Source organism: Alosa pseudoharengus, unplaced genomic scaffold (assembly GCF_046254945.1).
Source record: "Alosa pseudoharengus isolate Yale_2024_CS ecotype anadromous, Long Island Sound unplaced genomic scaffold, YU_APseudo_1.1 YU_APseudo_1.1_scf_5, whole genome shotgun sequence".
NCBI classification, from domain to species: Eukaryota; Metazoa; Chordata; class Actinopteri; order Clupeiformes; family Clupeidae; genus Alosa; species Alosa pseudoharengus.
Genome location: NW_027468837.1, coordinates 14,592,640 through 14,664,728, shown reverse-complemented (window position 1 = coordinate 14,664,728; position 72,089 = coordinate 14,592,640). Strand labels below are relative to the sequence as shown.

The window sequence follows — 72,089 nt, the reverse complement described above, 5'->3', positions numbered from 1 at the left end:
TCACTGTCCCTGCTAGACATAGCTAAATAGTGTCCTGATGTGAAATCTAACTGCATCCTATTATGGCATTATGTTCTTTTACATATGTAAAGAAACTCATCTGTTCTGTGTCTGAATCATACTAGATAAAACGGTTTAATTGTATAACTAATGTGTTTGTATATTCTTAAAATGTGATCCAGATATTTGTTGATTGTGATCATTAAATTACTCATTACTGTAGTAATTTCATCGCACACTTTTGTTGTTGAAATGTCATAGGGACTGAGCTGTGTGTACTTCCTGGTTTAAAGGGTGGGTCGCTGTTACTGGTTTGCACTTTGTACTTCCTGTCTCTGATGGGCAGGGCCCCCACAGGCAATTCTACTCGGCACTTCCTGCATAGAGGGGTGGAGGGCGTGCAGTGACCTTGCCTCACATGTTTTTCCTGCTGTTGTCCCCCTGAGCTTCTCTAAGATGGACTCTAAGAGGGCCAGGTGACCCCTACCAGAGCAAGAACATGCCTTACTGCTCACCAAATTGCAGATGCACAATCATGCACATTAATGACACTGGAGTGGGTATTTTTCATACATACCTCATTCAACAACATGCCTTGGATTAATGTTCTCACATTCTTTCCCCCAAATTGTAGTAGCTTCTGTCAATGACATATAGTGTATTAAGACATAATCCATAAACCATAATCTCAGGTCTGTCAAAAATCACACACTTTAACACATCATAATTAAAAGTTTCAGTACATTTGCAACAAGTATACTGTAATCGATATAGTTGTAGACCTGTGTTTGCATTACGTCTTCTAGACGTTTCTCAAGATCTTCCATAAACTGAATTTTACACAATCTGGCAATCTCGGTGCGATAATGAAAAATGTTTTAGGGTTTTTTTTACGACAAAGGTCAGCTTTACAATGTCGATAACTGACTTAAGTTTCTGTTGGATGATCCAGTATTTAACAGCATGTTGACAACCATTACCAGGGTAATAAGACATGATAATCATACATGCATTGCAGACTCCTGTGCCACTTTTTCCATCTGGCTACTTCAGGTCTTGTTTACTCAATGTGCACTTCCTGTGTCCTGTTCTCCTCTGGAAACTTCCTCTATTGTCTTTACCTATGGGCATGCAAAAACATTTCAAGAAATCTTGGGGAAACAGCAAATCTGGCAAAAAAGAATATTGCATACAAAATATTGATTTTAAAGCAATTTAATGTAGTTTTGTTTTCTTTTATTTGTTACTGGGCTCCCCTATTTTACTCAACTGTCATAAACACTATGCATGGCATATACCCATTCCCCTGGACACGATACATGTTTGTTTGTTTGTTGTTTGTTTACAAACCGGCACAGATAATCTCCAAAGAGCCATGTTGACTGACAATGTAATGTTACACAATTTGCACAATTGCCGTAAAGTAATTGGTGATTCTCCAGGGAGAGTAAAGTTGCAAGGCTTGTTCTTCATAGATGGGTACGCTGGGAAGGCAAGTCATTCTACTTATTACAAGTTTACTTAAAAGCTGTTATAATAAGGTAAAGAAAAAACTCTCAGAAGCTTGTATAGTTGGCCTATGTTGTGTTTTGTGTATCGTCTGAATTTGATGTCTCCGGTAGATGGGTTGCTATTGGATAACCCACTCACAACACGTTGCATGATTGAAATACACTCCCAGCCAACTTGGTTATGGGGAGTGTCCTTTTGTGAAACTGCGTCCCGTGCTCTGGAATGTGAGGCATGGCTGGCGGATTTGCTGCGTTGAATGTTGTGACGGTTCCCACCCTCAGGTTTATCCCTCTGGGAGTCCTTCGGCCAGGGGGTTTGGTCCCCTCCTCCTTCCCCTCGGTGCGCTTGGCAGGGTGGAGCTCAGGGAAGTGGGGTATATCCTTCCTCTCCCCAGCTCTGGACATGTTTGAGGAAGGGGGGGGGGGGGAGTTGCTGGTCCGGTCCTGGTGATAAAGGTGGACATATGTCTCTTTCACGAGTTCCACCCACACACACTCACATACTTAGTTAAGCCAGTGGTCTTTTGTTGTACTTCTGAACAGATTATGAACTTTAATTTTTCTGTACTGGTCTCTTGTTGAGCTGCTGTATGGCAATTTGATGAGAGTGGGTGTTTTTATGGATCTTAACAGCCAGCTCAGTGCCCAGTGGTACTATAGATGGGCCACAGATAGCCACTATTTCATACACTTTGCACTGAGGTCATTATGTATTTAATGTCTCTACTCTTACCAGACTAGGATACATAATGGTAGTATTAAAAGACTCTATTAATGCATTTCTCAGACGCTCTGACTGTTAGTGGCCATATTTACAACCAGTAACCTATAACCACTGTAACTATGCTAATTAACAATTTAATCTGCTCTTGTACTATATATAGCACAGATCTGAAAATGCATTGTTTTACACCTTTAACGTCAGCACTGCAGAACTACACTGGCCTTCGTAACTCTGCAAAAGCCTTAGCAACGTTATAAAAAAGACTGACGCATTGACAAGGGTTTTTTTTTTCTCAAATTAAGGAGGAAGGACAGAGTAGTACGTTTCTTTTCAATTCCCATTAAGACATAACTAGATACTCAATGCTAGTACACCTTCAGACCTCGACCTTAGTTGGTCTGTTGTTCTATAGTCATCAGCTCCCTGGAGATGACCTACAATAAATCAATACAAATCAGTACACCATCTGAGGGGAATAACAACAATTACTGACACATTACGGTGTGGCCATATTCACTCCAACACAGATAGGAAGGTGCTTTGATTAGAGACAATATCAATTTAGAGACCTATGACCTCAAGGGTCTCCAGGAGCAGTCAATGGTTTGTTGTGGTACATTGTTCATGCACACAAAACATTCAAGCTCACACAATCATGGAGAAGTAAGCAGTAGAAATGATCACCAATACATATTGTGAACACATTACCATTATGGATACATACAATCTCTCTCTCTCTCTCTCACACACACACACACACACACACACACGCACACTTTCACACAGACACACACACACACACACAGATTCCCACACACACACACACATACACACACATATTTACTCTCTCAAGTCCTCCTCTGTATGTATTAGTTTGCCTGAGATGAGGCAGCGTGTATCGCCTGGCCTGCCTGTTTGAGGACTCACTCCGTCGTGTGTCACTGTCGCTCTGCATCACCCTGAGTGATTGTCAGAGCTGACACACAAGTGTAGCGTTAACACACCTAAATTCCCAGGAAATGAAACGCTCCGCTGAGGTAATAAAGAGAGTAAATCCTTGGCTCGCCGTCACTGTGGGGGTGGAGCTGTGCCAGTTTAAGCACATTGCCCAGAGATGGGAGGGGAGTCGTTTCTGATGCAGTACAGCGGGGCGTTGCCATGGATTAGGATTTACCACCAGGTCTGTGTCACCAGAATGAGTGATGGTGTCTGGGATGACATATGGGTTATTTTCATGGGATTTGTTGACAGAAAATATATGTTTAAATTGTATCCTATTGTATTTTAATTCCGCCTGTCCTAATATGTATGTTTGTATGTATGTATGTATTGTAAATTGTAATTTTGTAAAAATGTAAATTTCCCTCGGGATGAATAAAGTGTTTGTGTGTGTGTGTGTGTGTGTGTGTGTGTGTGTGTGTGTGTGTGTGTGTGTGTGTGTGTGTGTCTCCCCATTTTCACACTATTTGATCAGTCATTTATGAGAGTTGAGCCCCAAGGTAGTACACTTTGATTGAGTGTTTTCATTGTACTGCTTTTACTCTCTCTCTCCCTTTTTCTATCTGCATCTCTCCTGTTCCATCTCTTTCTTTCTGCCATTGGTGGAAAGATTTGCCCCTAATGCTCTTCTTTCTAGCGATAGTTTTAGGATCTTCAGAAAGCGACTAAAGACTTATCTGTTTACCTTGTTTCTAACTGATTAATTGTCCTTACAGAGTCGCAGTTTGTATGTTTATGGTTATCGTTATTATTCTGTTCAATTCTATTTAGTCTTTTATAATAATTTTTTTGTTATTTAGGCCTCCATGACATTACTATAAGCTGTTAATTTTAATGTTAATATAATGTTTATTGATATCATTGTAAGTGGCTTTGGATGAAAGCGTCGGCTAAGAACCATAAACAAACATAAACATCAACATAAAGCCCACACAGGGAAATCTCATCAACTGAACCATTGTTAATCCATTAGTCTTGTGTGGGAATAGCTTGTTGTCATTTCCACAAACACTAAGAACTGTTTTTAACTGGGGTTTTTTCCCACAAAAAAAACTCTAAATGGCCTTGTTCTTAATTTTCTCTGTACCACACAATAATGAAGTAGAAGTCTGTTTTCGTCTCGCCAAAACTGCCTCTTTTTATGAAGAAGAAGCCTTTCACCTCTATGATATGTGTCTTCCCTCTCCCACTAATGGGGCTCTGTTTTTTAATGAGAGCACTTTGAGTGTGTAGCGAGTATCGTGTTGGCAATCTCCAACCCCCCCCCCCCCCCCCACACACACACACACACACACACACACACTCACACACAAACAGACACACACACACACATCACACACACACACAACTCCACCCCCCACCCCCACCCCCCCGACAGCCCCCAGCATCGTTCATCAGGCGCGTGGTGTTGTGTGGAGCCGTTAGCGAGGCGTGGGGCGCAGGAAGGTTAATGTCCATCGCGTCCGGCTGGTGCCAGGCGGCTCCCTGCAGAGGGATCTCTCACGCCGCCGAGGGCCTGATTGGCTGCGCCAGGCGCACCACACTGCACCGCAACGCTCGATGGATCCCCCTTAAAGACGTGGCGGAGGACAAGCTACTGTCACAGTCCATTTGCAGATCTCATGACAAAGTCTTTATCATGGTGTCTGGATCTATCTCTCTCTGCCTGTCTCTCTCTCTCTCTCTCTCTCTCTCTCTCTCTCTCTTTCTCTCTCTCGCTCTCTCTCTCTCTCTATCTCTCTCTTTGTCTACAGCTAGGGATGCACCCATCAGCCCCCATCTGTCTCTGCTATCTGCTGCTGCAATGGGCTGACAGATCTCTGTCTCTCATGACTACTCAAAACAAGAGGTTGATGACTGATAAACATCGTCATCATCATCATCATCATTATCATCATCAGTGCCTTGCACCACTGGTAAGGAAAGATCTACATGCTTCTCTTGGATGCACTATGGGCCATAATGGATAACTAAAATGGCAATCCCTGATCGGCAAAAACTATAAAGTGAAAGACAAAGCTGTTCCCTTTATGCAACTTCTCACCAGAACTCCAGTAAAAGGGGCCAGGCTAACAACAGGCCACAAAATTGGCCTTTCCTGTTTAGAACAACTGCATTGAATAATACATAGAACAATTAAATCAAAAATTATAATTTGCAAACTAGGGAACATATAGGGGATTTTGCTTCAGAACTCTTAAAAAAGTAACAATCCACCACAGCTTGTGGAGACTCTCAGAGCTAAGGAGGTCGTGGGTACACTGGCTCAGGTTGGGTATTAAGTGTAATCTTTCTTCTTGATTTTCAGCTGGGGTCCAATTGTAGCGGTATAGAAGAAGCATACTTTTAATTTCCCACAACCCTTCCTCTCTGAGCATTCAGTATTATAGCACCAGTTGAACCACAAGATACCAGATGATGTTTGATTGCTTCATTTCGTTCAGGTCTTCCCGGTGCCCAAATGTTTTCTATGTAAATCACACCATAAAAATAAATGTTTGGAAATGCATACATTCTTTTTGATTTGAAGGTGCTATGTAATAAAGGCTGTGCAACAGTTACAGTTAGAGTGGGTCTTCAGTGTGTTGTTTGGAGTGTAGCATCTGCAGCTGTGTCCCTTACCACTGATTACTCTCATCCTTCTATGTACCTTGATATCATTGGGCACATTTGTCAAGCTTTCACTCCACTGCTACACTGCAGCTGTATTCTGCAGATCAAATGTAGGCCTACGCCAGATGGATAACATTCACCATGAAATCAATGATATCTCACCCTGATCTTCAAGAGTTCCATTATGCACTCTTACTGACACCAGCAGATCCGAAATATCCAAATAATTAGTGCCATTGGTTCTATTGTTTGAGTGTGGTTTCTTTGACACATTTCCTAGCCTATTCTGAAGACTTTGATCATCATATACATACATTTATTTTGTAGGGTCTATTCTAAAATACTTTGATCATGCAGCAATATTACACAGTTATTACACAAAGTGCACAATTAGACCAAATATTAGGCCCTCATCCGTTATATCTTTTACATGGATTGCATCCTGTGACTTTCCTATGGCTTCCTACCTGTTTTAGTCAATCTTGTAGCAATCAAAAGAGGAGGAGTTTATGTTGTTGTTGTTTCTGTCCTACAGGTACAGGACCACCAGCATCTGTGTTTACTGATGGACCTGGTGGATCGGCCAGCAGCAGTGATGGATTATTCCTGGACAGGCTTAATCTACCCCTGTGCTCATATGGGTGTGCCTCCCATCCCAGCACCACCATCCATCACTAGACCACAAACACAGTCTGTCGCCTGCCCTCCGTGCATGGTCACTGTGGTCTGGTGTTGTCAGAGCAACAGCAGCAATACAAACAAAGCTATCAAACATTTCACAACTGTGTACATTTTCACATCATTTCTAATGTGATGTTTTAGTTGATTATATTTACCTTTGCATTATGTATTCATTTGTCTCATTTTCACACATAAACAGATTTCATACTCATGGTGCCAGTTCACCTAATTAGTTGTGAACTGTTCCTTCTTGTGTTTTTATCCCATTTTGTTTTTGTTTACATTTTACACAGCTTCCCAGCTTTTTTAGTACTTGGGTTGTATATTTACATTTACATTATATACAGTATTAGTTTGTCTCGTTAGTTCATACAAAAACGTCCCTGCCCAGGCTCACTACAGTAGGCGAGAGTCATAAAAGGAGGGAGCTAAATGCATGACAACGGCATAATAAGAAGCAGACAAGAGAGAAAAGTGCCAATAAGTGAAAAATATGAACGTAAACCTTTCCTCAGCACTTCACAGTGAGGTGGTTTTATTCCCAAGAGACATACAGTACAGTACACGCACACACATGTGGGCACACGCATGCATGTCCGCATACGCGGGCACACACACTCACACACACACATGCACGGACACACACACACACACACACACACACACACACACACACACACATACACACACACACACACACACACACACACACACACACACACATGCACATACACTGATTGAACTCATTTATACTTGTTGGCGAGGGCTTTAATGGGAAACCTGGACATGCAGTATATTTTCTTTCATGGACATATTATTTATCTGTAAAATTTTCCATCAGCTATTTATCATTTCAGTTGGACACTCACAATCACAATTTCATATATTATTTATCTGTAAAATTTTCCATCAGCTATTTATCATTTCAGTTGGACACTCACAATCACAATTTCAGACATAACCATACAAGTCACCTGGGACCCAGCTATGATATTGCCTTGAATGCTTTACAAACACATACATTTGTCTTGCCACCGCACGACTGTATCATATGAAGGTCTCATAAAAATGACCTTTGAGAATAATATGCAATCACCAGAAAACTTACAACTATAATGGCAAGCATGTCTAAATCCCTGCCAACACACAGGGTCTTAAACAGCATCGATGCTCGGGGAATAAGGAGCCACATCCCGCCTGGAAACATCTATCCAAATTTGTTTACCAGAGGCGTGATCTGTGAGAGGAAGCTATTTGTTTGCCCGCACAAACAACGACCCCTGTGGCCACTTTTAATGGCGTGCGACACGAGGAGCACAGCGCGCACGGAGCATAATGAGACGCGGCTGATGTAGCCTCCGTGGTCTCCCCATTGAGAACTTAATTAAAGCCGCGGTATCAGGCGGAGACATCTAGTGTTATATCCCCACCGCTGCACAGCACAAGCCCTCATTTCCCTCTATGGCTCCTTTCTCTTTTTTTCCTCCTTCTCTTTCTTTATTCCTTTTTTTTTTCTTTACACACTGTACTGTTGCTTTTGTGTGACAGACTTTGCAGTGAAAGGCCTTCACCACATCCTTTGCCTTTCTTTCTGCATCGTCTGTGGATGATCAGTCTTTGGCTACAGTAATAACACATAACATGAAAATGTCATCAGGTACTGAGTTCATCTTTCACAAGTAAAAGCTCAATGTCAGCTAATATGCATTTTCTACCTCCCATCCTACACCTGCTGTAACACCCAACACTCTGACAGTTGTCTGTCTGTCTGATTCATTAAGATATTCTAGACTAAGTGATGGTGGTCTCTAGGATGAACTGTGGATGCCAAATGCATTTCCTGGTTGAAGCGTTATGATGTCCTCATGTGCATGGGCCATGCACTTCAGATGTGAAGTGTTCAAGCACTCCATCTTTATGATTGGAGAGAGATGCCCCAAATACTGTATTAGTCTTGTTTTGAAGTGATCTTACACCACAAAGACACATATAGAAAGATTTCAATGATGCAAAGGATTTCTAAGTGCTTATGACCAACATCCCCCTTCGCATCTTACGAACAAACAAACTTATTTACATTCCCTAAAAATGAAAATCATGTCATCTTTCAGTATCAGCAGTATTCTGATTATACTTTTCAGATGTATCTCTTCCTGTTTAAACATACCTGATTATTGTGATCTTAGTGCATAACTCAGATTACAGATTACAACCAGTTACTTTCTTATAGCGATAATTTGGAAGCATAATTTCATTTTACCATGTCTGCTAGAATAACCTCTTAACCCCTTGAGATAACATGGTAATGAAAGACTCCCCTACGGCTAAATGAGAAAAAGAACATGGGACAATGAATTATCTAGTGCAGAGGGGCAAGTTCTTCCTTGCAAAATAAACATATGTCCAAGCGGATGGAGATAGGGCCTTGGCAGTAGGTGTGCCCTAAGGATGATGTACTGTATTCTATTTTATGGCCCATTCCACTCTGTGTTAGCACAAAAGCGTAACGGGACCAATAAAATCTGGCGCTGTGAAATGGAGAAGATTTCCCACCCGGTGGCTTGCATCACCTATTCAGTGTCGTGTGATGCTCGGGCCCCTCGTGCAATTTAAATGATCTTACTAGACAAAACATGAAAGCAGTCTTTCGTGATGTGTTTCTTAAAGCCATGTAAGGTCAGGTGCTCTCTGATGTGTTTTCAGCTCTGGAAATGTGCAGGAAACTGCCACTTTTGGGCAACCACTTGATAAGCTTTGCAAAACGAAATGTTGCCTTTTATGGATAATGGAAATGACATCAGTTAAAGATTACGATGCCATGGTTGTCAGTGTCATAACCTCCTCTCCTCAGGACAGTTTAGCTTGTGTGTTAAATGCGAGTATAATGTTCAACAGAAAGATATATGGTTACGCTCAAACTAAACACTTTGCTATTTGACCATGTATTGATCTCTCCAGTTTATGGAGGTGCAATGGTTCACAGAAATAACACACCAACACCCACACACACACAAACACACATACACATACACACACACACACACACACACACACACACACATGCACACAAGAACACACACACACACACACACACACACACACACACAAGCACACACACATTTAGGCTCTCTCAAGATTACCTGGGTTTGTCGTTCCTTGGAAACATAAGCATTCAGGGGCACGGTGTTTTAAAGCTGCCACATAAATCAACTGGCAGGCACCACGGTTTGGGGAGGGCTGAAGTTGAAAAATTATGGAGTTTAAAGCACTGAAGCAAGCACCTTGAACATTTACGAAATAAGACCTAGTCAAGAAAAAAAACACTACATACAGAGAGAGGAAGAGAAACAGAGAGCATATGTGGAAATTATTCCATTCTTTTATTTAAATTTTGTTACAGTAGTGCCGTAACACTTATCAGCTCCTTTGAATTGAAATGGCTGTGTAGTGAATGATGTTTACGCTTGACTGAGTTGAACAGAGCAGTATATGATAATGACCCTGAATTACTCACCAAATCAAGCAGTTGCTTTGTTAACCTTTTTAGTATTGATTTGCTGCTTCAAGTCCACACGCCAGCATTTGTCTGAGAAGCAATAGTTTCAGCTCAGCTGCAATTCCAATAAGCTTGTGATCCATGCAGCACTTAAACAAACATGAGATTTATTGATGCTTGTTATCTGCAAACACGATGCAGTCTCTGATTAAGATTTATCGGTAGGTGCTGAAGTGGGCTGGTTTTACATGTATGCTGGATCATTTGATTTTGACGTGATTAAAAAAAAACGGACAGTGATGGAACGCGTGTTCATTTTTCTGACACGTCTCATCACAGCTCATCCACTGAAAATACTAATTATGAGTTATCACCTATTTCAGTTTGTTGTCCTGCTGTGTGTTCTTCTGCCTCCCTATTGATCCATGAAGGTTTTTCTAGATAAACAATTAGGTATGGTGCCCTTTCATCTTCTTTGAAAGCAATTCATTTTTGTAAGGATCTTATTGAGTTATATTTTTGAGTCATATTTTTGTATTGCAAAGAAATAGCCATGACATTACACTAAATGTAATTAACTGCAAAAACAAAGCACAACATCAGATCAGATATACAATGGTATTTTGTAACAGAGGTGAAATTAGGTCAGAACCTAGACACTGGTGACGGAGAGGGGTTTCTGCATGATTATGTACAGTAGGCCAAAGGTAAACACTATTCCTTCTCACTGATTGAGATTTGTGTCTGTTTTCCTTTCACGTCACTGTGCACATCATATAACAATCCCCGTCAAGGTCGATTCAGGTTAAGACAGCAGGACCTCATCAGGGTGGATGCTGGAGCTGTCTGCATGTCACCCACACGCTGAACAAAAGAGACAGCTGTCACGTTAATTGAGCTTTATGGCACGACGTCTCACTTTATGAGGTGTGGGACCGTTTGAGTGAATCATTTCTATCGAATCATCCGTGGAGTGATCAGATTAGCGCAAATCATCCCGTTCACGCCGTCTGAGCATTTTAATATAAATCATGTGACTCGTGGTGGATGTGCAATGAAGAGGGAGAATAAATTCTCAATTATGGAAGGGCTAATAACAACATCAATAAGCAGGAGAGATGCCCGTGGTCCTCCAATAACTGGAGATGTATGGGTGAGACCCTTGTGCTCATCTGCTGCCAAGCTGACCCCAGCTATGATGTCCTGGGGATTATTGCTCAGCCCTGTTTACCTCTTAACCTCATTAGAATCAAATGAAAAGAAACACACGCAGAGCAATATCCAAACACATGTGCACTGGTGTGTACAAATAACCATCCATCCCATAGACTGTTCTATATATACAGTCTATGATCCATCCATTGCATTAATATACACACATACACATACACATACACAAACACATACACAAACACAAACACATACACATACACATACACATACACATACACATACACATACACAAACACAAACACAAACACAAACACAAACACAAACACAAACACATACACATACACATACACATACACATACACATACTCATTCCGACATGTGCAAATAGACGGAGACTTCAGACACACACACACACACACACGCAAACACACAGAAACCCAAACAATGTCTATACTCAGAGACACACCAACATACAAAGTCTGCACTGTGTGTGTAAACAGCCTTCGCAAAAATAAAGAAACCGACTTTCATGGATGAGTCATTTGTGGCATAGAGAGGCATGCTCTTAGGTCGTTCTCAGAGGTCTAACTCCTGTGGCTACTCCATGGAAGGCTTACTGTGGTGGTGGGAATACATAAACTGAGGATGAACAGCATCGTAAAATGACCTCAAGCCCTGCGTCTGCACCCTAATGAGAGATCCCAGGCTGACCCAAAAGCTGTTAAAACAGGAGCGGAGGAGGGTTCGGCGCGTTTGAATTTTAGATTTGACTGCAAATGAGTCAGAGAGGGCGAGAGGGGGCAGCCGCGGGACAGATAAACAGCACAACAAGGACCGCTGGAGTCTGGCTCTATAACCCCCACGTTTCCATGGTAGTGTAGTCTAGGAAACCATCTGGCTCATCTGTCATCTGTCGTGATGGTCAGCATATGCAGGTGCAGAGAGGAGTGGAGAGCGAGGTGCACTGATGAAGCTGTCTGCTTCGCAGCCCCTCCACCTCTCCATGTCGGAGTTTTTTTTCGGCCGCTTGTTTATACCCTCTGATGTCTGGGTGGTGGGCGGATGGGTGGACGCACACTGATGTTTTTCGGGACGCACATTATAGGGCTGCCACTGACACAAATGAAAATTGAGCCCAGCAGTTTTGCTGATCGCACCAGAAATCTCCTAGCAGCCTGTGCATAATTCCTCACTGTCCTCACCTTCCCCTTAGTCTGTGGTGAGTGTGTGTGTGTGTGTTTGTGTCTGTGTGTGTGAGGTGTGTGTATATATATATGTGTGTTTGTGTGTGTGTGTGTGTGTGTGTGTGTGTGTGTGTGTGTGTGTGTGTGTGTGTGTGTGTGTGTGTGTCTGTGTGTGTGTGTCTGTGTGTGTGTGTGTGTGTGTGTGTGTGTGTGTGTGTGCGTGTCTGTGAGTCAAGCACTTGGCATCTTTCAGATGACCTCAGCAGTCAGTGACCCCATGTCCCACACAGTCCCAAACAGTGGAGGCTGCCATCCTGATCAAACAGCTTGTGACGCACCATCATCACCACAGTGGTATCCCTTGTTCCCAGGAGGACTCTCTGCGGTGAAGACCAAGTGTCTTTCTGAGCAGCACGACGCCGAGATGGGAGTCACCTTGCTCCAACTGAAGTCCAGTGATCAGAGAGGATCCTGTTTCTGGGGGTTGTGGTGACACACCACTGTGTGACAGGAGAGGCATGAGGCGTGAGAGAGTCATCCCATGCGCTGTGAGGTTATTTGTCCTGGCATACATCGAAGTCTACCGTCCATTTCAATGCGCTGGAGAAAAAGACAGAAGCTGAGCTGAATCTAATAAAGAACGAAAGATGTGGACATGTCCATGACAGGACAAACACACACACACACACACACACACACACACACACACACACACACACACTCGTGCAAACATTTCTGCCCAGGGAGAGAGCTGCCAAATTTAATATGAATCACCTAAGGCTTCGGAGAGATTGACAACCCAGTAGACCAGTATGGTGGTTCACATCTTCCCTCAGATGAAACCTGTCTGTCAGTGCTCCTGCCTTATGAGAAGCAGGTGTTAGAGTGGTACAAGTCATCTATACTCTGCTTGTGCCTTGAGAGGAGCAGTCAAAGGAAGCCTTTGTACAAGTGCAGTAAATGGGCACCATGGACTGATGGACGTTGGGACATGACAGCTGCTCTTATTAGAGACAGACATTTCTCCTCTTCACTAGCCTCTCAAGATGGAGATGGGGGCCCTTTAAAAGAAAAGATATGGTGTCACGGTGTCAAATTTCAGCTGTTTTGATTTGCCAATGAAAGAATGTGTATTTGCTCCGCTTGCCGTTGTAGTGGGTTGCAAAAATGTCTTCTGATTTTCTGGGCTAACTTTCTCATTTCCTGTCTTTGCAATGCATTGTTTGATTAAAAAAGGCCCTAATTAATCAGAAACATAAAGGGGGAAAGTGTTTAATGCCATCAAGCAGCCATGAGACAAAAAGGAAGCACTCTCACCAAGCTGCCAAGAATCCAGTTTGTAGGAGGGGAAAGTGAAAAGAATGCGCTCCATAATCTTTGATTAACCCTTAAAGGTGTAGGTTTTTGAACGTTCTAAGTTCCGCAACAATTGAAGGTTCTAAAATTCTATGTTGAATTCAATGAACCCAGATATTCTTTAGAACGTTCATTTCTCAACATTCCCGTCACACTGGTGTGACGGTACTCCTTTGGTCAAATAAGAATTCACAAAACTGTGGCCATGTTTATTCTATCAACCAAACATAGAGATTTCAGGTTAAATCTTGTCCTGTAAAGATGAGCAAGTATATTTTACATTGTTGTTGATTAGGAATTGTGAGGGAGGAAAGCCTTTGCTGGGACTTTTAATGTTATATTACTGTAAGATAAACATCCAGAATCAATTCCAAAGGCTATACTTTCTCTAGACTTCCATAATATAACACATGGCATTGAATTATATATGCATTATGAAAACTAAAGCACACTCTATTTTCTCTTATTCAAATGTGTGCATTCCTCCCCTGCTTCTTGCAATGCCCAGTTAGTGCTCTTAGGAAGCATCTGATAGGCCAAAAGCAAAGGCCATTAGAGAGAAGAAAAAAAAGATATTTATAAACTTGGTATCTGCATCCTTTCAGTCTGATTGAGCTGAAAGATGTGAAAACAGTTACAGGAAAAAGTAAATCCAGACTAGGGGCTTTTTCCAGGATCCCATTGTTTCCCTCAAGACCTACACAGAGAAAAGACCTGCCCTCCCTCCCTCAAATCTCTAGATAGAGGCTACGCAGCAGCACTACCGCTGAGTGCATTCATACCGCCTCCTGTTCAGCGCTTAAACAAAGCACCCATGCTGTTCTTGTAAACAAACAAACAAAAAAACAAACAAACAGACTAGAAAACACAAACAGATATGCTGCAGAGCACCTGTAGATGAACGGTGGCCAAAAAGGGCCATGCATAGAGCAGCATTTCTGCACAGCGATTCATTTGGGCACTCGTAAATCCATTGTGCTAAAGGGTATCAGCTTAAGTTTGACTGCTCCATTGTGTTAGCTCTTTGAAAGGCCACACACAACTCTTTTTACGACACTTCTCCAGAGTTTTATTTTGAGCCTGTAAATCACTGTTATTACAGCAGAGGCTACAGGACTATCGCTCATGTGAATGAAGAATAAAAGGATAAACAAAGGAACGCGCTATCAAAACCTGCCCTCTCACACCGCCATGCTGAACCATATTTCACCATCTAAAACACTCTCCCTAATTAAAAGTTCTATGACAGTCATTGTGGGTTATTTCCTTTTCTAAGATTGGAACAATATCGTATCATTAACTCCAGGGCGCAATCAGCCATCTGATATTTATGCTGCACTTAGTTATGTCTGCTCTCCCTGAGAGCTAATAGAACAATAATATATCTACAACATGTGCCTCATAAAACGTAAAGTAGATTAGTGGATGGCTATTGTAATGGTACAGTAAGGTATGTGTGTGTGTGTGTGTGTGTGTGTGTGTGTGTGTGTGTGTGTGTGTGTGTGTGTGTGTGTGTTTGTTTGTGTGTGAGTGTGTGTGTGTGTCTAATGGATATAAGGTGAATATGTGTGTGCACATGTACAAATAAGGGCGAGACTGAGTGAGTTTGTATGTGTGTAAATGGCCAGGTGTATACCATATGTGTATATTGTAGGCCTATAAATTGGTGAAAAAGTGGATCCTCTCTCTCTCTGTGTGTGTGTGTGTGTGTGTGTGTGTTTGTTTGTGTGTGCGTGTGTGTGTGTGCGTGTGTGTGTGTGTGTGTGTGTGTGTGTGTGTGTGTGTGTGTATGTGTGTGTGTGTGTGTGCGCGCGCGCGCGTGTGTGTGTGTGTGTGGGTTCTGTTCAGTGGTGAGCCCCATGGTGATATGGGGCCAGTTGTATTGATTGGTTGCAGAGGTCCCCCACACCTCTGGGAATAGACCCTTTATTTGCTTCTTTCTCTTTCTCTTTTTGATGAAGTGCTGACTTTCCAGGTTTACCTGTTTACTGCAGTGTTGTGCCGGGGGCTGTGTCACCAAGGGAGTGGGGGAGGGGGGTGCTGCAGTGGTCCTGTGCTTGTGCTCTTACCAGACCCAAAGACTGCTGACACAGTATGTCTTTTTTGGATGAAGAGCAAAAATCACATAAAAAATAAAGTGCCTATTGTGGCCTGACGGTTACAAAGTGGTTGCAACGAGTATTTCATTAGCACAAAAATAAGTTTTTCTGGAGCTATTTCGTCTTATGTACTGTATGCACCCGTAGAACAGATATTTACCAGAACCTATGAAAAATCACATGTGAAAAATACGCCCCCTCGACCCATCATCATATCACAATAAACATGTTTGGCATCCTGTGTTGAAACGCGCACTCAAAACACATTTCTCTCCAGCCTACTGAATGTACTGTTTAGCAGGACTGGCCGTGACAGTGGCAATTTGTCTCGTGAGAGGCTAAAAACAATCCTGACGTGTAGCTCCACACACACAGCAGGTGTTACGAAACATCTCCCTGGCTGAGAGCGCAGCTTCACTTTTGGGGTCTGGAAACAAGTTGCTGACCCCTTTTCCCAATCGGTTTCCTGTTTGAGTCAGAAAAGGAGGACGGGTGAATGAGGAGGGGAGGGGGGTTGGTTTGGTTTGTTCTCACTCATGTTTTTCCTGAAATGTATGCACCCCCCCCCTTCAATCTCACACACACACACACACACACACACACACACACACACACACACACACACACACACACACACACACACATGTACACATACACATACACACCCACACACACACTAAATCTTAGACCCTAACTGTGATGTAGCGTTGCAGGTGGAGGGATAGACCATGCCACACAGTTCATCATGGTCTCATGGTCAAGGATATTTGTAACCACGGTTGAAAACATGTTTTTATCGCCTACGCCACATCTGGAGGGATATTTACCCAGAACCCCATTCTTTCACTATCTGTATCTATATCGCTACCATATGACCCAGGAGATATTGACTGTCCCGGGTCCCTGTTTGTGGTCCTCCAACCGAAAGAAAAACATATTTGTGTGTTTTAAAAGAAAAAGGTCAAATGTGGTGGCAGTGTGTGCTTTCCAGAGGGATACAATTGGCAGTGGCAAATAGCAGGCGGGTGCTATCTTTAGCTGTGCTTTGCCATTAAAAGAACAAAGAGTGAGCACAGCAGTCAGGAGTGGATGTCATCGTTGAAACGGAATGAGCTAAACCATGGCAGCCTGCGAGGAGAAAAAAATAAAACGTAAACATGTTCACACAAATATGTCAGCATGTGCCAAAGCACAACTCACATATTTTCATTGGAGCACAATTATGTTTGCCCTAAAGTAAATAAAAGTACAATGCAATGTTTTTCGTGTTTGAATGTGGTTCATGTCCTTGATGGGAAAAACAAGCCCGCTGGTGCAAGAATATCTCTACCCACAAGTTGCAGTGCAACAACTTTTGAAATGCCTACCATTATAAGATTTCGCTAGAAGCATTTTAAATTTTATCCCACTAAATCTGAGCTATGGATTTCATGGAATCAAACATATGGCATATCTCCACACTGAGCTGGGGGCAGGGGGTAGGTGGGAAGATCCCATGCAGGTGAACTGTTTCCCTGTCACCTCACCTTCATCTCATGGCTGCTCTGCAGCTGCTGACGCTACTAACCTTGAAATTTGAGGAGAACGAGCCAGGCACCCCCAGAGTTTACCTCTCTACACGTGAGCGTTTAACTCGCATGGATAGCTGTCAGACAGGCACCGCGGGCGGCAAGTGATACCATCCTCCAGTGTTCTCCATGTCCTTGACGGCCGTCGGTGCGGCCCAGTCGGGGGCTTGAAACGAGTCTGGCAGGCGTCAGGCTTCATGACACTCACGCTGATGGTGAAATTTTCTGAAAATCTTTATGTGGTATGTGCTGTAGTCTTTGGGAACAGTAGCTACAGGAAGACTACAGACTGTGTCACCTTCCTGAAAAATTACAGCTGTAGGCCTACAGTGCACATTACTTTCAGACTGACTGTCAGTTGGTCACTGTTTTCAATCATATTCTGTGATTTTCATGTTAACAAAGATCATTTGTGTAATTTGTACAATGAGTAATTTGTGTTAAACAAAAGGGGAGTGTTCTGCGTGAGTTCTTTTATTCATTATAATTTGCTTAAACAATTAGATCCTGAAGGGTTAACATCACCACCTTTGTTCATGTTGCTAAGGAAGTGTTGCCTGTTGTGCAGGAAACAGGGAGAGCAGTTTCCTGTTATGAAGAGAGGTTTTTAAAGAGCTGCTTTCCTCCAAGCAGCCGACAGATGCTGGGGCAGGAAGCCAAACCAATAGCAAATGCTTTTGGTGTCTTGCAAAAAAAACTTTTTTAGAAACATTTTTTAGGAAAGTTTGTTAGAATCACCTAGACCTTGGAAAACGTCTATGAGTGATGACTAAAAAAGCTTAGGCTAGATGTAAGCACTTCATGCTTTCAGGTATTGAGTTTAGCCTAATCACATCATTTGATAAATAAAAGTTTTAAAAGGCGATAATATAGATGTACAGGGCAATGCAAATCGGTTAGGGTAGCACTGAGATCAATGTAAATGTGTCTAAAGAATACAAAATAAACACGTGCAATGCTACTCCTGCAAACTATGTGTATAATAGAAGAAGCTTATGCCTAGTAAATTTACACAAAAATAATAGTTTGTCGATTCCGATGTACTTTTCAGAGTGTTAGCAAAGCCACCCACGTTTAGGCAATTGATCCACAATTTCAAAAAGCATAGGCTAATGGCTTGGTGTTCCTTTTAATAAGTGGACGTACCGTTCTGGTTTTATCAAATGCAGTGCATATTACATGCTTCAGTCCAATTTCATTAGCTGAATGTTTGTTTTGGTGTATTTTTTCATAGGGGAATTGATGCTTGCTTAGTAGGTTTGGCCATTGACCATCGCTTGAGTGAAGACTCGACCTCTTCAGGAAGCGCGCAGATTTGCCGTGCGTATCCACACATCCAAGCACGCGCGCACCAGACTCACATCTTCAGTGCAATGCCTGCATTCGGACTGAGACATCGCTACACCACAACACAAGTACGGTTCTGCAAAGGATACGGATTATGAGATACGTTTTATGTGGTGTATTTCTCACTTTTGAAATTATTTAAAAATGAACGAGGAATAACTGGACGGAGAGTTTGGATTTACTGTTGGCGTTTCTTGGACAAAATATCAACAGTGGAAATATTTTGGTTGCCATGGTGGATTATGACCAAAAATGAACACAGGTAGTTGACAATCAATTGCGAGTAAGTTGAAATACGATGCTCGTTGTACTCAAATATTCTTCTTCTTTTATCTTGAATATTGTTTCTAAAAAGACAAAGTAACCTATTAGCCTACACATGAATGTTCCTGCGCCCGCGTGTTTGTGTGTGTGTGAGTGAGAGAAAGAGAGAGTTAGCTCTGAAACTACATTGTGAAGAGATATGCTTCATCCAGTCAGTTTCTAAATATTACTTTCTCATATGTTTGTATGAAATTACATATTTAATATAAAATGTTTGCTTCTGTTCTGAATTTGGGAGTGAATTGGGGTAATGAGGAGTAATTGTTTTTCCATGTAATGCTTATAACTAGAGATGTAGCCTATGTTGTCATAGATTAAGATACTTCCTACCTTAATAACCATGATGAAACATATGAATTTAGGTAAGGCTCAATCAGTGTTTTCTTAATATGTAAGATTTTTCATCTAAAAGAAAGTGTTCTATGATCCTAGTTGATCATATCCTGAATCCTGGTCCAAAAATCTAAGCTAGTTTCTTCTTCATCAAATTGTCTTTGCATAGTCTATGCCCTAGTCTTCAAGACAGGTTGATAGTTTTGCTTTATCTCATTTTGTGACAGTTTGTATGGACGGCAACATAGGGAGACTTAGAAAAGACAGAGGAGCATAGAGAGAGACAGAGAGAGAAAGAGAGATAGGGAGAGAGATTCTAAAAGGGGTTCTCTCGCGTGATTCATGGGAAGAATGACAAGAAGGAAGTGCATTTGTGTTGTGAATATTTGCTCCAAAAAGGGTTCATGGAGGAGCCAGGCTGTCCGTTAATGTCCTTTCCCGCTGCACTTCCTGTGTAAAGTCCTTCCAGAGAAGTCTGTAGGACCAGTTAATTAGTTGTGTCGGAAAACAATATCTTTGCAGGGAGAGACAGACAGACATAGACAGAGAGTGAGTGAGTGAGAGAGAGTGTAAGAGAGAGAGAGAGACCTAAGTGCACAGAGAGTGTAATAGGACGTGCGTCAAGGCAGGTACTAAATAACAGGAAAAGACAAGGGGTGTATTTTGTTAAGCGAGGGTGTGTTTCTCCAAATTATGATTGGTGAGGTCTAAGCAGATTATAACATACTGGTTGGCTCATCACAAACAATTATGTCACAGTATTTTTTCTCTCCTTTACTTTACCTTTTTTTGAAAAAGTGACAACAAAATGTGACAGTGACAGTGTCTAATATTTGTTTGATTCACAGGTTATCAAAAGCAGCTGCAGGCTCCTAAACCAAAGATTCGAAGTCATCTGACAATAAAGGTGCACTCGAGCCTCATGTCAAGGTCTTATCTTTCAACACGAGGTCCTAAGCCTCCTGTCGCTCCCAAGCCACGGCTTGCCGTGGATGTGGAGGGAGAGAGCAGCTTGAGCGTTGTGGTCAATGGAGACTCGGCTCTGTCAGAGAGTGAGCCAGAGCAGGAGAGCGAATCAGAGGCTATACGGAATGAAACAGACGAAACAGAACGTGCTATTGACGTCTCAGAGGAGCTTGATGACAATGCGGACTCAAATGACCATCCAGGGGGAGAGCTGACACTACTCCACAATGATGCCTGTGACTCCAGTGAACTGGAGGAGGAGCAGGAGAAGGAGGTGGTAGATGAGGAGGAGCAGGAGGATGAGGAGGCGGAGGACTTTGCCGAGGAGGACGAGGAGGAGAGGGAGGAGGCTGCTGCCGAATCAGCTGACACCCTCTCTCTCAGGTCAGCAGAAGATGGCGAGGCACCTCCTGACTGCGAAGACGATGCTGCTGCTGCTAGTGCTGCTGGTGTGGAGGATGATCATGGAAACGTTAATGAAACCTGTGAGGCTGAGGACACAGCGGAGGCCGCTGGGGAAAGTCTGCTGTGCGAGACGTACTCTGAGATACAGGGTGACGTGGAGGCCGGCGGGGCCCCACAGAGCCTCGGCGATGCTGATGATAACCCTGACGAGCCGACAGAGAGGCCCGGCGGTGAGACGGAAGAGCCAGATGGCTCCGATGGCACCTCCCGCCTCAGCAAACCCATCACGGAGCACGACAGCCAGCTGTGCAGGCAGGACGGCAGCCCAAATCACCGCGGAGGATGTTTACGCTCAGTGCTGCCTGAGAGCGAGGCCAGCGAGGAGGCAGAGGCCAGGCTGGCGTCACAAGCCACAAACTGCATAGCTCCCCCTATGGGTGAGGAGTATCCATACGATGTGATTGGTCCTCTGGATGAAAACAGCGAGTGGCAACCGGAGCGTGCCACCAAAGACCGCTCCGGATGCTACCGGTTCTCAGACGAGGTGGATGATGCGGACGACGCTTTTGATGCTTACTCCGTCATAGAAGCGGTGCCCGCAGACCTGGGGGCGACTGCAGATCCAGAGCTGGAGGACACGGAGAACGAATGTGACAGTGAGATGCCGGACTCCACAAGAGAGGACGAGACAGCCAACTCGAATCAAGAGCCTTACTACGTATCATCCGACGACGTTGCGGAGGCCGAGAAAGCCCAGCTGGATGCGGAACGTGAAGAGGCCCAGAGTCACGCAGACAGAAACCCAGAAGGAGCTGACGACTATGCAGACATAGAGGGCAGCCAGGACGGCGACGACCTGCTGCATTTGGAGTGTGTGTCGTCGGAGGACTACGTCGAGATAGGCGACGACGACGACGACGAGAGCGACACGGAGCGGAAGAGCAAAGGAGGCAAGAGCATCAAGGAGCGCAACGCCAAACACGGCAACTGCCAGCGCAGCAACTGTCAACGCAACAGCTGCCAGCCTCGGGTACGACTCTGCAACATCACGGTGCCAGTGGGAATGGAGGTGGGCCGGACGCCCGAGCTGACCAACAGGGTGGTGTTCGCCCACACCACTGAGGCATTCGAGGAGGACATCGAGGACCTGGACTGCCACATCGTGCCTTTTTTCGAGGACAGCGACACGGACAGCGACGAGCACATCTACGAGGAGGCAGGGCTGGATTCTGAAGGGGAGAACTTCATCTCCCTGGACAGGAAGAGCATTGTAACACGCTCGCGCTCTCTTTCTGGTAAAGTGCCTGGCTACGTCCCTGAGACTGTTCCGGAGGAAACCGGCACCGATTACCAGACCCACGAGTACTACACTGTGGCCTTAGACCAAAATGGCGACCCGCTCAAACACGCCGAGGTCAACCGCCTGATCCCTTCCCTGAAGCCCAGGCGCTTTCTCTTGAGTCCGCGGTCATATTCAATTGAAGGGCGAGAGCTCCCGCTCACGGCTCACCTGGAAGGTGACAACTCCCCCCGGGAGGAGAGGCTGAGGAGGAAAGACGACAACCTCTCTTTGCCGTGTGTCATCGCCTCGTCCGGAAGCTTCTCTCAGAGGAGCTACCACTCCTCCAGCGGCGTGTCCACCCCGACGTCTCTGGTAGACATCCCACCGCCCTTCGAGCTGGCGTACATCACCAAGAGGCCGGTCACCAAAAGCTCGCCCTCTCTCCTCATCCAGCACGAGTCGTCGGACAAGCCCAAAAAGAAGAAGTCCTCGTTCAAGCGCTTCCTGGCGTTGAAGTTCCGGAGGAAAGCAGACAGCAAGCTGCACGGGGACGGCAGTGTGCGCTCGTCACGGTCCTCCTCCGAGTCCAGCCACCACGGGCCCAGCCGGGTTCTGGAGCTGGACCGTCGGAGCACCAGCAGCTCACCGCAGCTGCAGTCCCGTGTGGTGACCCAGCAGCACATGCCCGAGCTCCCCGCCACCTTCCTGCTGTACAGAGACGGTCAGAAGAGGAAAGGCGTGCCCAAGATGTTTGGTGATCGGCGCATCTCCAGAGTGGAGTCCTTCGAGGACCGCTCGCGACCCCCCTTCATGCCTCTGCCTCTGACCAAGCCTCGGTCCATCTCCTTCCCCAGCGCGGACATGTCGGACTATGAGAACATCCCGGCCATGAGCTCCGACTATGAGAACATCCAGATACCCACTGGAAGACCTACACGTGCGGTGACCATCACAGAGTTCTTCGATGACCGGAACCGGTCGACCATGCCCGCTAATGACACTGATGGCTATGTGGACATGAACAGCTTTGCTGGAATCGAGAACAAGCCACATACCCCTGAGCAGGAGACTGAAAGGTATGGCCGATCAGTTACTAATTTCTTTGGTGACAGCCTAATGCTATTTCTTTAAAAAGTGTTTGTTTAAATACATTTTGTGACATTTAAAATTAAGAAAAGCTTTTCACATTTAAACAAAGTCATGCACCAATCAGTGCTGAATGAATGGGTCAGCTGCTGGACAGAGAAACTGATAAACAACGATAAAATCGTTTATCACCTTCTCAGCCATACAACCACATGCTTTTAAACCAATGGAATCATCTTTCTGTGGAGTTGTGGGACCACAGTCAGATAACAGATGGGTCAAATAACCTCCAGACTCTAACATAATGTGTCCAGCCTAACTCGCTACAGACTAACCAACGGATTGTTGGTGTTTTCCATGCACAGCCTGTGGCTTTGAGGATCATTGAGTTTGGGTAGAATTGATTATGCTTGTGGGAGGACTGAACTCATTATCTGGTTTTCATGTAGTTCCCGGTATATGTAATTTTGCTCTCCACCTCACTGTTCAGTTTGGGGCGAAAACAGCAGAAAACTGGATTAAAAAGTCAGAGTCATTTTTCTTCTTTATTGCAAGCTCTCTGGTAAGGTACCATTGTGTAGTAGTGGAGGGAGGCAGAAAACAGTAGGTGGAGATTGAAGAATAGAGAGAGAAAGAAAGAGTGCTAGAAGGGAGGGGAGCTAGGATGTAAGCCAGGACCTTGGGTCTGAAGTTTAGGACGGATGTTATTAAAGACAGTTCTCCTGAGTCTTTAGCCCTGGGGAGTGGGGAGAGAGAGAGACAGAGCAATGTACGGGTCTGCAAACATACAAGGAAACAGTGACCCTGCTTTGACCACCACTAAGCCCAGTGAAACCACCTCCAAGTCACAATTAGATATATCTGTCCAATGGCCTCCCATGTAGCCAGCACAGCTGACCGACTCAAGTGGCCCCTTGGTAATGTTTTTAATGAGTTTTCTGAAGCACACCTGGGAAATTTCCCCTGCCCCCTCCGTTGTCTCTTTTCATCGCCAGTTACGACATGTGTTCATACCGGCCACTTATCGGAGGTCCCCTATTTATTAGGTCTCCTATAGCTCAGAGAGTCAGGAGTATTAGCCTGTATTCCTCTATATGAACCGAGGCAAATCATCTTACAATAGCAAAAAAGTGTGCTATGCACAATCCACTGAGGAAGGCAAGAGGAAACAATTCCCTCTGTCACTCACGTTTTCCACTCCATTTCTTTCTCCACCGTTTTCAGAGATAAACTATTGTAGAGAGAAGCTAGTGAATGAATGCAGCTTCTGTCTCTGAACCAAGAGCCTCCTGCTCTGGCTGGTGGTGGCGCGCCACGCGTCTGAATGTCCATTACGCAGACAATGATCTCTGGACCCTGGGCCCCCTTTTTCTCGCGCGGTGACATTATTGATTCGCCTCATTGTGAGGCTGCAATCTCGCAGCGCTGCATGTTCTTGGCGCTCTAAAAAGGCCTATCTGTCTGCGGCGCTTGCCACTCGCGCTCTCCCTGGAGATTACCGCCGTTACTGTTGCTGCTGATGCTGTTTTGTTTGGTGTCGTCTGTTTTCCCTCCCCAAGCTCTCAGTGAAGAGTTGACATTGCCACCGTCCTCAGTTGCCGGCCACTGACAGTGCCGTGATTGATTGACTGTGGATTAAAGTGTGTGTGGGTGTGTGTGTGTGTGTGTGTGTGTGTGTGTGTGTGTGTGTGTGTGTGTGTGTGTGTGTGTGTGTGTGTGTGTGTTTTTCTTCCTCCTTCTCCCTCATTTTTTTTAACCAATTAAGGAGGAGTTGGGTTGTTGTGTGTGTCTCTGCCCAAAGGACAGTTTGCAGAATAATGCAAAGGCAAGACAATTAGCCAAAATGTGTCATAAATCTGTTCATATACAAAATTAGTTTGTGTGTGTGTGTGTGTGTGTGTGTGTGTGTGTGTGTGTGTGTGTGTGTGTGTGTGTGTGTGTGTGTGTGTGTGTGTGTGTGTGTTTTCTTCACCTCAGAGGACACAACTTTTATCACACTCTTAAAAGCCCAGATCAGGGGGTAAAACCACAACAGGCCTACTGGCCATATATAGTTTTTTTACTAATTAATGTGTGGACAGCAGTCATTAGAGGGTTGCATTTGTCTTGTGTGCTACATGTGCTACATGTAAAGTGCAGGATTGGGAAAATAAAATAAATGGTCCTGCAATGAAAGCAGCTTCATGTGTTATGCCAGCTTGGCTCATGGTCCAAGTACAAATCGAGATCTAAGCATTTAATGGCTTCTTGGATGACTATTGGCTTTGTGACTCTCTGGTTCCTCTCCAGTTCAACATCCATTCATTTTTCACATAGACGGTTCATTTACCCAGTAGCAACAGCAATGTGACTGAGGGACTGGGCTGGATGATACATTTGTGCAGATGCTCCAAAAAAGCAGATATCAGCCCTCAGCATAAAGGTTTATTGTCAATAAAATGGAAATAAAACCTTGCTTTAGCAAAGTTAACACAGTACCAATGGCATACCCTACACAGTGCTGTATAAGTAGGCTATGAAGGGATTTTAGCATAGAGAGAACAGGTGCCTCCATTGTAGAGATTGAAATTCCACATACACTACCGGTCAAAAGTTTGGGGTCACTTTCATTCCACTCCATTATAGACAGAATACCAGCCAAGATCAGTTGCATTCCTTTTTTAAACAGGGCTGCAGTTGTCAGATTACATTATGTGCTTACAAAATTGCAAAAAGGTTCTCCAATGTTTTCTCAGTTAGCCTTTTAAAATGATATCAAATTAGTAAACAGAATGTGCGTTTGGAACATTGGATGAATGGTTGCTGATAATGGGCAATGTAGATATTGCATTAAAGATCAGTAATTTCTTTCTACAACAGTCGAGAACCCTTTTGCAATTATGTAAGCACATAATGTAATCTGAAAACTGCTGCCCTGATTTAAAAAACAATACAACTGATCTCAGCTGGTATTCTGTCTATAATGGAGTGGTCAAGTCAAGTCAAATCAAGTGAAGTCAGTTTTATTTGTATAGCGCATTTAACATGCACAGAGTGCAAACCAAAGCGCTCCACATATAAGACATTGTCATTGACACATAGACTAACAAAGACAATAGCGGACGGAGCGGCGTAGTCGCCAGCGTACCCGTGACACCAAGACATATAAGACAGACAACAAACAAATTAATAAATAAAAAATAAAAATAGAATTAGTCCAATTTCCAACCGGCTGAAAATGCCCAAGGGCAATGATGACTCGCGTGAAACTACGCACAGCTGTGTCTCCACAACCGATGCAAGTGACCCCAAACTTTTCACCGGTAGTGTATGTGACTCACCAGTAAAGTAGAAGTGAAAGACATGAATTGTTTTTTTATTATGATCTTTCCATCCTGGTCACCATCTGTGCTAGAAGCTAAAGGGAATAGTTTGATGACTGTCTGTCTGCTAGCTAGCGCACCTGGTTTCTCTGGCCTGTGAGAAAACTGATGACTCAGTCGGATCGCTACGCCGGTGGCTTGCGGAGCTCAGCTCAAGATGTTCGCTCTGTCGGCGCTCGAGTTTTGGAAGGTGTTCTCTCTCTCTCGCTCTCCTAATCTCTGGTACACTGTGTTTCATGGGCGTGGGCCCGACACACACTGCTGTGGCCAGGGCCTAGGGTGGGCCCCCAATGGCAGGCACGCTGAGGTCATTGCCAGGTCATCCCGGGGGAGGAAGCGGCCTGCCTCTCGGCTTCCACCTTGCTGTTTACAGGAAATGCAGGACAAGGGCGGAGGGGGGACAGGGTCACTGTGGCGGGGGGGCAGGTGGAGACAGGGCTGATCTGAAGTTCCCAGACTCCCCTGCGACTCGAACAACAAGGCGAGGTGTGGCATTGTTAGGAAGAAGACCAAACACACCAGAGAATGTTGTTGTTTTTCAGCGCTCCCAGATTAGTGAGGCTTTTTGTTGTCTTAACGTGCACGTCAGTAGTATTCAGTTTGTGCCCCACCATCTTATCAGTCACTTTCCTCTGTCATCAGTTATCATATTTTGCTATTTTTATAATTTCCATAATACTTTTTTTTAAATGCATCATAGATAGTAAACTTTCCATTTTAAGTTCAACTGCATGATTCTTTTAGAGGATCTCTCTAGAGAGGCAGGTTTAGTGATGTCCTCCTTCCAATCTGTTCAAATCGAGAGAAAATCATTTAAAAATGTTATCTTTTTATTCTGTATTTTTAGCATAAATTCCTCTTGCATGATTCTGCCCGCCTGTAACTCTCAAGTTAATTTTCTAAAGGATTTAATGACACCAGGCTTGGGTTCCTGTTCAGACAAAGTAAAAAGCTATATTTGTGTTGTGTATGGATTAATGTATTTTGTGCAGTGGGTGGTAAATAAGCCTAAACAATTGTCTTTGCATGCAATCAACACTTATAGTAAGGGCTTACCATCCTGGTGAAGCTCAAAATTACCATTCGGACACACAAGAACATACAGACCATAAATGCATTTGACAATGTCATTAGCCTAAAGCCAACAAACATTTTCTCTCTCACTCTATATGCCATCCTATTTCTTATTTCCTTTTTAGGATTTCAAATTGAGACAGTTAATGAAGTAATTTCAGTAGTAGTTATTACCAGTAATAGTGCTATTGGCAGGATGGGAATGAATTTCAGCACTCAGCTTTTAAAACAATTGATTTTCATAACATGAATTTCCCCAACACATCAGGTGCCAAGAACATATATGTGTGTGCTATAGAAAGTCATTGTGTTTGCACTTGATAATATTCCACAGTACATTTGGCTCAGGGGTGTTTTAAATGTAAGACACAGTGGTCATAGCAGCAGTGATTTCCCCTTGTAATTGCCTTTCCTTAATGATAATATTAAGGGCGCTGGAGTATTGTTCCGATTGCCAACTCTCTCTGATAGAGAAAATTATGTATGATGAGAGAGAGAGAGAGTCTTTTGTGTCCTACAAGAAGATCAGCGGGAAGTTTAGCATTATGGAAATCGCTACAGGAAAAAAAGGGGATCTCTTCAGCAGCCTCTGATTTAGCCTTTGAGGGTTGGCTGGTTTTTGAGGTAATAACTCAACACGATAAATAATAAATGCCATTTATTGCACATATATAGCAGAACTGCATTAGATTTATGTTTTTTCATTGCAGTAATTTATGTATCACCCCATGATGCAAAGCATTGCATTTTCTTTATGGACAATAATATTTCTTTATGGAAATATTTAATATTTATTGATTTGGTTCTTTCTGTGTCCGTTAGCTGTGCTGTTCTTTGTCCTAACATTATCACCACATTAAGGCATCCACCCACCTCGAGTATCGAGGAACTCCCACATCATGAGTACCTGAACTGGCCATAAAGGGAACAAAGGTACCAGGGGAGTATGGATGTACCTATATTGTCTGTGTGCCCCTTTCCTGACACAGAGTTTTGATTATCTACAATATGATTATTGCAGCACAGTTGTTGCACTCAAATTTAAAAACTTGACATAAATGCTGAGCGGATCTCGGCTGGAGGTTTATAGAGGTGAAGCTCAGAGAAATTGTCATAAAAGTTACACTGAATGTTTGTGCAGCTTTCAAGTGAAGATAAAACAAGAATGGCTGTTGGCATGTTTTCATTAGCCGCAAAATCAACTTAGTCTTGGTTTAGGGGTCCCAAAAGATATACCTGTGGCACCGTTTCCATGACAACTAGGAAATAGAGACACATATTTGTCACCCACATCGTGTGAGATTCCACATAAATCCTATGTTGTAGTAACACGTATAATAGTTTACAAGTATAATATTGTTTCAAAATTGGCTGTCAATCATTGTTATTATGATACCATGTTAGTAGGGTCAATGTCTGTGAAAGCACCAACACCTTTGTTTTGTCTGAAAGCCTATAAGCCAACCTTACTTTCTATGCCTAAACATTTAAAAATATGGTAAAGAAAACTAGCCTGATGAGCCAGACCCACATCAAGAAGTAGGGTCTGGGAACTCACCATTGGCCGTGCTCAATCCGAGGGGCGGGATAAACAGTTGTCTTTCAAATTCCCTCTGAACACAATAGCGCTACAACCCATGAGTCCCATGCGTTTTCCCACCAGCGGAGCTAGTTGGTAGATCAAACTTTTGCCAACTTAAAAAAAAGCTTAACTCCAGTTGCGGCCAAAGCCGATTCAAAGACCGCTGTTTGCCAGCAGCAGCATCCATCTTGTTTGTTTTCAAGTAGCAGGGAATTCACACGGAACCGTTGAAACTCTGACATCATTATGTTAAGCCCGCCCACCGACTCTATACACGATGTGATTGGACTAGAGTTTGGTTTTTCCAGCTCGCAAGCCAACGGAGAGTTGCTAGACTACCCTGGCTGCAAATTACATTTGCTGTCGCTAGGGTGCATCTAGATTTCTAGGCTAAAAGCAAAATGTTTGTGAAGCACTTTCAATAATAGGCCTGTATCAGCTGACTGATCAGCTGTGCTGACAAAGTGATGTGAAATACAGTGTTGGCCAGACAGAAGACGAATGTTCATTAGTGAGTCGACTCTCCTCTTGACAGAAATCCAATCCAAAGATATATTCATTTGTAAAGCTTTATCACACAGTGATAGCCTTTTGTACACCATGATTTTTCAGGTTGTCTTTGCAACAATTATTTGATACCTAAACATGTTTTACACTCTCAGTCACGTACATGCTTTACAGGCCATATTGCTAAGAAGCTTGGTTTTATTGAACGTGTGAAAGCAGACAGCCTATCATCGAAGGTGCTGCATTCTGCTTTTGTAGTTGCCTTTTTACAGGAGGGAAATGAGCACCATCTGACTTATACTTCCTCCTGCTTCAATAAGCTATGTTTCTCAGTGTGAACCAATAACATTTTCCCGTTGACTGTGGAGTCCAGCTGTGTCCTTTTTTCGTCATAGTGTTTGTACTAATTCTTCATAGAAATTCAAGACAAAACAAGCTTAGCTCACCTCACCTCTTCCCACTATTATGAGTATAATGTTTGTGGGTGTACATGAGTGTGTGTGAAAGAGCCAAAGTGAGAGAGAGAGTGTAAGTGAGTGTGTGCGTGTGTGTGTGTGTGTGTGTGTGTGTGTGTGTGTGTGTGTGTGTGTGTGTGTGTGTGTGTGTGTGTGTGTGTGTGTGTGTGTGTGTGTGTGTGTGGGTGCGTGCGTGCGTGTGTGTGTGTGTGTGTGTGTGCGTGTGTGCGTGCGTGAGTGCATGTGCGCGTGTGTGTGTGTGTGTGTGTGTGTGTGTGCACAGTCACTTAGCTCTATGTCTTTACCCTGCGGGGCAGAGTTTGTGATGGTGAAGCATCTCGCCATGGGACGTCGGAAGCAAACCCTCTCATCTCCGCTCTTAATGTCTCTGCAATCTGGCCCCAGCCAAGCGTGTTACAACTGTACTCTTGGAGCTCGGAAGGGGGCACACTCAAGGGCATTTTGGGAAAGTTCCAGTTACGGTAAAGCGCAATTGGCTATCTGTAAGTTGTCTGTATGGCTGAGTCGCATACAATCAACAAGGGTATAAATCTGACACCTTTATTTTTCCTACTCTCTCTTCCAGACCATATAGCCTCTTTTGTGATAAAGCTGTGATTCTGTAAGTTGAGATTAGTTCACACCAGTGTGTTTATGCTGTGTTTTGCTTGGCTGTGTTGTGTTGCATTGTGTTGTGTTGTAGGGCTGCAACAATTGGTACATGAACTATTAAAGTAATCACCAACTATTTTGGAAATCGATGAATCCGTTTAAGTAATTTTTTAAAGCAAATAACTCAACATTCTCTGATTCCATGTTATTACACTTGAATATTTTCTGGACATTTTCTGGACATTGGACATTTTATAGACCAAACTAATCGATCAATCGAGAAAATAATAGTCTGATTAATCAACAATGACAGTAATTGTTTGTTGCATCCCTACTGTGTTGTGTTTCTTGGGCTGTGTTGCATTGCGTTGTGTTTTTTTTTGCGTTGTGCTGTGTTGCATTATATACTTTTTGAGCCTGTTTGTGTTTGTGTTGTTTGTAATCTGTTTATGTTATGTGGTACTGCCTTGCTTTGAGGTTCCCAAGTCAAGAGCCTAGTTTAGCCGTTACTGATATCTCTCTGTCTGTGTCCCTCTCTCCTGTACAGTGCCTACACAGAGCCCTTCCCTGTTTGTCCCGCATCCACCAGTTTGTCTGCTGAGGAAGACCATGGCCGCACCTCCGAGGAGGAAGAGGGATGCGGAGATCATAGCTATGACAGACAGGTCAGGACTGTTGAGAGTCAACATACATTAGACCTTTTCTAGATCTTCACCAAGGACAAGTAACCTGTCATTCATGTTTCAAACAGCTCACCACTGTTAATTTCTTCCCTCTGTATGGTAATTTAAAAGCAACACTGAGATGAACTCCACTAGATTTCTTTGCCTTGGCATTCCCAGTCAGCCACAAGATATGTGATTTATGCTCCTTTATTTTGTCTTCGCTCTCACTTCTTCATCCCTTTGATGCTTCACTCTTTTTTCTCTGCTTCTTTCACTTCCATTTTTGCATTCTATTACTCATCCTCTGTTCATGCTGTTCTTTCTCCTCATCTCCCTCTTTACTTGAAGAGAAAGCAAAACAAGAAATGCCTCTAGGTCCCCTGACGGTATCCCCATTTCAGCAAAGCAGCACTAGCTCAAACTCTGAACCCCCAATATGCCATTTTTGATCCATTTCAAAAAGTTTGAGAATTGGAAATGGGGACACAGTAATGTCCAAAAGATCCAAATAAACTGCCACAATCCACCAAACATATACATCCTGTGAGTGCAGAGGCTAGTGATTAGCGTGCAAATCAATGGGCGCTTTGTTATCGCCCATGAAAAACCCTTGGACCGCTCATACATAATGCATCTGAATTTTAAACTGTGTATTTGCGAAAAGCTTTCACGTTGATGTTCTGCTTTAATGAAATGATCAGTCTTGTTTTGACAGCCGAGGTTGAAATAGGGAGAGGGAGAGAGAGAGAGAGAGAGAGAGAGAGAGAGAGCAAGAAAGAGAAAGAGAGAGAGAGGAAGAGGGAAAAAAAGCAACTCTTCTCCAGGATAGCCGTGACTGTTCGGCATGTGGCATGGGCCTCGTCGCTGAAACTGAGACCCCTTTAAACCCTTAAAGGTGTAGGTTTTTGAACATTCTAAGTTCCGCAACAATTGAAGGTTCTAAAATTCTATGTTGAATTCAATGAACCCAGATATTCTTTAGAATGTTAATTTCCCAACATTCCCGTCACACCGGTACTCCTTTAAGGGTTAAACGCAGCGTCTGTTCATTCACCTCTCGCTGCTTCTCTCGCTGTCACTCAGATTGATGGGCGATCCCGAGCCTTCTACGTGGCCAAGGAGCTGGTGGACTCCGAGAGAGAGTAAGTGTCTGCCTTAACATATTCAGGACCCAGCCTCTTGCAGGCGTGCCTTGTCTTCATCACTGTCTGCACTAATTCACACAATAGCATCCACTGCAACACTAACTGACAGCCAATTACATCGACGCTGCACACAAGATATTGGATTTGGGAAGTGCTTCACTGAGCAGTATTTTCATACATAGTGGATTAAAAATCCAAAAACCAAATCGATTCTTTGCCTGTTAACTCTTTAGCTACCCCATAGGTAGGACATAGATATTTTTGGAAAACTTCTGCCGTCTATGGCACGTATCAGGGAATTTAATGTTTGTTTGTTTTTTTTGTTTTGTTTTCTTCACAGACATGTAAAAGCTCTGAAACACATCGAGGAGGTAAGACCACCAAGCTCCAAACATCATTTAGCTCAGTGTATGATGATGAGATGTTGTTTTTTTATTCTCTCCTTCTTTTCCTCTCCAAGACTCAAAATGGGGCCTTTATGACTAGTTATGTGTCTGTAAAATGCATTTCACCATTACATTTCCAGTGTTATTCACTCTCACATGATGACACTTTCAGAATGCTCTGGAAATGATGTTCAGAAAGTAGGTCTCTGTTCAGATGAGGAGGTCTTTGGCTCCCACTCTTTCTCTCTCTCTCTCTCTCTCTCTCACACACACACACACACACACACACACACACACACACACACACATACAACCCTTAAGCTTAAGCACAGGTTTATCAGTGTTGTTCCAGTGAGACGGACTTCCTCGGCGTGACAACATCGGTTAGCAGCAGGTCTGTGTCAGTGTGTGACGCAGAACACACGCAGCATGCCTTTGTAATGGCCATCCTATCAGTGCATCTGCTAGCAGGGGAGTATGTCAGGAGGCCAGCTCCCTGATGCGGACGTGCCGCAGAGGGAAAGGTCAGCTGTAGGCTGCCGACAGGGCTATTATTTAACACCACCTGACTTTCCCCATACACTAACATGTGGATGATGTAGTAGTGCAAGGATATAATATGATGAATGGGTCCTCTCCATGCAGCTCAGGCTGATTTGTCTTGCAGATCAATATATCATCCTACGTGCATAGAGCTAAGGTCTAATTCTGTTTACATCCTGAGTGTACCAATGTCCTTTCTGAACCCAGTTATGTTTGAAATATTAAGAATCACCTGGGGGTGGTGGGACCTATGGTACGAATACAAGGCACCTTGAAATGACAATATGTAAAAAGCATGCAATTACGACCAGTCCCCACATGGCTGTGTATAGCATGTGTTTGTTGTGGGGCTCTGTTTGCCAGAGAGCATTAATACTTTAGAAATGTCAGGGCTGCATTGTTTTTTCATTTGTTTTCATTAGCTATTTGTTCCAGAGTGTCAAAACATCCAGTGGAGAGCCCTAAGGGAGGTGTGTGTGTGTGTGTGTGTGTGTGTGTGGCGGGGGCGGGGGGGTGGGGGGGTTCTCAGGGTGAGTGACTGATCCGATGGGTGACGGACACACAGGGTGAGGGGGGGGGGGGGAGTCGTGTCACCTCCGCTGCCAGAGAGTGACCTTCAGAAAGGATTTCCTTTATGCGTCGCCTCGTTCCTAAATCACAGAATTTGCACAATACCGGTAATTTGAGCAGTGCAAAGTTGAAGGGAAATTATGGCATAATTTGTTAGGACGGGAATACCCTTGAGCAAGGTGCGTAGCCTCAGATGACTCTTAGTTTTGTACACCCCTGGTATAATTGGCTCATTTGAATATAAAAAAGCTGTGGCCAAAGGAATTTGCACACATTCTAACACTAAACAATGCTAATGTTATACAAAGTGGGACTTGCATGGAGAGAATGTATTATCCTATAGACTGTAGTAAATTCTCATATGAAGAACCTAAGTGGCATAACATTAGGACAGCAAGTGAGCAGTTACAAGTCATTAGGAGAATGCATGGGCATGTCAAATTGCAGCATGAAAACATGTTTTTCTTGCACTGAAAAGCCAAATTTGTCGCTTTTATAATATTAATACGATATACATATTTATATGGTTTCACTCAATTAGAAGTAGTGTGTTAAAAAAATGGATGCCATTAATCAAAGGCCATGTTCAGTCGAGCAGAACCTGATTATCGCTTTATGATGATGTCATTAAATCAGTGATCTCCCCTCCCCTCAGCTTGTGTCATAAGAGCCTTGTGTTGGAGGCCATTCTCTGGCTGATATTAATCACGCCCAAGCAACACAAGTTGGTACTGTAATCGCTCTCAGAGATACAGGATACTGTAAGAGCAGCACACACCCCTGGAAGGAGAGCCCTATTATCTGATAATGGCAGAAACACACTGTAGCAGAATTGATTGCCTTCTCAGCATTCTTGTGCTGAACTCTCACTCCTCCTTCTCTCACTCTCTCTCCCTCTCTCTCATCCCCCCTCTCTCTCTCTGTCTCTCTCTCTCTCTGTGCTTCTCATTCTGTATCTCTTTCCTCTCTCTCCCTCTCTCTCATCCCCCCTCTCTCTCTCTGTCTCTCTCTCTCTCTGTGCTTCTCATTCTGTATCTCTTTCCTCTCTCTCTCTCTCTCTCATCCCCCCTCTCTCTCTCTCTCTCTCTCTCTCTCTGTGCTTCTCATTCTGTATCTCTTTCCTCTCTCTCTCTCTCTCATCCCCCCTCTCTCTCTCTGTCTCTCTCTCTCTCTGTGCTTCTCATTCTGTATCTCTCTCCTCTCTCTCTCTCTCTCTCATCCCCCCTCTCTCTCTCTCTCTCTCTCTCTGTGCTTCTCATTCTGTATCTCTCTCCTCTCTCTCTCTCTCTCTCTCTCTCTCTCTCATTGCGTGCACACAGTGAGGAAAGCAGACCACCGACAGAGCGGTTCAGGAGAAAACACACAGCCTATTGTTCCATTGTTTGATACGGAATAACAAAAATACAAAGAATTTCCAGACCCTGTCCCCAAATGGGAAGTGAAGTTATGCTTTTTGTTGTTGTCCAGCAGGACTCTTGCAATAACAGGGCTGTTCAAGCAGTCCTCGCACCCGTTTTTATTCTCTCTTCCTTAGAAAGGATTTGTCAAGCTTCACCAGAACCCAGTGCTTTTAGCGGGATTAGGATCAGCAAACGCGGATCATCACAAATCTCAATCTGAAATCACCTGTTTGCCACAGAGCCCACAAAGTTGCCACAAAGCCACAACGTTGTGTTTCTGCACAATGTGAACAAACACATAGACAAACAAACACACACTTTTAATGAAGACATATTTTATCAAGCTCCCCACTTTAGCTACTTCCTCCATCCCTATCTTCAGCTTTGCCTGTAAATGGGTCCCAGCACAGCTTGGACAGTTTGCTTTCGCTTCCTTGCTGAGATGTTAAGACTGACCGATGGCATGATTAGGATTATCCTCATAGGGGTGAGATATGGTGTTGGCCATCTAGGCCACAGTTTCACACCGATCCTCCTCTATACGTTATGTTTCCCAGCAGTCAAGTGGAGACACCAGACAACCATCTAGTCCCCCCATGGGGGATGCACTGAGGCCCATAAAATAGCCGGGATGATTCACAGAAGCAGTGACAAATTGTAACTCAGTTGAAATCGATGGCGATTGATTAATGCGCGATCCCAAGGTGGGGTGTCACAGGATTATCTCGCAGTGTGTATGTCAGGATTCGTTTTTATGTCAGCCGGCTCCGAAAAGTGAAATTGATCAGCTTCAAACACACTCTCCTCGCAGACACATCAAGGCTTTGGGTTATTTATGGTGTTTTCAGAAATCTTTATCCACAGAGGTGTCTCAGACCATTTCTGCACCTCAAACTAATTCATAAAGTTGACCTGCTTCATCTTCGATCTTTTTCCCCAAAAAGCCAACAAAATCATTTTTAACTCCTCTGAGGATGTGTGTACATAAAGTCAAGGACATCATATGGATACCATAGTGTTAGTAGTGAAGTATACAATTTTATACCTCACTATTTACACTCTCTTATGTCCAACATAACCAATGGCTCGTAGAGTTATCTTGGCCATAATGACTCACTGTTTATATTGTTAAATGTACAGTGGGTCAGTCTACTTCTATACATTCTACTACACCATGGTCCTTTAACTTTCTGTTTAGTGTTTGAAAACAGTGCATTAGACTGAGCTGTATACAATATCAATCATCACGGAGCCTCAGGAGCATGGAATGGAGGGGTGTGATGTAGTTGGCTGTTGAGCTCAAATATCAGCAATTCCTCACAGAAAAAACAAAACTGAAGACTCTGCCTTTAACGCAAGTAACTGTTGTTTGTTACCAGCGCGACCACACCACCTTTCAGAATCTCTGTCTCATGCAGCTGACACTTTTGTCTTCACCTGTGTGAGCCAGCAACACACACACACACATACGCACACATACACACAACACACACACACACACACACACACACACACACACACACACACACACTCCCTAATGAGGACTTGGCTGCTGGAGCGCAGTGAGGGTTTAGAAAAAGAGAAATGAACAGCACAGTTGGAGTGGGATAGGTCAGTGGGATATGTGTGTAATGACTCAGTGACTGCAACACCTGTGAAAGGGAGAGGTCGAAAGAGGTCAATGTTGACACACTGACGCTAAGGCTAGTACCACTGCACCAAGGTACTCTACCTTGATTGTTTCCCTTCCCCTTGGAAGTCGCTTTGAGTTAAAAAGCGTAAGCCAAATGTAATGTAATATAACAATGCAGGATGCAGAGGTCAGAACATGTATATGATGCTGCAGTAAATCGGACACTGGCCAGTTGGGGTTACAAAAGGTGTCTGATGGTACAGTGATGCTGGCCAGCAGCTCTGCAGCGGGGAAAAGGTCAAGAGAGAGAGAGGTTTGGTGCTGATGCAGTGACTGTAAAGGTGGTACACAAGTGCAACAGAAGATTGGACTCTGACACAGTGCGTGTGAAAGTAAATGACACTCATTTTTTGCTCAATGTTAGATACAGATAGGGAGCCTTCGGTCTGTACTTTACATTCATGCTGTCTGTCTTTTGCACATTTTTTTGAAAGCTTACGAATGCAGGCAAAATGGAACAACATCTGAAACAGATATATGTTTGTTGAAAAAGGGAGCATAAATCAGGATAAAGGCGGGTTTGTCAGGAGAGGGGTGTGGTATGTGTGGTGAGAGACACAGTGATGCTCAAGCTGCGGCCCCTGCCTGCCTGCCTGTCCATCATCTCCTCTGCATCATCTCCTCCGCAGGACTTCAGGGAAGCGGTGGCAGCGGCGGCGGTGGGAGAGGACGGCGAGCCGGCTCTGGATGAGGACACCCTGGGCGAGATGCTGGGGCCCCTCCCCGACATCTACCAGCTGCACTGCAGCATCCTCGCCGAGCTGGAGAAACGCATCCGCCAGTGGTGAGAGTCACCATCATACCCACACTCTCACAATCAATACACCATCAAGCAATACAATATGCAGTTAATACAGCATGTAGACACAGGTACAGCTGCTTGATATCCAAGTGGGTTCCATGCAAATACACATTTTAATCATCTTATATTACACTGTCACACGAAGTGAGTCTTGAGCTATAAACACATGAAGGGAGATATAAGGTATGTTTGCATTTAATGCTGTTTAGTAGCTATTGCTTTTGTTCCACAAGGATAATGTAAACATACTGCTGACAGATGGAAACACCCAATGGCACTTTTTATCACCTTAATTAAATTAGATATACAGTTAATGGACTGAGACCATCCTAATATTGACAGGATTAGCACCAGTGTGGTACTGTGCTTGTACACAGTTACCCCATCTCATTTAATGCCGTCAGATGCCATATATCTTATAGATGTGCTGCTATATAGACTAGCGTTCAAGAATGTAAATACTTTACTCTCTCAGCAAATAATTTCCCAAGGCAGAAAAGCCATTGCACATGTTCTCATTTTCCCCAATATGAAGACATATGCACTACACAGACATCTATAGTGCAATCACTACTACATTGAACTGTGTATCACTGTCTCATATAAACATAAACATACACAAGTTGTCTCTCTAGAATATACAAAAATATGAAAAAAATGTTTTCATGCAGTGACACAATGATACCTGGTTAGTCATGTTTGGTAACAACCTTTTGCAGGTGAAAGCTTTGTGTTGGCTTACATGCGATTTGGACACTCATATTTTGGACTAAGAAGTTTGTTTTTCTTACTGGTTCTGTTTCTTTGAGTGTTGTGTTGGGGTAAAGAGCCCAGAGTCGGGCCCAGCTCCTGGTTCTGTTGCTCTGACTAGTCTGCGTCTCCCCGGCACAGGGAGGAGAGTCAGCAGGTGGTGGACGTCATCCTGACGCGGCGCGCCGAGTTCTCCGTCTTCACCAGCTACATCACCGACTATGACCGCCGCATGGTCCAGCTGGATGAGAGCTGCACCCAGCACCCGGCCTTCTCTGACATCGTCACCCAGTATCAGGTGGGTAGCAGTGGCTTTGCATTTTAATAAGGAAGTTATTTCCAGTTTGTTTTAGAAGGTGATGGAAATGCTATGTTTGTCTGTACTGTATGTGAGTGTGAGTTCCACTAAATGTTACTTTGTTAGCGTTTTTTCCATCACAAAAATATTTTAATATATGTTTTGTCCTATTGTTACTAGAATGCAGAGCAGTAGTATTGGAAAGTGCAACCACAAAGCTCTGCTATAGCTCATTATGGTGTAGTTGTTTCCATGGTTGTCCATGTTGTATGCGTTTCCAAAGAGGTGTTGTTTTCCTGGCACATTGATTGTGATGATGATTGTGGAGGCAGATTGGTCTGTGAATAATCCTCTGATTCACTCCTGAGCGCATCGCAGAGGGACTCCGCTTAAATAGAAAACAATAGAGATGCAGTTATGGATTTCCCATATCCACTCAGGCCTCTGACTCCCTGCAGAGATGAATCAATGGCTGTTGATCTGGTCCAGCTGAGGTCACCTTATATTTTCGGACCTCCTCCAACACACTCGTCTGATAATGAAGTCAGCTGTCTGGATGCTGTGAACATTTTTCCACTGGACTGGTGTGCTTTGTGATTTGAAATCTCTGACCTTTTCGTGTGCTCAGTTAAAAAGAGATCCACCTACCCTTTGCGTCTTGTTTACCGCTCATAGGGTCACCGGGGCTCCAAAATGGGGGCATGGGCCACCCACCATTTCAATTGTTCATGCATATTTATGAGCAAACTATTTCCTTAGCATTTGTTTTGTCTTTTAATCTAAAGCCGATTGGCTGCCTCACTGACTTGCGTGTCTCCGACGCGATTAGATTCCTCAATCCGACAAGGGGCCAACTGTGTGGGATCATAAATATTCATTAACATCTGGCTCTTACCATTGCTCCGGTGCAGCTCTGGCTGCGGGTGAGCTTCACCAAGGAACTCTGGGAATGAATAGTGAAAGCCTGGTGTGTGGAAACAGCTGATTTGGCCACGGTGCCCCCCTCTACACACACACACACATAGCACAGGCACACACACACACACACAGACCCATGCACGCACACACGCACACACACACAAAAACAGGCACACACACACACACACACACACACACACACACACACGCTCACTCACACACACACGCTCACTCACACACACACACACACACACACACACACACACACACTTCCCTAACCCCCTTTACCCAGACTGCTATGCTGTCACATCCCCTATTAGGTTACTAGCACTGGCTGTGGCTCATATGTCTGTTTGTATCAGCCAAACCCTCGCCTGCACACACTACTCTTTCCAGGAGTGTTTTCCCATGCTAGAATAACTCTTGGCTATGTGTCGTGGCTCAGCCTGCAGCCAAGATGGCCTGCCTCTCTCCCTTCTGGAGGATCCACTGAATAGAGAGCATATTCCACAGATTCCTTAGGACACATCTGCTTGTCCTTTTTGGCATTCAGCTGCCGATATTATATGAGAAGGATGACATTGGTGTACACTAAAACATAGTATGTTATGTGCAGGACTTATACTTTATAAAGTATTTACTATTTAGAGAGAGAGAGAGAGAGAGAGAGAGAGAGAGAGAGAGAGAAAGAGAGAGAGGGATTGAAATATATAGAGAAAATTGACATGATGCTGTTTTTAATTATGAATTTGTTTATCTTGTAACTAATTATACAAAATTGGTTTGTTTATGTTGATGTTTATGGTTATTGTAATTATTCAGTACATTTTATTTAGTATATTATTAATATTGGTATAGCTTTATTTAGGCTGAATGATTTTACTTTAATTTAACCTAATCATTTTAATGTTGATGTAATGTTTATTGAAGTCAGACAAAAGCTGACAAAAGTGTCTGCTATGAACCCCAAGCGTAAATAGGTGCCGTATTCCAGTACTTTGAATGAAGCATTCTGTAACAGTGCTACCTTGGCTGCAGCCCAGGCTTACCTGACATATGCTGCACCTCATATCTCATCACAAATGAGATATTCATTCATCATTCATGTGTGAACACACACACACACACAAACACACACCACAATCTGTTCTTCTCTCCTATGAATTCACACACATACACATATGCAAACATATTCACACACACACACACACACAGAGAGAGAGAGAGAGAGAAAGAGAGAGAGAGAGGTAGAATTGCTACAAACACACACACTCTCTCACACTCAGTCTCTCACACACTTCCACAGACATACATCCACGACCACATCAACACACATATGAGGTTGGGGATGGGTTGATTTATGGCGTGAACTGTGGGAAGATCCATGGGGTGAGTGGGGAGTGACCCTCACAGTAATGAAAGGGATGGAGCCGTCAGCCAGAGCAGAGGGGCTCAAAGGTCAGCACTGAATAAGTGAGCCAGCAGCCACTGGCACCCCAAGCACCCAGTCCAGCCCCGCGTTACACACATCCCCACACATCAATCACTCCCCCTAGCCAGCCACTCGCTCACACACTCATCCACACTGCAATCATCAGCCTCTAAAGTCCCCCACTAAGAGTCCCTTTTTCACTCCAGAGTCCAGTGTAGTTCTCGAAAGAGGAAACCATGCCAATCCAATAAAATCCTCTTCGAGATCTTTGATCGAGAGAAGCTCTGATAAGACCATGCAACTCCACAGAATTGTGGTCTACCTCAACAGCCTTTTTGAAATTCAGGTTCCTCCCCACCACCACCACCACCACCACCACCACCTCAGCCAACCTGAGTCAATGTGATTACCCTCCATAGCTGCATGCTTATCCCACCCTTCTCATCCCACCCCTTCTCATACATCTATTGGCCAGTGTCTCTGGGATCAATGACCTCTGTTTTCTCCTTTGTTTTTCCACTGATATCGTGTGTGTGTGTGTGTGTGTGTGTGTGTGTGTGTGTGGGTGTGTATGCGCGCGTGTGTGTGTGTGTGTGTGTATGTGTGTGTGTGTGTGTGTGTGTGTGTATGCGCATGTGTGTGTGCGTGTGTGTGTGTGTGTGTGTGTGTGTGTGTGCATGCGTATGAGTGCTAGAGTGTTGTAGTGTGAGGGGTGCTATTTATTTGGCAGGGCGCTGTAGCTGAAGTGTAATTTCATTGCAGAGGTGTGGGTGGCAGAGATGAAGAGGCTCTGGTGGATGATCAGATCACTGCTCGATTCTGATAGGATTAAAGCCTCCTCAGGCCCCGCACTGTTTACTCGACACGTGCAAGGGAGGCAGGGAGAGGCAGAGAGTTGTGCAGCTACATGTTTTTTTGATTATTTGTGTTACCATTGAGTGAAGCTGTGTATTTCGTGTGTGTGTGTGTGTGTGTGTGTGTGTGTGTGTGTGTGTGTGTGTTTCGTGTGATGGTGTGATTGTGTAAGTGGGTGTGTGTGCACACGGGTATCATCACAGGAATCCTTTCCTATCTCTGCACATGTGCTGACTTCTGGGGGTAGTGGGATATCAATGTGCGCCTGTGTGTATGTGTGTGTGTGTGTGTGTGCACATGTGTGTGTGCATGTGTGTGGGTGGGTGTCTGTGTGTGATTGTGTGTGTGTGTGTGTGTGTGTGTGTGTGTGTGTGTGTGTGTGTGTGTGTGTGTGTGTGTGTGTGTGTGTGCCTTTTCAAATTCTGCAGGTGGACGGCACAAGATAAAGCGAGAACAAGCTGGTAAGGGATCCAGATCTGGCACAGGGGCAATGAGGCAGAGAAAAGCTAATTAGTGCCGCAGCCTTCTCCTACAACCCCCCACCAATTAAAGGGGCGCGCCGCCCCACTCCTCTCCCACTCTCCACTCCTCTCCGCTCCTCTCTGTGCTGCTCAGACTCAGCTGAACGTGACTGTGATTTGTTAGGGCCCCCTCGCCTCCCCTGGCACCGACTGACAGCTCCTCTTCTGGCAGATGAGTGTGTGTGTGTGTGTGTGTGTGTGTGTGTGTGTGTGTTTGTGTGTGGACTGAGAGAGTAAGCCCTCGTGCTGGGTACAGCCAAGTCTCCTCCTCAGCACAAATGTCAATCGGATTACAATTTAGCGTCCAGAGAGCGCCAACACCCCACCGCCTGAGAGGGTTTTTAAACAGTGTGATTAGCTCATTGTTTTGGGGTTTGGGGGGGTGGTGTAAATCACTAGTCACGAATGCCTTTACAGACACCTGGCACCATAGGCTGTATCCAAAGATATATGTACAGTAAGGGCCTGGCACACAAACAGGGATGATGTTATGACTTAATAATGCAGAGGAGTGGGTGACCTCAAAATGTGTACCTCAGCAAAGAGAGAGAGAGAGAGAGAGGGAATGGTGTGTGTGTGTGTGTGTGTGTGTGTGTGTGTGTGTGTGTGTGTGTGTGTGTGTGTGTGTATTATGAAGGACAGGAAAGCAGAGCGTTGGTCTTGAGGGACCACTGCTGTGGGATGTTTGTCACCGTGACAAAGCTGGGTTGTAAGGAGGGTTGTTATGTCATGCCCCCAGCTGTGAAGAGTCTTAGGTATGTTTTTAGAGTTTAGAGCTCTTGTGGTGAGAAAGTGGCTTTGTGTGATTGTGTGTGTGTGTGTGTGTGTGTGTGTGTGTGTGTGTGTGTGTGTGTGTGTGTGTGTGTGTGTGTGTGTGTGTGTGTGTGTTCTGCACGCATTTGACTCACGCATGTGTGCATCCATCCATCATCACATGTTCTTGTCTACTTTTCAACAGTTTTTGTCTGTGTATTTTTGCCTGCTCTGGAGTATATTTTGCCCATTTATGTAGTTAGTGTGACAATGAGTGTGTCCAGGGCAATAAATGCATTAAAGGGTTAGTAGCGTGGTCCTCTAAAAGAGGGCCCTTTGAGCCGACTTGGGGGGGTTAATAATTGAGGAGGAAAGGAGGGGAGATGGAGGAGATGGAGGAGGCTCCCCCACAGAGCTGCATCCTACTGGCATGATGAAAGAGTCTCCCTCCCTCTATCTTTCTCCCTCCTTTCTCTCTCTCACTCTCTCCTCATTTGTGTCTCTTTCTCTCCCTATCTCTCTCTATCAGTTTTTCTCACTCCCTCTCTCCCTGTCTCTCTATCAGCCCCCCCCCCTGCTCTCTCTCCGTCTCCCTCGGCCTCTGTCCATCTGTCTCTGTGTCCGAGGAGGCGACGGCACTCCGTGCTGCTTATCTCTGTGCCCTGTTATCACACTCACTGGGCTGCCCTCTGCTCGGGGGCTCCACCACCTTGAATAAAGTCTTGTCAAAGTCAATTAGCACCTGAATGATTTTTTTTCCCTCTTTTCAATGCAGCCGTTTTTTTCCCTTTCTTTTCGCTCTCTCTTTCTTTGTGATAATGATATAACTGGGGAGCAGAGAGGTAGATTTTATGTCTAGCGGGCATGCTGAGGTATGGGGGGAGCCGGTTTTCTTAATGACCTTCCAAGGTTATCTCATCGCCCTCCTTTTCTTTGTTCTGACATTGACCATAATGGTGGTCAAGGTGACTCTGGGTAGTCACCTTTCCTTTTTACAGATGCTGCTTGTTATTGTGTTTTTTAGTGTTTCTTAGCTGTATCTGTAGCTGTGTGTGTGTGTGTTTGTGTGTGTGTCTGTGTGTGTGTGTGTGTGTGTGTGTGTGTGTGTGTGTGTGTGTGTGTGTGTGTGTGTGTGTGTGTGTGTGTGTGTGAAAACAGTAGAAAGGTATGTGAGTGTATTCATAAGTATTGGCATTATTGACATTGTGTTGTATGTTTCTGTGTGTGTGTGTGTGTGTGTGTGTGTGTGTGTGTGTGTGTGTGTGTGTGTGTGTTCTGAACAGGTGGAGAACAGCGAGGGGGTGCAGGTGCCCCTGAAGCATCAGCTGCTGCAGGTTATTGTGAGGGTGCTGCAGTACCGCATGCTCCTCACAGGTATGCAAAGGCCCCTGCCATTAAAAACAGTAGAGCTTTCCCTGGCATTCTCCCTGTGATGTTGAAATTAGGGATGTTAAAATGAATATTTGTACTCGAATCTTGTGAAGTCTTGACAAGAATGCCCTACTACATTCATGGGTTTACAACTTTGTTGAGCATTTTAAATCTTTTTTTTTATTATTTATTTACTGTCTTTACATGTTTTATGTTGATAATTTGCTTAGAACATGAAAGAATTGGCTGTCTATGACTAACTGTGTTGAATTTGTATAGTTCTATAATCAAGCTAGTTTTCCTAATTCTGTTTTTTTCTCTTCCTCTCGATCTCCTCAGACTACCTAAACAATCTCTCGCCGGACTCCAAAGAATATGAAGACACTCAAGGTACAGTCACAGCTGTGGCCTACTGACACAGTCAATGGCCTCTTGCTTTTCTGTGGCCAGTTAAGGTTAAGCAACACTGCAAACTGCATTACAATACAATACAATACACTCAGGCCAGCCAGTGCCTCTGCTCATGGGAGGTGTTGTACAGTGAGATATTTATCAGGCTGCGGCCAAGGCGCAGCCGTCTCAGAACAATGTGTTTTTCTGTGTGTGTGTATTAACTGCACTTTAACCCTTTTCCTCCCATTCTCCTCCTGCCATCAGCTGCCTTGGTAATTGTGTCAGAGGTGGCAGACCAGGCGAATGATAGTCTCAAACAAGGGGTGAGTTGGCGCTGGTTCACAGTGTGCTGTGGTGTGTTTTTGTGTGTGTGTATGTGTGTGTGTGTGTGTGTGTGTGTGTGTGTGTTTGGGAGAGATGGAGAGAGAGAGAGAAAGAATAAGAAAGAGGAGTTCATAATAAGAAATGTGTTATCTTGAGAGAGTTAGCATGTGTGCTTGTGTGAGAGGGAGGTTTGTGTTGTTGGTTTGCACTCAGACTACAGAGGTGCACTGTGGGTTCCTAATTAGCTGGGACAGCTCAGCTCAGAGTGGGTTTGGTACTGGGGTGATAAGGGCTAGGGCGAGGAAAGATGATGTCATCAAAAGATTCCAGGTGTTTGGTAACAAAGAGAGCAGTGTGAGAAGAAGATGAGGCTGACACAGAGGAGCATGCACAGTCTTTAAACCACCTCTCTTGACACACACACACACACAGGAACACTCCCTCTATAAACTACACAGCCATACACTCGGTCCCTCTTGCACTTTCAAACATGCTGGTAAACACTCGCTCCCCTCAGTTGCACAAAGAGACTCACAGATCCCTTTACACACACACTCACACAGAGTATGTAGTCTCATTTTCACACAGGCACAAGAACAGGCCAATGCACTCTATTGCTCACTCCCAAACACAGATTTATACCGGCACTGCGGCACACATACTCACACATTCAGATACACGCACAAAGACACACACACACACACACACACACACACACACACACACACACACACACACACACACACAAACAGACAGAGACACAGGATCCCTCTATCTCTACCACTCCTATTCATTTCCTACCAGATCTTCCTTTTCCGTCTCCCTCCCTCCCTCTCATTCACAGACAAACAAAAGACATGTTCATATACTCTTCCTCATGTGTACCATCTCTAACCTTGTCCCCCCCCCCCCACACACACACACAGGAGAACCTGCTGCGCCTGGTCCACATCGAGTACAGTGTCCGAGGGAAGAGGGACCTGCTGCAGCCTGGGAGGGTGAGGAGCTGTCTGCAGCTAAAAGCCATCATGGCCGCACATAAATAAAGTGGAGCTGAAAGCACTGCTGGCCAAACTGGCCTTGGCTCACAATGGCCCTTTCCTGTCTGTCTCAGGTATTTGTGAAGGAAGGCACACTCATGAAGGTTTCCCGCAAGAGCAGACAGCCCCGGCATCTGTTTCTGGTAAATACCCCTTAAGCTTTACCAATACTGCCCTTTTTTTAACATCATATCCATTTGGAACACCCCTTATTAAACATTGTAACGACTGGGAACACAACTTATTAAACACTGTAACCATTTGGAGCACCACTTATTAACACCAGCAAATTCCTTCAATCTAAATGACTTAACCTTTCAAGTTGCTGGACTACCATTGCATTATGGCAAATTATTTAATACAGTATAAACTGTGCTCACACATAGGCAGGGCCGGAGTGGGATACTTAATTTTACCGGGAAATTAGAAGTTCCCTCGCTGGGGGGTGGTGGTGGTGGTGGTGGGGGGGGGGGGGGGGGGTTGCTACACTATCTGTAAAAGGCCATTCACACCAAGAATGTTAATGATAGCGATAACTATAACCATAACGATAAAAGTGTTCACAGTGAAACAACAATAAACAAAGTCTCTCCTTGTGTTAATGAATGTGGCGGTTAAAATTCTATGGGTTCTGATTGGCTATTAGCCTTTTATCGTTCTTAAAATCACTCTGAAAGTGATCCCCAACGATATAGTTCTTCATGTCGTTATCGTTATAGTTTATGTGTGAACGTCATCATTCATATTAACGAGAACGATATTTATTTATAGTTATCGTCATCGTTCTTGGTGTGAATGGGCCTTATGACAGACAGGTAAGGGTATGGGATGCGTCTTTACAGGATAGGAGTTAATATCGGAATAGCCCCCCCTGAACTGGTGGACTGGTAGCTAGCCTTTCAAGTGGAATCACGAAATACTGGTATTTTCATTTTTAAACTTCAGGAGAAAAAAAAATTATTGGAATACTCACCAATTCCAGGCCATTTTATTTCTGCACATAGCGTAGCCTACCCGAGCTAGGCATGATATTTTCTAGGCTATCACATAACAGTGAAGCCCTGTAAATGTGCACTTCCTCTCCTGTGTCTTCGAATTTGAATGCTCCTGTAGCTTCTCTCAACAGGGCTACTTGCTCACTGAAACTGAACGTTAGATCTTCCATGTGAGGAGGACCCAACACACATTTTAATGATATTTTATTTTCGAGAGCTTTTGAGATCTGGGGTTATTAGGCTACCTTAATTACTGCACATAGGTCAGGATCTGACTGGCACACTGAAGTTTTCAGCTTCTAAAATATTAGTAAAGTAAAGTAAAGTATGGCGCTCTACTATTAAGCTGTAGTATGATGTAATTGATCATGAAACATAGATTCCTTACACCCTCAGTACAATACAATGCACTGGTTTCATGAATCATGAGATGGACTGATTGCTGGCTCTTCCTGTCATTGGGCAGTCTCTGAGCAGTATCGCAGATCTGAATGCTTGTGTGTGTGCCCACATCTCCAAAAACCTTTCCTCTCTGTGTCACACGGAGACAGAAGGGTTGGGGCGGAAAGTTGGCCCGTCTTGTTGGGGACTCCCGCTCGCGAGCGCCCAGCCCAAACGGACTGTGTTGATACGAGTGGGGTGGTGGTGGTGGCGGGAGGGGGCCCAGAGGGAGACTCCTTCACCGTATCAGCTGAGCTGTGGCGGGAGGCAGTGGAGGAGGAGATGGTGGTGGTGGTGGTGGTGGGGAGGGGGAGGGGGGGACGGCAAGGCCAGAGGGCCAGTAGACCCCACCCCGCCCGAGGCCTCCTCCTCCTCCGCGGGCTTGTTTTTCAGGACTGGGCTTCCTCACAGGATGTTTGGTGTGGGTCAGTGGATGCCGGCTTCCTGCGCTGGGGCAGCTCTGACAGGGCTGTGAAGGCCAGGCCCAAGCGCACTGCGTCGCCGAGCAGCAGCAGAAAACAAAATGGAGGCTCCGCCGTGTAAACAGCTCAGTGTTTAGAGATACTGTATGTTGTTTTATTTGTTCAAGGTTTGTTCAAAATTGCCAGTGATATAAAATTAGAGTTGAACTGTTTGGGGTAGTCTTCCATCACACGGTGAAACAGTTGGAGGCACACATTTTTTTATCAGTTCTCAGGGATGTGACCTCATGACTTTGGCTGTTCTAAAACCATGTTCTTCCAGTTTTTGGTCTTGGGAACACACAGTTTTCTCTTACGCAACGTGTAGTAACTGGTATCAGGTCATATTTTCATTCCCCTCCTCTCCTTGCTACTAGATGTGACGACATCGTCCAAATAGTGGCGCTTCGTTAAAAAGACAACACATTCTTTGCGTCCAGCGCGCCAAGTCAAACAAAAACATGGGTGACCATAGCATGGGAGTACCGTAGGGACCCAGGTGTGTGTATGTGTGGGTTGGAGCCTGGTGGTGTCACGAGTGTGTATCTTTGTGCGGCTCGGGTGTGTGTTTTAGGATACCGTCTGGTGCTGTCTGCCAGCTCCCTTATCAGTGCTGTGTAAAGCAGAGAGCCTCAGTGAGCGCAGAGCAACAGGCCTCGCTTCTCACAAACACCCTCAAACGCCATCCGCCCCCACTATCAGCCTATCAGCACTATCAGGACACGACACACACACACACACACACACACACACACACATACACACACACACACACACACACACACACACACACACACACACACACATAAACACACAAACACACACACACACATACACACACACACTCACACACACACACACACACACACACAGGATGTACAGCATACATGAACACATGTATGGCTACACACACATCCACATGCAGGAAGCTTTCCTTTAGCTAGCTCTGATATGCTCTGTCAGAGAGACAAAGGAGGCGGAGGGTGTTTTCGTGGCTGTGGGAGGAAGGGGATCACTAGTAACATACTGTGCCTGTTCCTCTTCTCCGTCTTCCCTCTTTACTTCTCTTTTCCTCTCGGCAGTCCTCTGTACCCCTCTCTCTCTTTTTATAGTCCTTGCTCTCTCCCCCTCTCTCTCTCTCTCTCTCTCTCTCTCTCTCTCTATCTCTCTCTCTCTCTCTTATCCATCTGATCTCGATCCCCTCTCTGTCTCTCTCTAAGCCTCTCTTCTTTGAAGTCCCCCTTGCTGTTATTCTTCCACGGCTTTATCTGTCGGTGTTCTCATAGTGGTGATGGATGTCCCAGTGGAAGTGGATATGAGTGATGTATCAGGGACCAGTGCCGGGCCAGAGTGTGGTGATGTCACACACACACACACACAGACGCACACACACCCTTTGGAATATATATACGACTGGCGAGGGCAGGTAGAATCTATGGGCCCAATAACTAACGCCGGCTAGAGACACACTCTCATAGAGCCATCCCTCACAAACGGTGACGCCAGAGGGCCTTTCTCCCATTATGACCAACTATCATCTCAGCCTCTCCAGGGAGAGAGAGACAGAGAGGAAAAGAGAGAAGAGAGTGAGAGAGAGAGAGAGAGACACACAGACAGTGAGAGAGAGAAGAGAGAGAGAGTCAGAGTGAGAGAGAGAAAGAGAAAGAGAAGAGAGAGAGGAGACACAGGGAGAGAGAGGACCCACAGTGAGAGACTGTAACTGGGTTAAAGTGAAGCATTTGAGTGGAGATGCTGCTTGGCAGATAGTGTCAGAGGAAGTGTTCTTGAACAGAAAGAGGATTACAGCTGGATGAGTGATCTTTCCAGGTGGCGCTGAAATGAGAGCTAGACAGGAACCACATGACTAGAGACAGAGCGACAGAGGCACAGAAGGAGAGGTACAGAGAGAAAGACAGAGAGAAAGACAGAGGCACAGATGGAGAGGTACAGAGAGAAAGACTGAGAGAAAGACAGAGAGAAAGGCAGAGAGAAAGACAGAGGCACAGATGGAGAGATACAGAGAGAATGACTGAGAGAAAGACAGAGAGAAAAACAGAGAGAAAGACCGAGGGAAAGACAGAGAAAGACAGAGGCACAGAAGGAGAGATGTAGTACAGAGAGAAAGGAACAGATGGAGAGATACAGAGCATGCAAGAGATTGCGTCCCAAAGATAGGGACCATATGACACAATACACAATAACAAGTCATTCACAGTTTCTTAAGTGCCACAATAAGGGCAGTCTCACCCTACTGCAGTTTGCCATGTATGCAGAAAGAAAGAAAGAAAGAAAAAAAAGAAAGAGAGAGAGAAAGAGAGAAAGGGGGATAGAAGGAGATTGGTTCTGAAAGAGAGAGTCCACGTCGTTGAGTTTGTCGTTGTCGTTGTTGTTGTTGATCCTGCACCACTGCTCCCGCCCAGAGGCTTGCTCTCAAGGATGTGAATTCCTGGATGCTGCCCCTGTGAACCGCGGATGTCCCGTGCACGCAGGGGACATGTGTGTCCAATGATGTCACTGCTTTTGTTTGACTAAATCCAGCGGCACAAACACAATGACCCCCCCACCCCGTCTCCTTTCTCTCATGTTAAGCTTTAAGGGTCACAAACCACTTGTTGCCGGATATGCAAATGCAAACACATGCGGTCAGATGGGTGTTATTGTGAGGCCAGTGCTGTTGTTTTTAACTCTGTTGAGTTAGTTATTTTGCACTGACTGTTGGGCTCTCCAAGAATAACCTCACTTGAATGCATAACATGTTTGAGACGTACTGGGGATTCCCAAGGATCAGTGTTTTTTTGTTTTTTTTTAAAGATTTTGCTGCCCCCTTGTGGTAACCTTAGACACATGCACACATACTCACATACACTTGCACTGCCTTCATCAAACTGTATGCCAATACTATACTATATTCTACTATGCTATAATTGATTAGCGTCATTTATTATAAGACATTTACCAGTGGATGGTGGTGCCAGTAATGAACATAAATTCCCCCCCCCTACCTTCTCTCTCTTCTCCAGATGAATGATGTGATGCTGTACACCTATCCCCAGCAGGATGGCAAGTACAGGCTCAAAAACACTCTCCCTCTAAGTGGAATGAAGGTGATTGCTGCAGCACAACAGGCTGTCTTTTTCTATCACTCTTCATCACTTTCACTCTTATTTCTCTATTCCTGTCTGCCGATCTCTCTCCCTCTCTTCCTCTCTCTCCTTCGCTCATCTGTGTGTTTACAGTGTTCCCTGTGTTGTTGCAGATCAGTAAACCGGTCATAGAGAATGTGCTGAACACCCTGCGGATTGAGGTGGCAGATGTGACCATCACCCTGTCTGCGAGGTGAGTGGCTCTCCCAGCACCACAGCCATCTCCTGTGCGGTTATGTTTGAGTCTGTTTGCTGTACAGTAGAGGTCTAAGTGATGTATCACACTGTGGTTTGCACTGAATCTGTGATACTTACGGAGAAGTCAAAATAAGTGATAAAAGTTATCTTTCTTAAAAACAGTGTGTTACATAATGTTGAAGAATGTTGCTTGTCTTGTATTTTCTGCCAAGTTCATATACCTCTTACAGCTTGACGGCTTGCAATGAATACTTATTCTGTTTCTGTTAGATAATTCATTTATTCTGTCTGTGTATTTCAAATTCTTAGCTGTAAATATTGGCTCAGTGTGTTGTGAATGTGTTCCAATGTTGATGATATTTGATTCTTAGTTGTTAAGATGAGATTTTGTATTTTGAATTGCTGCTGAATATAATTTCTGGTGTTATTTATTGCTGTGTCATTCTGTGTTTATGTGTGTGTGTGTGTGTGTGTGTGTGTGTGTGTGTGTGTGTGTGTGTGTGTGTGTGTGTGTGTGTGTGTGTGTGTTTGTGCAGCTCCTGCGGTGAGAGGGAGGACTGGTTTCACACTCTTAGTCGGGCCATAGCTGACCACGCCGCTGGCCTCAACACATTTAGCAGCTCTAGTGAGGTGAGAACAGTGGGATGGTGCCCCAGTGTCATACTGTCACCACAACCACACTGCTCTGCTCTGCTCTTTCTCTACACATGCTAACATTATGCTAGTTGAGGCGTAATCCTTAATTTATGACAAGTTTTCATAAATTATGGGCAATTAACACCATAATGTTCACTTCACTGTGTGCAAGTGTAACATGCGTTGTGTTGACTGCAGTCCCATTCAGTCCTACCTGGGCCTAATAGTCGGGCTAAACAGGGTGCGCAATTGAAGCTCTCCATTAGAAGACTGGTCTAAAAATGTTGTCATATTTTGTTTGAATGCACTGCTATCACGCTGGAAGATAATTGTTGCAGAATACGCTCCGCGAACAGAGTGCTTTAGTTACGTACCTAGTGTAGCCTGTAAGCCTGTAAACTCGTGAGCATGTCTCTATATATGTTGGGATGGAAGCTTATTCACGGCACAGTACCGGCCGCTGGCTGCAGTAGCACAAGGTCCTGCTGGCTTGACTGGAGGCGTGCCTCTCTGTCCCCCTCCAGGCTCGGGAGAAGCTGTGGATGTCCCTGGGGGAGGCGGCTCCCATCCTGGTGCCCGTGTCGCAGGTGATGATGTGCATGAACTGCACCTCGGACTTCAGCCTCACGCTCAGGAGACACCACTGCAACGCCTGCGGCAAGGTGAGGGGCCGAGAGCCAATCAGTCATGCCATGTCATGTCTGTCATGTCATGTCATGTCTGTCTGTCTGTGCCTGTCTGTCTTTCGGTCTTTCTCTCACTCTCTTACTCTACCCCCTTTGTGATTTCTCTTTTTTAATTTATATAGCGCCTTTCTCACTCTCAAGGTCGAGTCAACATAAGCAGAGCTCACACAAAGCAAGACACACACACACACAAAAAAAAAAGACAAAAACAAACAAAAATATATATGTGATGAGTCTATGCAGTGGCAGAAGAGGAGAAGTGTTCCTGAAACAGAAAGGTCTTGAGATGAGAAAAGAAAAGGAGTGACAGTCTTTTTACTGCTTGATATGCTGTTTTTAACCTTAGCTTCTGATGTGAAGCACTCTGGGTGCCTACTGGTTGTTGTAAAGTGCTATACAAATAAATGTTGATTGATTGATTGATTGACAGGGATTGATTGACAGGGATTGAGGAATGGAATTCCAGAGCTTATGGGCCAAAGTGCTGAAAGAGCTGCCACCCAGGCCTTTCCTTTCCTTTCTCGGCCTGACGTAACTTCGCTAACTTTGCTCTCCTGTCTCCTGATCTAGGTTGTGTGCCGCTCCTGCTCCCGAAACAGATACCCTCTCAAGTACCTCAAAGACCGTATGGCCAAAGTGTGTGATCACTGCTATGCTGAGTTACGCAAGCGAGGTAGAGAACCTAGCTTCAGGATCAACGTATCCACTCTTTACCTGCACTCACTCACACACACATACACAGACACACAAACATACATACAGACATACCTTATTAAAACACTGTAAAACAAATGCAGTTGAAAGGGACTATATGCAGCAATGCTTCTGAGACATTCAGCCATTTGGAGTATATGTCTCTTCACAATCTGCAGTGCTGTTTAGTGCTGTTTGTTGATTGCTCGTATGTCCAGCAGGTGGCGCTCCTCCACATGCATGTGGGAATGCCAGCCCTCGGCCTAACAGAGCCAGCAGACCCCTGTCTGCCGTGTTCCAGAGCTTCCAGCCCCCAAGCCTGTGGAGGAACAGAAAGAGCACCTCCCCCCTCGCACAGGTGAGCTGCCTTACTCTGTTCTCTCTCTCTCTCTTGCTCTCTCTCTCTCTCTCTCTCTCTCTCTCTGTATCACTCTATCTCTCTCTTTCTGTTTTTCTCTCTTTTCCTTTTCCTCTTCATTCTTTTTGCCCTAAATTCTTTGCATTTCCCTTTCTTGTAAACACTCGTCCCATGATGCACATTTTCTCCCTCCATCCCTCCCTCTACTCTGTCTTGTTTCTGACTCATGCAGGGTCAGGGTCAGAGTCAGGGTCATTTCTCACTCATGCATGTTTAGGGTCAGAGTCCTGATAATTTCTCACTCATGCATGTTTAGGGTCAGTGTCAGGGTCATTTCTCACTCATGCATGTTTAGGGTCAGAGTCCTGATCATTTCTCACTCATGCATGTTTAGGGTCAGTGTCAGGGTCATTTCTCACTCATGCATGTTCAGGGTCAGTGTCAGGGTCATTTCTCACTCATGCATGTTCAGGGTCAGTGTCAGGGTCATTTCTCACTCATGCATGTTTAGGGTCAGAGTCCTGATCATTTCTCACTCATGCATGTTTAGGGTCAGTGTCAGGGTCATTTCTCACTCATGCATGTTTAGGGTCAGTGTCAGGGTCATTTCTCACTCATGCATGTTTAGGGTCAGTGTCAGGGTCATTTCTCACTCATGCATGTTTAGGGTCAGGGTCAGGGTCATTTCTCACTCATGCATGTTTAGGGTCAGAGTCCTGATCATTTCTCACTCATGCATGTTTAGGGTCAGTGTCAGGGTCATTTCTCACTCATGCATGTTTAGGGTCAGTGTCAGGGTCATTTCTCACTCATGCATGTTTAGGGTCAGGGTCAGGGTCATTTCTCACTCATGCATGTTTAGGGTCAGAGTCCTGATCATTTCTCACTCATGCATGTTTAGGGTCAGTGTCAGGGTCATTTCTCACTCATGCATGTTTAGGGTCAGTGTCAGGGTCATTTCTCACTCATGCATGTTTAGGGTCAGAGTCCTGATCATTTCTCACTCATGCATGTTTAGGGTCAGTGTCAGGGTCATTTCTCACTCATGCATGTTTAGGGTCAGTGTCAGGGTCATTTCTCACTCATGCATGTTTAGGGTCAGAGTCCTGATCATTTCTCACTCATGCAGGGTCAGGGTCAGTGTCAGGGTCATTTCTCACTCATGCATGTTCAGGGTCAGTGTCAGGGTCATTTCTCACTCATGCATGTTCAGGGTCAGTGTCAGGGTCATTTCTCACTCATGCATGTTTAGGGTCAGAGTCCTGATCATTTCTCACTCATGCATGTTTAGGGTCAGTGTCAGGGTCATTTCTCACTCATGCATGTTTAGGGTCAGTGTCAGGGTCATTTCTCACTCATGCATGTTTAGGGTCAGTGTCAGGGTCATTTCTCTCTCATGCATGTTTAGGGTCAGAGTCCTGATCATTTCTCACTCATGCATGTTTAGGGTCAGTGTCAGGGTCATTTCTCACTCATGCATGTTTAGGGTCAGAGTCCTGATCATTTCTCACTCATGCATGTTTAGGGTCAGTGTCAGGGTCATTTCTCACTCATGCATGTTTAGGGTCAGTGTCAGGGTCATTTCTCACTCATGCATGTTTAGGGTCAGAGTCCTGATCATTTCTCACTCATGCATGTTTAGGGTCAGTGTCAGGGTCATTTCTCACTCATGCATGTTTAGGGTCAGAGTCCTGATCATTTCTCACTCATGCATGTTTAGGGTCAGTGTCAGGGTCATTTCTCACTCATGCATGTTTAGGGTCAGAGTCCTGATCATTTCTCACTCATGCATGTTTAGGGTCAGTGTCAGGGTCATTTCTCACTCATGCATGTTTAGGGTCAGTGTCAGGGTCATTTCTCACTCATGCATGTTTAGGGTCAGGGTCAGGGTCATTTCTCACTCATGCATGTTTAGGGTCAGAGTCCTGATCATTTCTCACTCATGCATGTTTAGGGTCAGTGTCAGGGTCATTTCTCACTCATGCATGTTCAGGGTCAGTGTCAGGGTCATTTCTCACTCATGCATGTTCAGGGTCAGTGTCAGGGTCATTTCTCACTCATGCATGTTTAGGGTCAGAGTCCTGATCATTTCTCACTCATGCATGTTTAGGGTCAGTGTCAGGGTCATTTCTCACTCATGCATGTTTAGGGTCAGTGTCAGGGTCATTTCTCACTCATGCATGTTTAGGGTCAGAGTCCTGATCATTTCTCACTCATGCATGTTTAGGGTCAGTGTCAGGGTCATTTCTCACTCATGCATGTTTAGGGTCAGAGTCCTGATCATTTCTCACTCATGCATGTTTAGGGTCAGTGTCAGGGTCATTTCTCACTCATGCATGTTCAGGGTCAGTGTCAGGGTCATTTCTCACTCATGCATGTTCAGGGTCAGTGTCAGGGTCATTTCTCACTCATGCATGTTTAGGGTCAGAGTCCTGATCATTTCTCACTCATGCATGTTTAGGGTCAGTGTCAGGGTCATTTCTCACTCATGCATGTTTAGGGTCAGAGTCCTGATCATTTCTCACTCATGCATGTTTAGGGTCAGTGTCAGGGTCATTTCTGACTCATGCATGTTTAGGGTCAGTGTCAGGGTCATTTCTCACTCATGCATGTTTAGGGTCAGAGTCCTGATCATTTCTCACTCATGCATGTTTAGGGTCAGTGTCAGGGTCATTTCTCACTCATGCATGTTTAGGGTCAGTGTCAGGGTCATTTCTCACTCATGCATGTTTAGGGTCAGAGTCCTGATCATTTCTCACTCATGCATGTTTAGGGTCAGTGTCATGGTCATTTTTCACTCATGCATGTTCAGGGTCAGGGTCAGGGTCATTTCTCACTCATGCATGTTCAGGGTCAGGGTAAGGGTCATTTCTCACTAATGCATGTTTAGGGTCAGGGTCCTAGTCATTTCTCACTCATGCATTTTTAGGGTCAGGGTCCTGGTCATTTCTAACTCATGCATGTTTAGGGTCAGGGCCCTGGTCATTTCTCACTCATGCATGTTTAGGGTCAGTGTCAGGGTCATTTCTCACTCATGCATGTTTAGGGTCAGTGTCAGGGTCATTTCTCACTCATGCATGTTTAGGGTCAGTGTCAGGGTCATTTCTCACTCATGCATGTTTAGGGTCAGTGTCAGGGTCATTTCTCACTCATGCATGTTTAGGGTCAGTGTCAGGGTCATTTCTCACTCATGCATGTTTAGGGTCAGAGTCCTGATCATTTCTCACTCATGCATGTTTAGGGTCAGTGTCATGGTCATTTCTCACTCATGCATGTTTAGGGTCAGTGTCAGGGTCATTTCTCACTCATGCATGTTTAGGGTCAGTGTCAGGGTCATTTCTCACTCATGCATGTTTAGGGTCAGAGTCCTGATCATTTCTCACTCATGCATGTTTAGGGTCAGTGTCATGGTCATTTCTCACTCATGCATGTTTAGGGTCAGTGTCAGGGTCATTTCTCACTCATGCATGTTTAGGGTCAGTGTCAGGGTCATTTCTCACTCATGCATGTTTAGGGTCAGTGTCAGGGTCATTTCTCACTCATGCATGTTTAGGGTCAGTGTCAGGGTCATTTCTCACTCATGCATGTTTAGGGTCAGTTTCATGGTCATTTCTCACTCATGCATGTTTAGGGTCAGAGTCCTGGTCATTTCTCACTCATGCATGTTTAGGGTCAGTGTCAGGGTCATTTCTCACTCATGCATGTTTAGGGTCAGTGTCAGGGTCATTTCTCACTCATGCATGTTTAGGGTCAGAGTCAGGGTCATTTCTCACTCATGCATGTTTAGGGTCAGTGTCATGGTCATTTCTCACTCATGCATGTTTAGGGTCAGTGTCATGGTCATTTCTCACTCATGCATGTTTAGGGTCAGTGTCATGGTCATTTCTCACTCATGCATGTTTAGGGTCAGTGTCAGGGTCATAGTGTCTTTTTCTCCTTCTGCTCCTCTGTTTTGGGATCTTCTGTCAGTATATCAGTGACCCAACTCACACTGACGATTGCAGGACTGACACAGCTTTTTGTGTGTTTGTGTGTGTTGTGCATTGGTGTGTCTGTGTCTGTGTATACGTGTGTGTGTGTGTGTGTGTGTGTGTGTGTGTGTGTGTGTGTGTGTGTGTGTGTACATGTATGTATGTGTGTGTGTCTGTGTGAACATGTTTGTGTGTGTGTGTGTGTGTGTGTGTGTGTGTGTGTGTGTGTGTGTGCGGTATGTGTGTGTGTGTGTGTGTGTGTGTACGGTATGTGTGTGTGTGTGTGTGTGTATGTGGTGCATCTCCCAGGTGTCTGTGGGTGCTGAGGGCTCCACCATGAGCGGCAGCCTGCAGCGGCGCAAGAAGAGCAAGAGGAAGTGGAAGAGGCTGTGGTTCCTCCTTAAAGACAAGGTGCTCTACACCTTCAAAGCACGCGAGGTGAGGGGGCACAGAGTCTCCCACACCAGCCCAGGAGCACACACACACACACACACACACACACACACACACACACACACACACACACACACACACAGTGTCCCACGGCCACCCCCGAAGCATTTCTAAATCTCCGCCACCACCTTCAGATTTCTCTCTCTTGCTGATGCAACACGAGCCCCCTCAGGCTATATGTGTATGCTGTCCTACTTGGCCTGAGAAGCATAGTCGTGTAGGAGTGCAAATGAAGCAAGATTTCCTGCTCAGCTGTTCCACTTAGGTAGCAGTATTTCTGCTTCAGTCTGTCTCTGTCACTTCAAAGCCTACTACCATCTGGGACTCCCTGTGCTCTCTCTCTCTCTCTCTCTTTGTCACTTTGTTTCTGTATGTCTATGTATGTTAAATTCCTGCATGCATTATAGAAGCTGCATGGTGTAGCTTTGTAGTTGAGTGAATTCCTAACCTAGGCGTAACCACATAGTATATAGAAAATAGTATAGAATAGTCCTAGTGTCAAGTTAATTTAACTGTATAATGTAATGTCAGAGGCACTAATACCAAAGAGTATAGAAGTAACACTGGGACGTTCTATTGAGTTTCGCCTCTTGTTACTTCTATACTCTTTGCTAATACAAGTTAGTTTACTAAAGGCAAAAATGCATGCTTTTCTCTGTAGCATTACTGAGATTTCTATTATTCTAATGAATCTTACTGTAAATGTCTTTCTGTTTTGCACATGATCTGATAATCATGATCAGATTTGTTTTGCTTTCGTTACATTCTCCCCCCTGTCCGCTCCTGTCTTTGTTCCTCAGGATAAGGTGGCGGCAGAGAGCCTCCCCCTACAGGGCTTCACCGTGAAGCTGTCTGACTCCTCAGAGGGGGCAGAGGCGTCCAGCGTGTTCCAGCTCTACCACAAGAAGACCCTCTACTACACCTTCAGAGCCGACGACCAGTACACAGCCAGAAGGTCTGACCCACCCCCCCCCCCCCCACACACACACACACACACACACACACTCACACACACACAGACACACACACACTACCAGATTTTACCCACAACCCTCAGGACAATCTGCACCCCTCAGGGGTCATAGACAGATAAACCTCAGCACAATTGTATATGTGTCAGATATTTTCACACATTTTCACATATTTCATAGTGTTTCATCACTGAGGAGTAGCACACAGAGTGTTTCATTCCAACCCTGTGCAGTGATAGATGAACTGAGTTTCGTAAGATGTATTCCTACAGTTGCACATAGGTACATTTACCATGTACATAAATAAATATCAATCAACCAAGTAACTGAAGGCATTAAAGCAATCTACTTTACCTTAAGATGCCCTACTTTCGAAAGTTTTATGAGGCGATGTAGACGTGATATAGAGTTGTGAGTAAATTCTAGAGGAGAAGAGAGAAGTTGGGAATAGGAACTGGTGTCCTTGTCAGAGTGAAGTTTTGTCTATGGGGCAAGGGGATCTGTGACACAAAACACCTAGCGGTATATCTTGGCGATCTAAAATGCATGGTCACTGGCGAATAGCTTAGGGGTTTGTCCAGTCCACATTGTGGGTGGTTTTGTTATCAAACGTTATCAAACGTCGGACGCCTGGCAAAAAGGCGGTTCTTATGTTTCTTAATCAGTCACGGGTGTGTTTTGGGCTTAACATCCTTTAAACCAATGAAAATGACATCTGTCATTCCCTTTAACAGCAAGCAGCGCAACTTCAAACAGTGCATCGGTATTTTGATAGTCAGCAGCGCATTTGAAGGAATCTGCTTGCATGCGAGACCGTAGGGAACAGGTATTCCACTAAACCATACTTTACTAAAACCTAGCAGAGTATAGCCTACAAGCATCTGCACTCGTCTATTATTTGAACTCATAGGCAAAGTGAAACTAGAAAGTAGAAACTAGTCAACGACAAAACAGTTATACACAGTTAATTGGCTGACTATGGGTTACCATCGAAAACATAGCCTGAAAAAAGCAACACTTACCCCAATAATTTATTCAACAATGATTGAATAAAAAACCTAACAACATTTATCCTGCAGAGGAATTGCTGCTTACATCTCGTGACAATACGTCTTCAGCTGTGCTTCATATGCACCTTTCGCTATAGACCAGGTTTTTCTTGATCAATGGTGTAATGCGTTTTAGATGGTGTAAAATAGCGATTTTTAGATAACGCGCCAGACCACACCTTAGGTCGTTAATTGCCACACCCCTGAGCGCATTGTTCGATAAAAGAGATGCGCATGGCAAAAAATTAGAGTGTAAGACAAGAATACTCTTTGTGTCGTGATAAGAATACGCTTTGCGCTGGGTCAAAATAGGGTCTCTAATGTCTTACCATGCGTTACTGTGCCTCTCCTAGATACTGTACAAAGATCCCAACAGCATTTTAGTTTGGGTTTTCAATGCTGATTAATGAACTGAAGATGACCTTTAACCTTCCTAAAGTTCTTTTTTTTCCTCCTGTGTTATAGATGGGTGAATGCCATGGAGGAGGCCACAGTCTTGTAGCACTCATTCACCCCTAAAGATGTTGTGCATAAACTGAGACTGCCTGGACTCTCATTTTCACCCATATTTACATCCTTCAGAAAACCTGCTCATGAACACATTTTGACCTTAACAGACTGGATGTTATTTCATGCAAGAGGATCATGCAACCACACTGCCCTGAGATAATGTGGGACCCCTTATTCTCTCCACTGGGACTCTGACACATGTGCCAAGCCATACTGCTACATACTGAGTGTGCTCTGGGATCTCTTCACTGCCACCCACAATCTGTGCCACAAGCAGAAGAATGTTCTTCTCTGGCGCTTGCCAGCAGATTGTCACATGTACAGTGCTGTGGATTTGATGCTTTTTATGCCGTTTTGAAAACAGGACAGGTCATTGACAGTGTGTCCATATGCACCGGAATGGACATCTACTCAACCGTTTGGAGTTGCTTAACCAACCGAAATGAAGGGAAATGGAGGCTAACAAATTACCCATTTGTTTATTCTCCTCAATGGTTTCATTTCAAACAAGGGCCCAAAGAGTGGGCAAACAGATTTGAGTGTGAAATTTCACCACAAAGGGAGGATAAAACTAGTGGTGAGATCTAACTACCTGTAGCCTGTGATAATTTCCCAAACTAATTGTTTCAGTTCTCTATAGCACACAACACTGTGCATTGTGCATTGTGCATTGCTCTGCAAAAAAAGGGTCAGTGAGAAAAAAAAATAACCAGACACCCCCTGGCACTTCTCAGTCATTACCATTGCTCTTCCTCTTTGGGATGGCCCCTCTTTAAAATAGCAACACTGGCATATCATAAGTAAATTAAGCAATTCATTTTACTGACAATAAGAGTGCTCCCTAGCTTCTCAGTATTACTGTGTTCAGATCCTCTGCTGATGAAGCCCATCTGATTCTACACAGAGAATGATGCATTTAATACCTTTCCTCACATTTCTGTCCTCTGATGTTCTGAAAATTTGAAGCACATTCTTCTAATTATTATCTCCACCAAGGAGGTTGTGTTTTTGTTGGTCTGTCTACTGTATGTGCAGAATTGCACAAAATCTACAGGCCCAATTTGCATGAAAGTTGCTGAAATGGTTCCAAGGACAAACCCATTCAATTTAGGGGCAGATTGGACTTTAGTTTAGAATTTATTTCACTTTCACTACTGTTGTGAGACATGGCTTTCATGCCAGGTTAATATGATGTCCATAATAAAATGCCCAACATGCCCTCTAGTGTTCAAAGCAAGGAAATTCATTTCATTATGGATGGTCTTACCCAAACAAGTGCCCTCTGAGTTTCTGAAATAGTGTGTAGTAATCACCATGACGTGGAAAGACTTACTGTAGTGCAACACTGTAACAGTGTAGCAGTTTCTCCCGAAACCCACTGCAGAAGTTTCAGTTTTAGGCTACTTGAGGTAAATTCTAGACCAAACAAAGCCGGAAGGAGGAGTTTCACATCAGTAAGGATGGAATAACTGAGCTTTGGACTGATCTACATAGAACAAAACTATGAGGCCTTGGCAGAGGGTTGTGCTTGGTTGTACTGAGTCCCATAACACTTATCCATGCACTGTATGATTCATCGTTAAATGTAATTTCATGTGATTACACCTTCTTCTTACATTACAGATTTTATGTATTGTGGACATTTATGACATTTACAGTTATGTATGGCCCATCAGATTTAAGATTTGTGACACTGGGACCTCTCGATGAAACCACTTAGCCTATGGACTACTACCTTTTACTCTTGTACTGAAGTTAGTAAACCTTGTTGGCCGAGGAGATTTTGTGTATATACCGGTTAAAACAGCATCACTCTGTGTTGCAGTGATCTCAGTTTTATAGCAAAAAATAATTGTTGAAAATTATGTATATACATATATTGACATGGGTTGTTTCTTTTATATAAAGGGTATATGGTAAACTCAAGGATATTTTATTGTAACATGAATTATAAAATATGTTTTGTTTTGTTTTTGGAAATTATCAACACTCCAAGATTAGTCTCTTGTGCCCAAAGACACACTAATATCCTAGGTTAGTGTGTGTACTTATGTTTATTGTTTATAGTACTGGCTTCATAAAGATGAACATTAACAATGGGAGTGCCAATCATTCATGTATAGTCTTTTACATAGAAATGTATAGGGGAAGTCTTCTTTTACATGTTAAGTATATGTAAAGATGTGAAAACATAGATGTTACACATTTTGCATTTTATCTGATATAGAAATCCCCTAAGTAGTAAAGTATCTAAATGCCTTTGATAACACTTGGCCACATGAACCATTAGAATACCATTGCACATTTCCTTGATAACATGCTGTGATCACGTAACCTGGGCACACCAATAGTTCACTGAAGTTTTATCACCATTTTGTGAGCAGTGTCCAGAATAGTTCAGATAATTGCATGCTTCCATTTCCCTTGACTTACTATAGAGGTCAGACATTGAGTTGGTTACAGAGGAAGTATATTTTAATCTTTTCAGATTTTACATATTCAGACAAACGGTAACTTGCATGATATTAATTCATACCTGAATTTCTTAAACACGACTAACCTCCAGGTAGCTCACTGAACAAAAAAAACCTTCAATGATAGAGATGCCTTTATTTTGTATTTTCACTGTGTCAAGCTGTACTGTATTTGCTTATGTTATGTACCCTGGCCTCTGTCTATGGTAAAGACTATATAGAGAGATTATACAGAATGATGAATGTAATATCAAGATCAGAGTTGGTGTACATATTCAGCACTATATTGAGACACTCAAGAGGGGCTGCTCCATTCAATACTGTATTTTTAGTAGCTGCCCAAGAGTCTGCGTAAACTGAGCCCTTTCTGGACAGCTTCCTGAAACTGCTACGGTTTCCATTGAACAATCTCTTTGAATGTCTCTACTATTGTCTTTAGATTCTTTTGCACTTCAGTGTGACCAGTTTGTAGTTCATGTGTTTGTGTCCAACAATCCAAACCAAGTACAGTTTTGTATTGAACGTTCAGAAAGTGCAGTTGAAATACACATAATTAAAGTGTTCTTTCTCTTTTCCATGCCAAATTATCTTTTACATCAGTGTTGTATTGCGCTGTTTTATCTAAAAGCCTGGCATCAAGACTACTGGACCATCTAGACTACTGGAAGTGTAAATGTCTTTGCATAGACATGAGTTGAAAATGCATTGTCTTTTGCTTTATTTGCACTGATCAACAAAACAACAACAACAAATACTATGTGTAACAGCATGTTACAGTATATAGGAATTTTTATTGCCGCATAACCACATTTTTATGGCATTGCAGTATTTTGTACTTGCTACTGAGTTTGATTCTGAAACTCATTTGTATGTTTTGTGCAATGGAAATGAGCGGTGAAGAGATGCTGATTTGGGACTTACTGTTCAGGTAAATAAAGTAAAAGAAACTGCCTGTTACAAAATAAGGACTGGTCATTTGAATCGGCACACCTGTTATCTCCTTATTATCATTTTAATTTATGACCATTTCCAATCTACCACCTCACTGATGGCTCTGATGGGGGAGCTTCCAGTAACTGATTGCTTTTTCTGTGAGGGCATATGATTTCTGTGGCCCATAGAACCCACATCTAGCCTCGTTGACACCATACCAATTGTGGGTCTGGAAAAGGTTCATTGACTTACGACATCCAGCAGGGGCGTAACTAGCAGTGAAATTGAACTTAAATTGGTGCATTAAACTCTAACCAATCTTGTAAACGAAGGTTTTAAACGCGTCGTTTACTCAATTACAAAGAAATACACGTCCATGCCAAATTAGCGATTGTATTTGCGTGCCTGTGTTTTAGGGACATTGGAAATGGGCTTCAATGGCCTCTTGGCCAGACAGAGCAAATCCCAAAATTGCTGAAGGTTCGGTATCGGAAGGTTGGGTATTCCCAGGCAAACCCACATCATATTTGTACTCTTTGATTACGGCCAGTAGAGGGCAGCACCTAATAACAAAATTCTGTACTAAGTATTGAGAGGTTCAAGGCAACAATGGTTGATGGTTACTTATTCTCTCTCTCTCTCACACACACACACACACACACTCACTCACTCACTCTCTCTTTGATTCCCTCTGAAATAGAATTATATTTAGTAAGATTAACACAGGTGATGTGAAATTGAATGGCCTTCTTGATGACATAATACATACTAATGAGACATTATTGTGAGCAAAACTATTAGAACGTGTTTTATAATGGTTTAAAATAGGTCACTGGGGATTGAAAGTCATTATCCAGCGATTGTGTAAGGAGTTCCTGAAATCTAATATTTAACACAATTGCATGAAAGGACCACATTATTCCTCTGGTAACTTGGTTCTTTCTATCTGTCTTCCTCTTTCTGAAGAACCCTTGATAAGATCAGGCTGAGGGCTTGTAATGTGATACATGAGTGATACGATAATTAGTATTAGCAAAGACTTGGAGCCAACCGTCGGACTGAGTTGAACAAACTAGCACATGGTATAAATAATTGATAAGCAAAAAAAAAAAGAAAGCACAAAACATTTTGGCCTATTTCTTTTCATCCACTGAAATATTAATGACCACGAGATAAGCAGAGCAGTGGCGGCCACGGCATGCCCGTGGTGGCCAGCCAGCAGAACAGCGCTTGCTTCAGCATAGACCGCTGGCCAGGGCCCCTGGATCCAATTCTCCCGGCACTGCACATCAAGGAGCGTGTCTTTTGCCTCCTTCCAGGTCAGTGAAGATTGGGTGAAGATGCCAGCTTTGGACATGGAGAGAGAATGAGGCTTTGGAGACTGAGAGAGAGAGACTGTGAGAGGTGCTGGGACTCTGAGAACATTTAAATAAAGGACAGGAATGGACACTTATTTTCAAAGGGAAAATAGTTTTTAAAAATGATGGAAAATGTGCTTGAACTTCTGTTTTAAATGAGTTACTCTGAGCATATGTCAGTGGATTTAACCACATTATGCTTATTCGTGACACTGACTCACAAGGAGATGCCATAAAAAGATGGAAATTGAAAGTGAAGAAAGGGAAGCAGAGGCCATAGAAAGAGGGAGAAACTGGGCTAGATTAGTTGCTACACTCCCAGGAGCTTCATTGACCCAATAGTGGGAAACACCAAAATTGATTGCACAGAGAAAAAGATGGAACAAAGATGTGTAGCAAGATGTGTGTGTGTGTGTGTGTGTGTGTGTGTGTGTGTGTGTGTGTGTGTGTGTGTGTGCACTCTTAAAACGCAAGTTGTGTTGTTTTCAATGCAAGTTGAGTTGTTTTCAACACAAGTTGTGTTATTTTCAACACATATTGTGTAACAAATAAAAAAAGGAAACAACACAAACTGTGCTGTCCCTATCTGAGGTTTTTAACACACAGAGATGTGTTAAAAACAATGCAAGGTGTGTTGCTTTCAACACATTCGTTTTAAGAGTGTGTGTGTGTGTATGTGTGTGTGTGCATGCGTGTGCGTGTGCACGCGGCCGTGCACGTGTGTGTGTATGTGTGTGTGAGCGGATGCATGTATGTGTGAGAGTGTGTTCACACATTCTTTCATTTCACACTGTCCCGTCATTATGTTCATATGAAATGGATGACCTGCATGCTCTATGTGTCTGTCAGTGTCCCAGTAGACAGCTATTAAATGACAGGTCGCGGCACTCACTCTCACTTTCAAATCAAGAACAATAGAAAGTTAGGGCCTCAGGAGTCATTTCCTTTTATAAAAGAGTCTGACTCTGCAGTAAAAAAAAAAAAAAAAAAACATTTTTAGACTGAATAGATGTGTCCATGCATATAATTCATCCAGACCTTATGTTGTATACTTTTATGAGTCAAAACGGTTGTACTGTATGAGTCAGGTGGTGATTATCAGAAACTGAAAGCAATGCTAAAGATGATCTCAGTGAGACTCACAACCTCAGACGATATTGTGTCCCTCAACAGCTGACAGTGACAGTAAAACTGTTAACACGATTAAGCATTGACATAAACTGAGCCATAAACCGCAGATGGTAAACAGCTGGCCAACCTTAGAAAACCAACACAGCAGACCTCACTTACCAGAGAGTGACTATACTGTGGGTGTGCACTGAGCCTCTGATACTATGAACAATGAACATTTATCATTCCTTCAAAAACAGTAGACCTAGTAACTATGTGCAAGTGAAAATTTGACACAACATGAGATAGCAAATCTAAAATGTCTTATTATGTGAAGTGTAACAGAAACAGAAACTTAAACTGAAGCTGATGCAATTGCAGTGTGTATGAGAGAGAGAGAGTGAGCCTGACTGTGTTGATGTTGTTGGAGCTCCTGTCCAGGAGAGTTTCAAGACCACAGTAGTGGAGCCAAGAGTGGCACTGAACTTCACCAAAGCAGAGGCACACAAGATGGAGGCTGGAGTGCCGAATATGCAGAAGTTAAACGTAATAGAGAGGTGGTTGACAACTGAAGCAGTGTGGCTGCCAGTGTGAGCGGAGTGTTGATTCTGAAGAGGGAAACTGTGGCATAAACTAGAGAGATAAAATCTAAAAGCAAGAGACATGCACCCACAGACACTGACATGGAACTTTGGAGGACAGCCATTGTTGCAGGAGACATACAGTAAAACCAAAGATCCAAGCTCCGCTTGAACCCTCTCTGGTAAAACCATTCCATTGGTTGAAATGAAGGGAAGAGTTTTGGACAGGGAAAATCCAGCACAAGAAGTAGTTGCTGACTAGCCTGGCCCCACCCACATAGATCTTCTTTCAGGGAGATCTAGTCTGGAACACCATAGTTTCCCTCAGACAAGAGAAATATCAGGCCAATTAGCGATGAGAGGGGAAGAACCGAAACTTATTGTGATAAACAGAAGCAGCAACACCTGCAAACGACAAAAAATGCAGTTGGAAAAATGCAGAAATTTATTTACAGCAAAGGTAGACCCATATACATTGTTTCCTGACTGTTGATGCTGTTTATTGTCAGTTTGTAAAGTATAGGCGAAGTAAGAAGTAACGTTACAAATCTCTGATCAATGTGATTGGTAAGGCTGGACCAATGATTTCAAAGTTATAGCCTGTTGCGATGCAAGTGTTTCCCAATCGAGAATCACCTGACTCTATTCACTTCGTGAATGAGTTTGGATTTTTCCAGGCTAGTTGCTGACAGCAGTGACAGACACATATGCAGCAGTAAATAGGGAATCTGAACAAAGAAAGTTTTGCTGACACAGACAGGCAAACTGAGGTATGACAGGTTACAGTTTGATGAACATGAATATCCTGAACTCAGGGTAATGTACGTGTGGGTCTCATAGTTACCACAGGTTGGTAATGGTACCTCACCTTTGTCGACCTATATCACTCGAGAGCTGGATATTGAACATGTAACTAATCTGAGAATCCATGCAGGTTTTTAGCCCTATGGGTGTTATCATAACACCCTTATAAAACTGGCATAGGCTTTCTTCCATTATGGAAATACCATAATGCCGTTATTGTGGTGTGTGGAAAGGAACTCAACATTAAGATGGTAATTATATTAGTGCTGTGACTCATTATTAACATATGCTGTGCCTCATTTAATCAATTTTCATGGAACTTAAAACATTTTCTGTTTTTCACTCCTGCTCATAAAACAAGTACAGCACAAAATGCAGAAAAGAAAAGCTAATTTCCACCATGACAATTCATCATTGCCTTCAATGCCTTGGGAGCAAAAACTCAAGTGGGAAGTGAATGCTTTATCAACAGTTACAAGAGTTACAAGAATAACGAGGAGTGAATAACATACTCTCAATACGTCAATATCTCACAAAACCTTTGTGAGATATAAGCTACTGGGGAACAGAACCAGTACAGAGCATGTGGTTAGGATTTGGGTCAGCGGAGAGGGGTTAGACACGATGAGTTGTTTGGGAAAGAGTTAGGTATTTGGCCATTCCTTTTTTGTGAAGAAGTCTGGTAGCTTCTGAAGAACTGACTTGACCGATGAATCGTGAAGGTCTGGCGTGAGATTCACCAGATTTACTTGTGGACCTCAGAATGTAAACAGTGCTTTTTTATTTAACTTTATCTAGACCTTTGGACTGAGATGTAGTGGAATAATAATTGAAGTCACACCACTGTCATGTTTCTCACTGTATATTAAAACAACAAATTTGCACTGAGATGGCCCCAGAGTTCTCTGATTCCATGTATGGGTAAAAGTAGTGAGCTTCCTTTTCTCTTCCCACTCTCTATCTATCTCTTGCTTTCTTTCTCTCTCCATTTATCTGTCTCTCTCCATCTATCTCTCTCTTTCTCTCTATCTCCATCTCTCCATCTCTCTCTCTATTTCCATCTCTCTCTCTCTCTCCCTATGTGCCTTTCTGTCTTTCTCCCCATCTCCCTGTCAGCCTGCTTTAACTCAGAGCAGAGCCCTTTCTGCTATCACTACACATCCATGAGGTCATTAGCACTATCAAGGCATTCTGTAAGAGAGCCCAGGCCGGCAACAGGATTGAGTCTTTTTTTCCACAGAGCACAACAATAAGGCCTGCTCTATTTCTTTGTGTGTGTGTGGGGGGGGGGGGGGGGGGGGGGTGGAATAGGGTGTGTATTTAAGTGGCCACAAACAAAACAGGTGCTATCAATCTCCAGCAGTCTCTAGGGTCAGTTCAAACAATACAGCTGACTTCTGACATTTCAGTTGTCCCACAGCCACTGCCATTTCCAAAATTTGACAAAATTTGAATATTGGCCATGACATGTAAACATGTTAATGTTATAAATGCATTAAATATTTTTTTCATACGCAATTCATACTAATATGAATAAACCAACATGTCATTTTTAATAGCTAAATTATGTTGCTTCCCAAGGTGTAACATATTTGTTGACAATTTAATTAATCAATGTTATTTATTGCCTAGTAAGCATTGAGTATATGTTTCATTTTGATTTTTTCTCTGAATTTTAAGCTTAAATTGACTGAACCATTCTTACTGCTACATGTTTTACACAGGTGCTGCACAATTAAATGCATACCAGTGGAACACATAACACCACTATGCTTACTTTGTGACTGTGCTGTTTTTGCATTCGTCATGCGTCTTTGGAGATAAGTAGCCTATTCCATCAACACAAATGCCAAAACACATGCTTTCACGTATGATTCCCGCTTGTACAGTATAGGACAAGATGATTTACAGGTGTTTGTACACACTTGTGACATCTCTCAGATATGCAGCTTAGAATTGTTATGACTGTTGGACACTGTTCCATGACGGGGAAGAGGGGAACCAAAGATGACATCAAATGTAAACGTCTATTAAACTCACTAACTGTTGTTAAGAATTCCTCTGTCAGAGTTATGTAACATGCAAGAAACAGTGTAGTTTAACTAGACAAACTAGTAGCTATCATACCAAATAGGAACTTCGATGAACAAACATAGATATCTGAGTGTCTTAATGATGTCAACAATGAAAGAGCAAAACTGTTTATTCGCACCAAAATATATTATCTCACTTCTCCATGGTTCAATCTTATAAAGAGACAAATGGATATCTGGGAACCTTTCAAAACATTTTGTTGTGCGAAGATTATATGCTCTGTGTAAGATCACATTTCTGTTAACTGAGTGATCTGACAGGTCATCTTCTTTGAAGGAAATTGTACATTTGCAGGAACTAGGCCACATAAATTGCCAGAACATCTGCAATGTCTAAAATAAAACTGTATGCAGATCCCTCTTCACATTAAGGCTTTTCAGAAACCAACCTGCTTCAATGATAATGACAAAATTCAAATTACTGTTATGTTCAATCGTGTAACTAGTAAAGAAAAGAAAACTAGTTTTGGAACAACTATCAGTGATCAGTGCTTTAAAGCATGTACCTCCCATTCCTTGGTATGTGAAATTAACTACAGCTAATTATGACACACACTCACATCAAATGGACTTGACCTTCACCTGAGGTGACCCACTTTAGTTAAGAAAGAACAAAGAGTCTGTGGAGACCCAGAGGAGGCTGGGAGAACATAGAGGCAGTGTGTTGCACATGGCAGTCGGGGGCCGGCTGAAAGATGAATTTTTCTCCTTTTTTGGGTGCCGTTGCTCTTTCCTCCTCCTCTCAGTTCCTGTCATTAGTCACTGGGATGTTTGCCCTGGCACGAGAGGGACGACAGCCCCCGGGCAGTGCCCTCGAAGACGTCTCGCCACTCCTCCCCGGTCCCCAAGGGCTGGTACCACTACCCGTCGTCCACTGCCCCTTGTCCAGGAGACACGCATGATGTACGACTTCAAATGCACAGTAGCCTAACAAGCCCAGCCACTCCAAATTACTGCACAATATCTGAACTTCTCTCACAGTCTGTCCTGTTTATAGTATGTTAACAAAAATTGGAGGGGTGAGACTGGTGAGCGGCATTTCATTTTTCCATGCGTAATAATACAATGAGCTTGCATATTTATGGCTATAGATGACTCATTGGACCATTTTGACGGAACATTGATAACAAGATAAGAGTTTCTTGGGATTCCAGGGCAAAGACAATAAAAGACGGCAGGAACTACATTGCACGTTCAAAGGCGCAAGGGCCAGATTGACTTGAGCCACTTGAGTCATTTTCTCACATTGGTGGAAAAGAGAAAAATAAAAGGAAGGAACAGGGGAATGAAATCATTGTGAGAGGAAAGGGTTAGACATCTGCTTAGAAAAAGAGAATTTCACAAGAGAAGTGAGAGAGGAAGGAAAACGTGCCCCCAAACTTTAACCCACTTTTATAAGTTCAAATGGTTTAGCAGAAGGGAACACAACGCCTTCAGAAAAATGAGAGAGGGGGCTGAGGAGATTGAAGCCGCCCACATGGTAATAAAGGAGAGATGTAACCAACAAGCAAAAAAAGCTTGAGAGGAGCCAGTAATAGAGTCCTTTAAACCGTGCCAGACTCTGAGCCCATCC

The 72,089-nt window shown here is 43.9% G+C and overlaps 1 protein-coding gene across 4 annotated transcripts; it reads left to right on the top strand.

The window, feature by feature from the left end:
• Positions 1 to 18,431: 18,431 nt before the first annotated feature.
• fgd5a (FYVE, RhoGEF and PH domain containing 5a) lies at positions 18,432 to 64,210 on the top strand. Of its 4 annotated transcripts, none has more exons than XM_076269058.1 (21): positions 18,432 to 19,013; positions 20,257 to 23,137; positions 31,287 to 31,404; positions 32,488 to 32,546; positions 32,890 to 32,920; positions 37,771 to 37,925; positions 38,835 to 38,991; positions 44,754 to 44,844; positions 45,181 to 45,231; positions 45,499 to 45,557; positions 46,485 to 46,556; positions 46,673 to 46,741; positions 51,516 to 51,599; positions 51,752 to 51,831; positions 52,373 to 52,466; positions 52,997 to 53,134; positions 53,729 to 53,831; positions 54,070 to 54,209; positions 58,490 to 58,591; positions 59,434 to 59,588; positions 61,119 to 64,210. In XM_076269058.1, exons 1-21 carry the CDS (start codon positions 19,004 to 19,006, stop codon positions 61,153 to 61,155), a joined length of 4,686 nt encoding a protein of 1,561 aa, XP_076125173.1. In that variant the 5' UTR covers positions 18,432 to 19,003; the 3' UTR covers positions 61,156 to 64,210. The 4 variants fall into 4 exon arrangements, with proteins under 4 accessions (XP_076125173.1, XP_076125171.1, XP_076125174.1 ...); XM_076269056.1 differs by having other exon boundaries at positions 58,490 to 58,618; XM_076269059.1 differs by having other exon boundaries at positions 18,432 to 19,034; positions 58,490 to 58,618.
• The last annotated feature ends 7,879 nt before the right edge of the window (positions 64,211 to 72,089 follow it).

Coding starts and splice junctions, on each gene's coding strand:
- fgd5a (XM_076269056.1), top strand. Junction 31,405..32,487: donor ATCATAGCTATGACAGACAG/GTCAGGACTGTT, acceptor GCTGTCACTCAG/ATTGATGGGCGATCCCGAGC. Junction 52,467..52,996: donor CATTTAGCAGCTCTAGTGAG/GTGAGAACAGTG, acceptor GTCCCCCTCCAG/GCTCGGGAGAAGCTGTGGAT.